Source organism: Ranitomeya imitator, chromosome 2 (assembly GCF_032444005.1).
Source record: "Ranitomeya imitator isolate aRanImi1 chromosome 2, aRanImi1.pri, whole genome shotgun sequence".
NCBI classification, from domain to species: domain Eukaryota; kingdom Metazoa; phylum Chordata; class Amphibia; order Anura; family Dendrobatidae; genus Ranitomeya; species Ranitomeya imitator.
In genome coordinates this window covers 647187185-647255196 of record NC_091283.1, presented here as the reverse complement: position 1 = coordinate 647255196, position 68012 = coordinate 647187185, and the positions used below count along the sequence as shown (strand labels likewise).

General features: G+C 44.3%; 2 protein-coding genes and 1 long non-coding RNA gene across 7 annotated transcripts; 1 reads left to right on the top strand and 2 right to left on the bottom strand.

Moving 5' to 3' along the window:
* Nucleotides 1-17109: 17109 nt before the first annotated feature.
* Nucleotides 17110-40309, bottom strand: LOC138665413 (zinc finger protein 436-like). 5 transcript variants are annotated; one of them, XM_069752869.1, is made up of 7 exons: nt 40208-40309; nt 36153-36266; nt 34076-34200; nt 33871-33991; nt 33612-33700; nt 33376-33502; nt 17110-18425 (listed from the first exon to the last, which is right to left on the bottom strand). In XM_069752869.1, exons 4-7 carry the CDS (start codon nt 33950-33952, stop codon nt 17221-17223), a joined length of 1503 nt encoding a protein of 500 aa, XP_069608970.1. In that variant the 5' UTR covers nt 33953-33991; nt 34076-34200; nt 36153-36266; nt 40208-40309; the 3' UTR covers nt 17110-17220. The 5 variants fall into 5 exon arrangements, with proteins under 5 accessions (XP_069608970.1, XP_069608967.1, XP_069608966.1 ...); XM_069752866.1 differs by having other exon boundaries at nt 34076-34267; nt 40208-40303; XM_069752865.1 differs by having other exon boundaries at nt 33376-33509; nt 33613-33700; nt 34076-34267; nt 40208-40303.
* A 24048-nt stretch (nt 40310-64357) lies between these two features.
* Nucleotides 64358-66877, top strand: LOC138665427 (uncharacterized). The gene is made up of 2 exons (XM_069752909.1): nt 64358-65787; nt 66268-66877. Exons 1-2 carry the CDS (start codon nt 65368-65370, stop codon nt 66793-66795), a joined length of 948 nt encoding a protein of 315 aa, XP_069609010.1. The 5' UTR covers nt 64358-65367; the 3' UTR covers nt 66796-66877.
* A 102-nt stretch (nt 66878-66979) lies between these two features.
* Nucleotides 66980-67448, bottom strand: LOC138665429 (uncharacterized). Its single transcript, XR_011318461.1, has 2 exons — nt 67362-67448; nt 66980-67170 (listed from the first exon to the last, which is right to left on the bottom strand). It is a non-coding gene; the product is annotated as an uncharacterized lncRNA (long non-coding RNA).
* Between the last annotated feature and the right edge of the window lie 564 nt (nt 67449-68012).

Genomic DNA, 68012 nt, shown 5'->3' with positions numbered 1-68012 from the left:
AGCTTTGTGGTGGAGTCTCTGGGTAATGGGGAGCCAGTGAAGGGATTGACAGAGGGGAGAGGCCGGGGAATAGCGGGGTGACAGGTGGATTAGTCGGGCAGCAGAGTTTAGAATAGATTGGAGGGGTGCGAGAGTGTTAGAGGGGAGGCCACAGAGCAGGAGGTTGCAGTAGTCAAGGCGAGAGATGATGAGGGCATGGACTAGGGTTTTTGCAGATTCATGGTTGAGGAATGAACGGATTCGTGAAATATTTTTGAGTTGAAGTCGGCAGGAAGTGGAAAGGGCTTGGCTATGTGGTTTGAAGGAGAGATCAGCGTCAAGGATTACCCCGAGGCAGCGAGCTTGTGGGACTGGGGAGAGTGGGCAGCCATTTACTGTAATGGATAGGTTCGTTGGGGGGGTCGCGTGAGAAGGGGGAAAGATGATGAATTCTGTTTTGTCCATGTTTCAGAAATCTAGCGGAGAAGAAGGATGAAATAGCAGACAGACATTGAGGGATTCTGGTTAGAAGGGAGGTGATATCTGGTCCAGAGATGTAGATCTGTGTGTCATCAGCATAGAGGTGATACTGAAAGCCATGAGATTCTATGAGCTGTCCCAGGCCAAAGGTGTAAATGGAGAAGAGCAAGGGCCCAAGGACTGAACCTTGTGGGACTCCGACAGATAGAGGGCGAGGTGAGGAGGTGATGTGTGAGTGGGAGACGGTGAATGTCCGGTCTGTTAGGTATGATGAGATCCAGGATAGGGCCAAGTCTGCGATGCCAAGGGATGAGAGGGTCTGTAATAATAGAGAATGGTCCACTGTGTCAAAGGAAGCCGACAGGTCGAGGAGGAGGAGGATAGAGTAGTGTCGCTTGCTCTTGGCGGTTAAGAGGTCATTGGTGACTTTAGTTAGGGCAGTTTCGGTGGAATGGTGTGATCGGAAGCCAGATTGTAGGCGGTCAAAGAGGGAGCAAGAAGAGAGATGGGAGGACAGTTCAAGGTAAACATGTTGTTCCAGTAGTTTGGAGGCATAGGGGAGAAGTGATATAGGGCGATAGCTAGATACAGAGGATGGGTCAAGAGAGGGCTTTTTGAGGATAGGTGTGATTGAGGCATGTTTAAAGCTTGAGGGGAAGACACTAGTTGTTAGTGATAGGTTGAAGAGATGGGTTAGGGTTGGGATGAAGATTGTGGTGAGGTTTGGGATGAGGTGGGATGGGAGCGGGTCAAGTGCACAGGTGGTGAGATGCGATCTTGAGAGTAGAGTGGAGAGTTGATCTTCTGTAATGGTGGAGAAGTTGGTTTTGGAGCTGGAGGGCTGGGAAATCGGGAGGAAGGGCTCTGGGGGTTGTTGACCAAAACTGTCTCTAATGCTATCAATCTTCTGCTTGAAAAATGAGGCAAAGTCTTCAGCGGAGATAAGTGGGGAGCGAGGAGGTGCTGGGGGATGGAGGAGAGAATTGAAGGTGTTGAATAACTGTTTAGGGTTGTGAGACAGAGAGGATATGAGAGATGAGAAGTAGGTTTGTTTAGCTGTGGCGAGTGTGGTCTTGAAAGTAGTGAGGGACTGTTTGAATGCGATGAAGTGCTCGTTAGAGTGGGATCTTTTCCATCTGCGCTCAGCAGCCCTGGAAGTTCGCCTCAGTTCTTTGGTCAGGCTGGTGTGCCAGGGCTGTCTGTTGATTTTGCGAGCTTTGGTATGTGTAAGTGGGGCAGCAGATTCCAAAGCTACAGCTATTGTGGTGTTATATAGAGCGGCAGCGTCATCCGCATTGTGTATGGAACTTATGTCTGTGAGAGGGAGGAGGGATTCAGAGAATGAATGTAGGTCAAGATGTTTAAGATTTCTGCGAGGGTGTGAAAGTTTGTGGGGTGGGGATTGTAGACATGGAGTGGAGAGAGATGAGAATGTGAGAAAGTTGTGGTCAGAGAGTGGAAGAGGTGAGTTAGAGAGGTTAGATAGAGAGCAGAGGCGGGTGAAGATGAGGTCCAGTGTGTGACCGTCTTTGTGAGTGGCTGCAGAGGACCATTGAGTGAGGCCGAAGGAGGAAGTGAGAGTTAGAAGTTTAGTGGCAGCTCATATATATGGTACATACACACATTTATACACAGAGCAGATACATACACATATTATTTATATATTTATTTACACATACACAGAGCACACACATACAGTAAAGACCAAAAGTTTGGACACACCTCATGTAAAGATTTTTTTTGTATTTTCAGGACTATGAAAATTGTACATTCACTCTGAAGGCATCAAAACTATGAATTAACACATATGGAATTATATACTTAATTTCAGTTGTTTCACACTTTTTTGTTATGTCTTATATTCTAGGTTATTCAAAGTAGCCACCTTTTGCTTTGATGACTGCTTTGCACACTCTTGGCATTCTCTTGATAGGCGTCAAGAGGTAGTCACCGGGAATGGTCTTCCAACAATCTTGAAGGAGTTCCCAGAGATGCTTAGCACTTGTTGGCCCTTTTGCCTTCACTCTGGGGTCCAGCTCACCCCAAACCATCTCGATTGGGTTCAGGTCTGGTGACTGAGGAGGCCAGGTCATCTGGTGTAGCACCCCATCACTCTCCTTCTTGGTCAAATAGCCCTTACACAGCCTGGAGGTGTGTTTAGGGTCATTGTCCTGTTGAAAAATAAATGATGGTCCAACTAAACGCAAACCGGATGGAATAGCATGCCGCTGCAAGATGCTGTGGTAGCCATGCTGGTTCAGTATGCCTTCAATTTTGAATAAATCCCCAACAGTGTCACCAGCAAAGCACCCCCACAACATCACACCTCCTCCTCCCTGCTTCACGGTGGGAACCAGGCATGTAGAGTCCATCCGTTCAGCTTTACTGCGTCACACAAAGACATGGTGGTTGGAACCACAGATCTCAAATTTGGACTCATCAGACCAAAGCACAGATTTCCACTGGTCTAATGTCCATTCCTTGTGTTCTTTTGCCCAAACAAGTCTCTTCTGCTTGTTGCCATTCCTTAGCAGTGGTTCCCTAGCGGCTATTTTAACATGAAGGCCTGCTGCACAAAGTCTCCTCTTAACAGTTGTTGTAGAGATGTCTGCTGCTAGAACTCTGTGTGGCATTGACCTGGTCTCTAATCTGAGCTGCTGTTAACCTGCGATTTCTGAGGCTGGTGACTCGGATAAACTTATCCTCAGAAGCAGAGGTGAGTCTTGGTCTTCCTTTCCTGGGGCGGTCCTCATGTGAGCCAGTTTCTTTGTAGCGCTTGATGGTTTTTGCCACTGCACTTGGGGACACTTTCAAAGTTTGCCCAATTTTTTAGACTGACTGACCAACCTTCATTTCTTAAAGTAATGATGGCTACTCGTTTTTCTTTACTTAGCTGTTTTTTTCTTGCCGTAATACAAATTTTAACAGTCTATTCAGTAGGACTATCAGCTGTGTATCCACCAGACTTCTGCTCAACACAACTGATGGTCCCAACCCCATTTGTAAGACAAGAAATCCCACTTATTAAACCTGACAGGGCACACCTGTGAAGTGAAAACCATTCCTAGTGACTACCTCTTGAAGCTCATCAAGAGAATGCCAAGAGTGCAAAGCAGTCATCAAAGCAAAAGGTGGCTACTTTGAAGAACCTAGAATATAAGACATAATTTCAGTTGTTTCACACTTTTTTGTTAAGTATATAATTCCACATGTGTTAATTCATGGTTTTAATGCCTTCAGAGTGAATGTACAATTTTCATAGTCATGAAAATACAGAAAAATCTTTAAATGAGGAGGTGTGTCCAAACTTTTGGTCTGTACTGTATATACACCAAGTACACACACAAACAAACAGTTATATACACAGAGCCTACACACAAATGTATGCAGAATTGTGCCTACAGTTCAGGATGTGACTTAGGTATAAGGGTAAGTTCGCACAGGGCGTTTTTGCTGCCTTTTTTTTTTTTTTGCTGCGTTTTTTTATGCTAACTTTCAGCTGCTTTTTACAGTACCAACAAAGCCTATGAGATTTCAGAAATCTCATGCACACACATTGTTTTTTTGTGTGATCAGTATTTCGTGCTTTGCTGCGTTTTTTGGACATAGGGCATATCACTTCTTTCAGCGTTTTTCACCCATTGACGTGAATGGATGGTGAAAAAACGCTGCAAATACACAGGTTGACTTTTCTTGCAGCGTATTTGCTGGAGAAAAGTTGATGACAGCCGGATGTGACTTCACACTCGGCTCTGCTACATCTAGATGGCAGGTTGCATGGTGCGTCCATGCAGCCTGTCATCCAGCAGAGCGGACCCGATCCCCATTCACTTGAATGGGGGATCCGAAATTACAGTGCTTGACACTCTGTTATATGCATGACAGCACGGCAAACACCGCTTCTGATCGGCGGGGAAACCATCCCCTCTGGTCAGAGAGCTGCTGCTCCCCACTGTCAGGAGGCAGCGGTAGCACTTAGCTGTGATTGGAGGTGTAAACTCACCTCTGGTCACTGGTGTCAGATGATGGGACTACTGATCCCATCATCTGCTAACGCTAATTACAATGTATTGGAGGTGTGTGGATATTTTCTGCGCTGCCACAACAATATAATTTCAAGACTTGATGAGGTAGTAATGGTGGTTTATTCAACCTGTTTCAGGGTCTCAATGACCCCTTCTTCAGGGAATGCCACACAAGAACACCTCCTGTATAGATTACACCACTTTATATGTGCTGTTGGTAAAACTATAAAATTATCCTTTGCTTGTTTATATATAGAGGTCTGTCTGTGTCCCTCTGAGGGTGGCTATATCTATCACTATTATTTGATTTTCTATGTTGAACTGGTACGCTGCATTAGTTTGGGGAGAGGAGCTTGGCTCCTGTGCTAGAGCTGGGTCCTGTCGGCTTTTACTCAGACAGGGTGCTCTCAGGAAAAAAAGCCTATAAATCTCACAAGATCTCAAACATCTTCAGCAGTGTTTTCTAGTTAAGGGGTCTGTCCCCTGGAAAGAATAAACAAAGTAGTGAATGACTTATTTACTGGGGTCAGGATCCTGCTTCATACTGACCTGAAATGATGTCGGCGGTCTGGCTTCGCTGTGGCTGTGTTCGTTCCCACTTTATCAGAGCTGCAGACAGAAATTAATGGTTCTTCTCTGATTCTTCTCATGCTCTTGTTGAGAATATTTTTTTACCGTAAATATATTTTATTTGTCATGATTTTAATGAAACTGGAATATTCTAAAATGATAAATATTTATGTCCTTTTTAGCAATGATTTGAAAGGTATTAACAATTTTTTTCAATTTTCAATAATATGAAAAAGTAAAAATGAAACATTTTTAAAAACACTGTGGGGCAAAAAAACTTTTATTAAACTTCTTTAGCAAATTGGTTATTAAGAAATATTAATAAAAACTTTTTCCTTTATATACAGTATATATATGTATATTTTTGATGGTAGTGTTCATTTTCATACAAATTCAATTGATTGTCTTGATGGCACGAAAACAATGTACCGTATATACTCGAGTATAAGCCGAGATTTTCAGCCCATTTTTTGGGTCTGAAAGTCCCCCTCTCGGCTTATACTCGAGTCATACCCAGAGGTCGGCAGTGGAGAGGGAGTGGGGGCTGTCTAATTATACTCACCTGCTCCTGGCGTGGTCCCTGGCTCCCCGGTGCCGCAGCTTCTTCCTGTACTGAGCGGTCACATGGTACCGCTCATTACAGTAATGAATATGCTGCTCCACCTCCCATAGGGGTGGAGCCGCATATTCATTACTGTAATGAGCGGTAACGGTGACCGCTCAGTACAGGAAGAAGCTGCGGCGCCGGGGAAGTAGGGACTGCACAGCGCCAAGAGCAGGTGAGTATAATGGGGAGGGAGAGCGCTGCGCGATATTCACCTCTCCTCATTCCGGGCACCGCTCCGTCTTCAGCGTCTTCTGCAGTGACGCTCAGGTCATAGGGCGCGATGACGTGGTTAGTGCGCGCCCTCTGCCTAAACGTCAGTGCAGAAGACGCTGAAGATGGAGCTGCGCCGGAACAAAGTCAGGTGAATATTGAAAGTGCCGGGGGCCTGAGCGACGGAGAGGTGAGTATGTGATTTTTTTATCACAGGAACAGAAAATGGGGCAAGTGTCTGTATAGAGCATCTTATGGGGCCATAATCAAGGTTTGTGCAGCATTATATGGGGCAAATATCTTTATGGAGCATCTTATGGGGCCATAATCAACATTTGTGCAGGATTATATGGGACATATTTTAATATGGAGCATCTTATCGGGCCATCATAAACTTTATGGGGCTCCTGATTCAATACGGATATTCAAAAACATTTTACTTACGGATGTCTCAATTAATTTTACTTTTATTGGTATCTATTTTTATTTTTGAAATTTACCGGTAGCTGCTGCATTTTCCACCCTAGGCTTATACTCGAGTCATTAAGTTTTCCCAGTTTTTTGTGGCAAAATTAGGGGGGTCGGCTTATACTCGGGTCAGCTTATACTCGAGTATATACGTATTCAGATATGGTGTGTGAATCCGTTTCTTGTCGGGTTCTTGCCAGATCTTCATCCCCTTTTTTTTCCTTCAGATTTTTTTAATCTTTATTTTTCTGTTTATTTGCCTATAAGAGATGTGTAATTATTCATAATAAATTAGATATTTTATCAACTTGTCAAATTCAATGCAGTTAAACTTATATGTATTGTCTTATTTTTGAACTTTGCTACCAGGTGTCACATGTATACTTGACGCCGTTTTTTGAAATCTCCCATATATTTAACCCCCAAGGGTGGTTTGCATATTAATGACCCGGCCAATTTTTACAATTCTGACCACTGTCCCTTTATGAGGTAATAACTCTGGAATGCTTCAACGGTTCTTGGCGATTGTGAGAACGTTTTTCTCGTGACATATTGTACTTCACTTTAGTGGTAAAATGTATTCGATATAACTAGCATTTATTTGTGTAAAAAACGGAAATTCGGCGAAAACTTGGAAAATTTTCCAATTTTTAAACTTTGAATTTTATGCCCTTAAAACAGAGAAATATGTCACACAAAATAGTTAATAAATAACATTTTCCACAAGTCTACTTTACATCAGAACAGTTTTGTAAACAATTTGGTTTTGTTAGGAAGTTATAAGGGTTAAAATTTGACCAGCGATTTCTCATTTTTACAACAAAATTTACAAAACAATCTTTTTAGGGACCACCTCACATTTGAAGTCACATTTAGGGGTTTATATGGCAGAAAATACCCAAAAGTGACACCATTGTAAAAATTGCACTCCTCAAGCTGATCAAAACCACATCCAAGAAGTTATTAACCCTTGAGGTGTTTCACAGGAGCAGAAGCAACATGGAAGGAAAAAATTAACATTTAACTTTTTAGTCACAAAAATGATCTTTTAGCAACAATTTTTTTTATTTTCCCAAGGTGAGCAGGAGCAATTGGACCCCAAAGGTGGTTGTACAATTTGTCATGAGTATGCCGATACCCCATATGTTGGGGGAACCACTGTTTGGGCACACGGCAGGGCTCAGAAGGGAAGGAGTGCCGTTTGACTTTTTCAACCTATAATTGGCTGGAATTGAGATTGGACGCCATGTTACATTTGACGAGCCCCTGATGTGCCTAAACAGTGGAAACCCCCCACAAGTGACATTTAACTATTTTTCACAAAAAAATTATTTCAGATTCAATTTGTTTTATTTTACCAAAGGTAACAGGAGAAATTGGACCCCAAAAGTTGTTTTACGAATTGTCCTGAGTGCGCAGGTACCTCATATGTGTGGGGGGGGGGACCACTGTTTGGGCGCATGGCAGAGCTCGGAAGGGAAGGAGCGTCTGAATGAAAAGAGGCTGTATGGTAGAAGACCCAGGAAGACCCCACTTCTTACCCCGAGACATAAAAAAGCCAGGCTGGAGTTTGCCAAAACTTACCTGAAAAAGCCTAAAACGTTTTGGAAGAATGTAATCTGGTGAGATGAGACAAAAGTAGAGCTTTTTGGGCAAAGGCATCAACATAGAGTTTACAGGAGAAAAAAAGAGGCATTCAAAGAAAAGAACACGGTCCCTACAGTCAAACATGGCGGAGGTTCCCTGATGTTTTGGGGTTGCTTTGCTGCCTCTGGCACTGGACTGCTTGACCGTGTGCATGGCATTATGAAGTCTGAAGACTACCAACAAATTTTGCAGCATAATTTAGGGCCCAGTGTGAGAAAGCTGGGTCTCCCTCAGAGGTCATGGGTCTTCCAGCAGGACAATGACCCAAAGCACACTTCAAAAAGCACTAGAAAATGGTTTGAGAGAAAGCACTGGAGACTTCTAAGGTGGCCAGCAATGAGTCCAGACCTGAATCCCATAGAACACCTGTGGAGAGATCTAAAAATGGCAGTTTGGAGAAGGCACCCTTCAAATATCAGGGACCTGGAGCAGATTGCCAAGAAGAATGGTCTAAAATTCCAGCAGAGCATTGTAAGAAACTCATTGATGGTTACCGGAAGCGGTTGGTCGCAGTTATTTTGGCTAAAGGTTGTGCAACCAAGTATTAGGTTGAAGGTGCCAATACTTTTGTCTGGCCCATTTTTGGAGTTTTGTGTGAAGTGATTAATGTTTTGCTTTTTGCTTCATTCTCGTTTGTGTTTTTTCATTTAAGACAAATTAAGTGAAGATAATAATACCAAATAATTTGTGTTTGCAATCATTTTCAGGAAGAAACTGAGTATTATCTGACAGAATTGCAGGGGTGTCAATACTTTTGGCCATGACTGTATGTAGGGACCTAATGTAGACACCTACTGCAGATGGCTCGTTACCAACTGTGCATGAAGATTCGCCTCATGTTTAGATTTTTAAGGATGGAAGTAAACGAGTAAAAGAAACCACCCCCAAACCATGCTCAGCCTATTTTAGCCAAAAATTGCCACAGGAAGGAAATTTAGGGTATGTTCACACGTTCAGGATTTCCATCCTTTTTTTTTCAGGACAGTTTTTTTTTAAAACTGCAGCTCTTGGCAGAAAACGCAGGTCCTTTTTTTGTCCTTTTTTGATGCGTTTTTTGATGCGTTTTTTGATGCGTTTTTTTATCCTTTTTTTATGCAGTTTTCTATGCAGAGACTGTGTTTCCTAGGAAGCTTTTTAGGGCTAAAATGGCTGAAAATACCCTACCCCTACCCCTAACCCTACCCCTAACCCTAACCCTACCCCTAACCCTACCCCTACCCCTAACCCTAACCCTACCCCTAACCCTACCCCTACCCATATTCTAATCTTAGTGAAAAAAAAAAAAAAAAATTCTTAATTTTTTTATTGTCCCTACCAATGGGGGTGACAAAGTGGGGGGGGTGTCATTTACTATTTTTTTATTTTGATCACTGAGATAGGTTATATCTCAGTGATCAAAATGCACTTTGGAGCGAATCTGCCGGCCGGCAGATTCGGCGGGCGCACTGCGCATGCGCCCGCCATTTTGCAAGATGGCGGCGCCCAGGGAGAAGACGGCCGGACGGACACCGGGACGCCGGGTAAGTATAAGGGGGGGAGATTAGGGCACGGGGGGGGCATCGGAGCACTGGGGGGGGGGCATCGGAGCACGGGGGTGGGCATCGGAGCACGGGGGGGCGGGATCGGAGCACGGGGGGGCAGCCACACTCCGCCCACGCACTTCCGCCCGCTCCCCCGCACTTCCTGCTGCAGCGGTTCTGCACATCAAATCGCAGTAAAACCCGCAGATATATTTTTGATCTGCGTGTTTTACTGCGATTTTGACCTCACAATGGAGGTCTATGGGTGCAGAACCGCTGCGGTTCAGGAAGAAGAATTGACATGCTCCTTCTTTTTTCCGGGAGCTATTCAGCGCGGCTTTTTTTTTACAATTTCCGGACCATGTGCACAGTGTGTCCTGTTTTCCATAGGGTACAGTGTACTGTACCCTGCATGGAAAACAGCTGCGGAACCGCAGCGGCAAAACCGCCGCGGTTCCGCGGTAAAAAACGCACTGTGTGAACATGGCCTAATAAATTGGGAAAGATTCAATATCCTTGTGAAACGCAGCAATTATCGGGCACTATTCCTGGATTGCCCCTATCATTATTTTAGCTGTATATTATCACACATGTTCTACCTCAATTTATATTATATCCTCATAGTTATATAGGCATATTCTATTTATCATTGTATATCAGCGCAACATATTGCAGCGTATACCGAGACCCAAAAAGAATAATGATATAGCATGCCAAGACTCCTACTTTCACTAAGGGCTACTCATCCCTCCTTTCATCAATTCATCAGTAAGGAAGTCTTGTATGTTCATGCATATAACATATCATTTTTTGAAAAGAACATATGACCACAAAAAAGACATATGCGCCTAAGTGACATGGATATGATTTAGTATCCACCATTGTCTCCAGAACCCAAGTCACACTAGTATCATAAGTATGGTTAGATCTCACCCATTTCCTGCAGCGCCTGTGTCATACTGTACCGAGCTGCTTCAAATCAAAGGAAACCAGGTGATGGGTCTCTATAGCGTCTTCCGACACGTTTTGTCCTTACATGGACTCATCAGGGGAGTGTAGACAGTACCTGTGGTGGCTGCATTACCTATTCCCCACTTGTGTCTTCTAAATAATGAAAGGCCGGAAGTACGTCAGACGCCCACCGCACATGGCGTGCAACTAACTTCTCATCTCCGCCCCGCACTCACCATGTTTTGAAGCGCACATAATGCGCAAAGTGCAAGGCGCACATAGCCAGCGATTACCTGCAGACACTTCCAATGCGCCTGCGCATGTCCAGCCAACCCAATGTCACAATGCAGAGCGAAAATCTCATTCATTCCAGGAAGACTCTGGGTTTATTTTTCGCTTGTGTGTTGTACTGAACCAGTTGGTTAAGCCAGTATGGAGGCATTACAAAACGCTAAACATCTAGTCACCACAATAACCTAACTCCATACATTATGAGTATAGAAAAAAATATATAGCACACACAAGCATCATAAACAAGACTCCTATATTGACAGCTCTGTCTGTTTATTCCTTGTGGTATGATTCAGGCTTTCTTCGACCCTATATGTATACCACCAATTATTGGGATGCTGAAAGATATATGACGTTGATTCAGAACCACTGAATAGAGATTACAACATGGCCTTAAATGTTGATTTGACATAAACATGGTAGGATTATTGGATATTAGATTACATGCACATATGAAAAACATATGCACTCACATCAAAGTTGGTGAGAGATACCACTGCCCGTATGAAAGGTGCTACGCTGTTAACTGATATTACTCTATACTCCTTCATCCCTACCTAACGCGGAGGTTGTCACCCTACAGACCCTGCGCAAGTGGCGCCCCCACTCAACAGCGGCTGTCCTTGTATAACTGTCCCTAGCAATCCCAATGATAGACAGGAAATCTGTGTAGGTATGTATAGTATTAACAGATCAGGGACTTAGAGGTATTCATAAAAAGCAACTATACGACAATTGTTCATTTAATCCTTTAGGACGTGTTGTTCTTAAGTTAAAAATCCACCTGCTCTCCTTCTGTAATATTTGTCCCAATCTCCTCCCTTTATTGGTGGATTAATCCTATCTATACAAACAAATTTGATCTTCTTGGTATCGCCTTGATGGTATGAATTCATATGATTGGCAACTGGTGTATCCCTTTTGTTTACTATATCCCGGATATGTTCACCGACTCTTCTGCGGAACTCTCTTTTTGTTTTGCCTATGTATTCAATCCCGCAATCACATGTGGCCTTGTAGATTACCCCCTTCATGCTGCAATTGATGAAATATAGGATTGAATATGTGGCCCCTGTAACATTGCTGGAGAATGATTTGCTGGGAAGAATGGAATTGCAGGCCTTACATTTCCCGCATTTAAAGCACCCCTTGATCTGGTTTGTTAGAAAATTCGTTTTTGGTGTTGGCTGATAATGGCTGTGAACTAATCTATCTCCCAGAGATCTACCCCTTCTATATGTTATTTGAGGTAGGGGTGGTAGTTGGTCCTTGATGTCCAAATCAATACTTAAAATGGGCCAATGTTTTTGAAGGATACTTCTCACATTGTTAGCACCATTGGAGTATTTTGTGATAAAACGGATAGTACTCTCATCCTCCATTTTTGGTTTAGGAATCAATAATTCCTTTCTCTCTTTTTTTTACTGATTCCTTGTATGCTTTGTTGAGAACATTTTTTGGATACCCGCTTTCTATAAACCTTGTCTGCAGATCTTTGGCTTGTTCTTGAAAAATACCCATATTTGAGCAATTTCTCCGCTTTCTTAAGTATTGACCTTTTGGAATGACCCTTTTCAGTGGGGTCGAATGGTTGCTCTCCTATCTCAAAAGAGTTTGTGGCCATGCCCTTTCTGTGAATTCTAGTAGAGCTAGCACCATTATCATCTTTTTCAATACATATATCTAAAAAGGCCAGTTTTGAGGGGTTGGTTTCAAAAGTAAAATGAAGGCCGATACAGTTCTGATTAAGACCTTCAACAAATAGTTCAAAATCAATGACATCACCCTTCCAGATGACCAGAATATCATCTATGTATCTCAGCCATAGAATTATTCTGTCATCAGAGTGTGATGTTGAGTCCCCAAAAACCATGTAGAACATGTGTGATAATATACAGCTAAAATAATGATAGGGGCAATCCAGGAATAGTGCCCGATAATTGCTGTGTTTCACAAGGATATTGAAACTTTCCCAATTTATTATTTTCCTTCCTGTGGCAATTTTTGGCTAAAATAGGCTGAGCATGCTTGGGGTGATTTCTTTTACCTGTTTACTTCCATCCTTAAAAATCTAAAAGTGAGCCAAATCTTCATGCACAGCCAGTTACAAGCCATCTGTAGTAGGTGTCATTTTGTCTTTGCCAGGCAGGATGACTGGGTATCCTTGCTACCGTGGGTGGAGTTTGAGCTTATCAACTCCGTAGCCGACTCTACCGGTCAGATTCCATTCCTCCTTAATTATGGCCAGCATCCGCGTGTCCCTGTGCCCATGCCCGTGTCTTCCGCTGACTCCAGGGTGGCAGACTGGGCTGTGGAGGCACGGGACATTTGGGACCGCACTCAGGATGCCATTCGGGCCTCCAAGGAGAGAATGAGGTCGTCCGCCGATGCTCATCGGCGCCCTGCTCCGACCTTTGCTCCTGGCAGCGAAGTGTGGCTCTCCCCCCGTAAATTCAGGCTGCGTGTTGAGTCCACTAAGTCTGCACCTCACTACTTGGGTCCCTTCACGGTCCTCGAACAGGTCAACACTGTGGTCGACCGTCTGGCCCTTCCTCCACGCCTAGGTATCACCGACACCTTTCATGTGTCCCTCTTGAAGCCCGTATACATGTCCCGATTTTCTGAGTCATCTGCCGGGACATCGGGTTCGTCTACGAACACTATTTTGGGGTGCAAGGTGGTACGTGGCAAGAAATTTTATTTGGTGGACTGGAAGGGTTATGGCCCAGAGGACAGGTCATGGGAGCTTGCTGAGCACATTCGAGCTCCGCAGCTCATTGCGGCCTTCGAGCATAGCGAGGTCCAAGAAGAGGGGGCCATGTTAGGGGTCAAGTTCCCACCTCTGCACAGGAGGAATCTCGAACCATCTCTGCTGCGGTCTCCCATTCGTCTCCAGCCGCAGTGGAGCCTGCTCAGCCGAAACGTCGGTCCCAGAGTCTGGCTCAGCTTGATACGGTGCAGATCATTACTGCTGCCTTTTCAGGTTCAGCCTTTGTGACCAGTACTGGTCAGCGGCGAGCAGACGTCTCTGGGACTAAGTCCTGCTTTTCCCCTTCTGAGCATGCCCCAGGTAAGACCTCTCATTGGAGGTCGGGGGTCACATGCTCAGGTACTGCAGCAGCTCCCACTGGTCCTCTAGCAAGGTCCTGAAGTTGCTCAGGTACTGCAGCAGCTCCAATTGGTCTTCTAGGAAGGTCCTGAAGTTGCTGCAGCTATAAAAGGTTTGCACAGCCATGCGCTAGTATCAAATAACTTATGTGTTCTGCGCCAGTGTGGTCATGTGTATGTGGTTTCAGGGTTCGGATGAAATAAGCCCCTAGAATACCGGCACCTCCGGTGAGGAGATTTGCGTGTGCTATTCTGACTGCATGACCACTGTTCGCTCTATTTGGTAGCTGTGTTCCTTTGTGTGAGCACAGCGTTCTCTTGTCTTTGGTGACTCTGTGAAGGGGTGTGGGAAGACCCCATGAGTATCGCTGATCTAAGCAAGGTTCGTCAGGGGAAGTCTACCCCAAAGACAAACTTACAATATATACCATGATTGTTGATTGATTCAAGCATTTACTGGTGTGCTGTAGTCATGACATTGGTCAATGTCGGTCGGGAGGCAGGTTCGGTAGTCATGGCATCTGTAAACAAAGCTGAGAGCGTCTGGAGTCCAGAAAAAAACGCATGGGCAAATTCTATGATTATTATATATGGTGGGATTGCTGATTTTTACTGATATCAATTCATTGAACCTCTCTGTATTGGGTCCTCAGAGACATTTTGGTATATTTATGAGGCTATTCTTAGCATGCATAATCATGACAAACATTTAACTAATTGTTTTGCTGAAGTGCACTGTTGGCTGTATTATTATGTACTGGTGGAGCTTCACATATAAAGCTGTCCCATGTTAAACTATTTGGGGGGGTGTTTTTGATTACCATGTCGGCTTTGTGGTTTTAAATGTTTTTATCTATGTGTATGTCCCAGATTCAAATAAAGATTTACATGGTTTTTCTATATCAGGGGTGCACGCCAATGTTGTGTTTGGTCTCTTTTTGCTCCTTTTTTTAAATATAATGGTAGCTAGATTAATAGTATATTGCTATAATAGCTATAACAAAGCTATCCAATGAATAAAAGGCAAGGTGAAATAATAAGTATATTAGCAGTAAACAGGTGGCCACGAGAACATGCTTGGCGTCCCTTCACCCAAGACGTGCGTTTTGCTGCCAGATTCTTCCGGAGGTGCAGGAATATATATTTCATTGATTCCTAGATCAGTTACGTGTTCCCAGGTGGTGCTACGTTAGTGATGTACTACTATCATTTAGCATTACATTTCAGAGCATATTTATCTTCCTACTTCATAGGGGAGTTATCATCCATGTATTTACTCCCTTTGCCATTTTCTGTACTTTGACTTACCTCACCTATTCCTTGGTGTCCCTTTACGGAATTTTTCTTTATATTCCTTATTTTCATTAAATTACCATGTATTGAATAAAAATTAATTTTAACTATACCTGCTTAGGATCTCTTCCTAATCCCCCCGCATGCACCATATGTGTGTGGTGGGGTTTTGCTTTTGCAGCAAAATCCTGGTGACAGATTCTCGTTAAAGAAAGGAGTCTTTCAACAACTTTAACCATGCTAGATAGGCGATGTGTATTCATGGTGAATATTTCGGCAAGGTTTTTCTCTGCAGTAAGGGCTCCACGATAGCTCCCCAGTTTAGTGATGGCCTTAACTGGCATCTAGTGGGCTGCAAGAGCAGTCACTCAGGAGCAGAAGGTAGGGTTCTGAAGAACTTTAGGGACCATCTTTAGAACATGTGTAATCGCACCATGCACCAATATAAAACTTTTTCTCATTCTTACTACTGTTAGAATAGTACAGTAAGGTTTTCACACCAAACAGCACTGATGTCAGCAGTTCAGTAGGGTAAAAATGTACTGAAACATTTGCTTTAAAGAACTGTATTTTAATGTATCAGAACAAGGGTGGGGAGATATTTCTAATGTTTTAAAAAATAATTTCAATTGCTATCCATGTGACAGAGTCCCAGGAAATCAGTAGTAATCATTGGATGGAGTGGCCAATTAGTCGTCATTTTCCCAGCAATAACATGAGAAATTATCAGAATTTTAAACTTACATCAATTCTGCAACTTTTCCAAAATAACAAAGAGTGGGTCACAAGGGCCCAAAGAAAACGACCATCAAGTCCATATAAAGCAATAAATATAAAACACCCGTGTTTTCTGTCCCTGGCTCCGTGAGCCCCTAGTATGCCTACACGTCTATGCGGTGTCAGCGCACACCATGTGGCACTGTACCTCACCTGTTCTTTGTAATGTTCTGCAATTCTGTGTATTTTCTATATTTTTTAAGAATTAATAAAGGTAATTTATATTTATTGCTTTATATGGACTTGATGGTCGTTTTCTTTGGGCCCTTGTGACCCACTCTTTGTTATAGTTTTCTCAGCGACTAGTCCTGTTATGTAGTCTTTTGTTTTGTTTTTTTCAGCATACAGTACTAATTTGTTTCAGCTATACTCGAATAGGGACCTGCCTCTATTATGCTGATTTTTGTTGTGTTTTTAGTTAACTTTTTCAACATGGAGACTGGAGGACTTCTCAAAAAGGTAGCTTAGATACCACAAACTCTTCATGAACTGGGTGTTTTTCCATACCTGCACTTGACTGTATGACCGCGACTCTATACATTTTAGAGCTGAAATGTAATAAATAGTGATGAGCGAGTGTGCTCGTTACTCGGGTAGTCTCCGAGTATTTCAGCGTGTGCGGAGATTTAGTTTACGTCGACACAGCTGCATAATTTGCGGCTGCTAGACAGCTTGAATACATGTTGGGGTTGCTTAACAAACAGGCAATTCCCACATGTATTCAAGCTGTCTAGCAGCTGTAAATCATGCAGCTACGTCGACGCCTAAATACTCAGAGACCACCCGAGCATGCTCAGAGAAACCCGCATATTCGCTCATCACTAGTAATAAAATCTCCAAAGTTACTTTACCCAAATCTAACAGTTTTCAGAAACCATCCTTGAGATAAGCTCTTGTTCTAACATGTTAAAAAAGCCATTTTCTTATCTATTCTATTGAAATAGACTTTAAAAATAAAACAAAAAAGGAAGAAAAGGTTCAACCAACAGAAATTTTGAAAAATTGCTCCAACTCAAAACATACATCCAAGTTTATCAATTAAAATTCCATCATCCAAACAGAAATTGTTGGGTGCCTGCTGCAATTCAAATGTGTTTCTTTTTTCTGTTTGGTTGGTGGGATTTCAATCAGTTCACTAAACGTTGATATTTGAGGCTCACCGTGAAAAAACAATTTTTTAAAATTCTTTATTAGTGTAGACGCCTAGCCAGTGCAGATTCCATGCACAAACAAACATACATAATTGAATGTAACCTGGTTCTTTTTTCTGACCAGTACACACCACCTTCCATATCTATGTGTGCACTGTGTGCGTGAGTTCGTGTTTCAAGAGTCGCGCCTTCTGAATAAACCCCTTTCCGCATTCCATACATGAAAAAGGTTTCTCTCCAGTGTGAATTTTTTTATGATCATTTAGTTCTGGCTTGGTCGTGAAACGTTTTAAACATTCAGTGCACTCAAAAGGCTTTTCCCCAGTGTGAAACCTTTGATGTTTTACAAAGTCTGTCTTCCATGCAAATCTTCGATTACATTCAGAACATGAAAATGGCTTCTCTCCAGTATGTGTTTTCTGATGTAAGACTAGATTTGATCTTGAGTAGAAAGATTTACTACATTCAGAACACGGATAAGGTTTCTCCCCTGTGTGGATCCTTTGATGTTTTACAAAATATGAAATGCTTGAAAACGCTTTCTGACACTCTGGACACTCATAAGGTTTTTCTCCTGTGTGGATCCTCTCATGGTTGACAAGATCAGATTTCCATACAAAACACTTGCCACATTCCGCACAGACATGTGGCTTCTGCCCAGCATGAATTTTTCGATGTAGCAGAACGTTAGAACTTGATGAAAAACATTTGCCACATTCAGCACAGGAGTATGGCTTCTCTCCTGTATGAGTTCTCTGATGTTTCACAAGATAGGACTTTATGGAAAAACATTTTCCACATTCAGGACATGTATATGGTTTTTCACCCGAGTGGATTCTCTCATGAACAACCAGATCTCCTTTCCAGGCAAATGTTTTCCCACATTCTGAACAGGAAAATGGTTTCTCCCCCGTGTGAATCTGTTGATGTTTTGAAAGATGGGAGCTTTTCTTAAAACATTTCCCACATTCTTGACAACAATATGGCTTTTCTCCAGTGTGAATTCTCTGATGGGAAATGAGATTTTCTTTTCTAGTTAGGCTTTTCCCACATTCTCCACAGGTAAATAGCCTTTTCCCAGCTTTCTGTCCTGAATCATCATTTGACAACATTAAAAGGTTGTCAGTTTCTAGCTCTTCACTTTGAATCTGACCTGTAGATTCTGAATCACAGGCCACATAATCTGTGCCATTTAAGATATGAGATGATGTATGTGCACTTTGACTAAGTGGGTTGAAATGAAAGAAGATGGGAAATTGGACTGGAGAATATTGTACATCATTTTCCATTTTGACATTTGAATACAATGTGTACGGTCTGTCCAAATTATTTGTTGAGGTACACTCATCTGTAAAAGAGGAGAATGGTAATGAAAACTTACCACTGTCAGAATAGGCATAATATTGACATAATTATATTTAAGTAACATCTCCAAGAACTAGACAACCGGTTTTTTCCTCCCCTTATGCCAAGAGCCACAACATTTTTATTTTTCCGTAGACAGCCAGATGAGAGTCTATTTTTTGCAGGCCGAGTTGTAATTTTGAATGACGCCATTAGTTTTCACATTCAATGTACTATAAAAACAAAATTCCAAGCGTGCAGAAATTGTGGAGGAACATGCAAATCCCCAATTGTTTTTCTGGGTTTTGTCTTTACTGTGTATACTGTGTAAAATGTAAGCAGTTTTTCTTTGATGGCTTGTGACTATCCATCTTCCTCTTGATTACATTCCAGAGGTTTTCAATGGTGTTCAAGTCTGGAGATTGGGCTGGCCATGACAGGAATTTTATGTGGTGGTCCTTCATCCACACCTTGATTGACCTAGCTGTGTGACATGGTGCTTTGTACTGCTGGAAAAACCAGTCCTCAGAGTTGGGGAACATTGCCTGAGCAGAAGGAAGCAACTGTTATTCCAGGATAACCTTGCATGCGGCTTGATTCATACGTCCTTCGCAAAGATTAGCCTGCCCGATTCCAGCCATGCTGAAGCATTCCCAGATCAACACCTGGTCGTTCAATGGTTAGATGGAGACCTGGAGAGGCGTACAAGCCACAGTGTCTTGCACCCACTGTGAAATTTGGTGGAGGATCGGTGATGATCTGGGAATGCTTCAGCAAGGCTGGAATTGGGCAGGTTGTTCTTTGCGAAGGACGTATGAATCAAGCCACATACAAGGTTATCCTGGAAAAACAGTTGATTCCTTCTGCTCAGGCAATGTTCCCCAACTCTGAGGACTGTTTTTTTCCAGCAGTACAATGCGCCATGCCACACAGCTAGGTCAATCAAGGTGTGGATGAAGGACCACCACATCAAATCCCTGTCATGGCCAGCCCAATCTCCAGACCTGAACCCCATTGAAAACCTCTGGAATGTAATCAAGAGGAAGATGGATAGTCACAAGCCATCAAACAAAGATGAACTGCTTACATTTTTGTACCAGAATAAGGTCACCCAAAAGCAGTGTTAATGACTGGTGGAAAGCATGCCAAGACGCATGAAAGCGGTGATTAAAAATCATGGTTATTCCACAAAATATTGATTTCTGATCTCTTCCTGAGTTAGAACATTAGTATTGTGGTTTCTAAATTATTATGAACTTGTTTTTTTGTTTGCATTATTTGAGTTCTGCAAGCAATGCATTTTTTTGACCATTCTCATTTTCAGAAAATAAATACAAAATTTATTGCTTGGAACTTTGGAGACATGGTGTCAGTAGTTTATAGAATAAAAGAACAATTTACATTTCACTCAAAAATATACCTATAAAGAGAAAAATCAGACAAACTGAAAATCTTGCAGTGGTCTCTTAATTTTTGCCAGAGCTGTATATATTTGTTGTTATTTTCTATCGATGGAGCTGTGAGGTTTTTTTTTCCTGTGATTAACTACGGCTTTATACATACAAATTTTTAATTTTAATTTCTTTATTTTTAACCACTTTACGACCTTAGAAATATCCATATGTCCAGGTTGCCTGGTAGTTAACGACCTTGGACGTATGGATATGTCCAGGCAATTTTGCATTCACAGGGGCTGATTCTGACAGCTGACACCCAGCTTTGAGTGGGTCTAGTTTCCAAAATGGTGTCAATTGTAGGCAGTTTCCACTCTTTAGGCACATCCAGAGGATCTCCAAATGCAATATGGTGTCCGTTAGATATTCCAGCAACTTTTGTATTCAAAAAGTCAAATGGTGCTCCTTCACTTCCGAGCCCTGCTGTGTGCTTAAACAGTGTTTTTTCCCCACATGTGGGGTATCGGCATACTGAGGAGAAATTGCACAACAAATTTTTGGGTGCAATTTTTCTTGTTAACCCCTTCCCGACCTGTGACACAGCGTATGCGTCATAAAAGTCGGTGCCAATCCGACCTGTGACGCATATGCTGTGTCACAGAAAGATCGCGTCCCTGCAGATCGGGTGAAAGGGTTAACTCCCATTTCACCCGGCCTACAGGGACAGGGGGAGTGGTAGTTTAGCCCAGGGGGGGTGGCTTCACCCCCCCGTGGCTACGATCGCTCTGATTGGCTGTTGAAAGTGAAACTGCCAATCAGAGCGATTTGTAATATTTCACCTAAAAAACTGGTGAAATATTACAATCCAGCCATGGCCGATGCTGCAATATCATCGGCCATGGCTGGAAATACTAATGTGCACCCACCCCACCGATCGCCCCCCCAGCCCCCCGATCTGTGGTCCGCTCCCCTCCGTCCTGTGCTCCGCTCCCCCGTCCTCCTGTCCGCTCCCCCGTGCTCCAATCACCCCCCCCCCCCGTGCTCCAATCAAACCCCCCCGCACTCCGATCCCCCCCCCCCGCACAGCGATCCCCCCCCCGTGCTCCGATCCACCCCCCCGCACGGCGATCCCCCACCCTGTGCTCCAATCCCCCACCCCGTGTTCCGATCCACCCCCCGTGCTCCGATCCACCCCCCCCGTGTTCCGATCCACCCCCCCTCCCCCGTGCTCCGACGCCCCCCCCCCCCCGTGCCCTGATCTCCCCCCCTTATACTTACCTAGCCTCCCGGGGTCCGTCCGTCTTCTTTCCTCGGCGCCGCCATCTTCCAAAATGGCGGGCGCATGTGCAGTGCGCCCGCCGAATCTGCCGGCCGGCAGATTCGTTCCAAAGTGAGTTTTGATCACTGAGATATAACCTCAGTGATCAAAATAAAAAAAATAGTAAATGCCCCCCCCCCCCCCTTTGTCACCCCCATAGGTAGGGACAATAAAAAAAAATAAAGAATTATTTTTTATTTTTTTTGTTCCACTAATGTTGGGGTAAGAACTAGGGTTAGGGTTAGGGGTAGGGTTAGGGCTAGGGTTAGGGTTAGGGTTAGGGTTAGGAATGTGCACACGTATTCTGGTCCTCTGCGGATTTTTCCGCAGCGGATTTAATAAATCCGCAGTGCTAAACCGCTGTGGATTTATTGCGGATTTACCGCGGTTTTTCTGCGCATTTCACTGCGGTTTTACAATTGCGATTTTCTATTGGAGCAGTTGTAAAACCGCTGCGGAATCCGCAAAAAGAAGTGACATGCTGCGGAATGTAAACCCCTGCGTTTCCGTGCAGTTTTTATGCAGCATGTGTACAGCGATTTTTGTTTCCCATAGGTTTACATTGAACTGTAAACTCATGGGAAACTGCTGCGGATCCGCAGCGTTTTCCGCAGCGTGTGCACATACCTTTAGAATTAGGCTATGTGCACACGGTGCGGATTTGGCTGCGGATCCGCAGCAGTGTTCCATCAGGTTTACAGTACCATGTAAACATATGGAAAACCAAATCCGCTGTGCCCATGGTGCGGAAAATACCGCGCGGAAACGCTGCGTTGTATTTTCCGCAGCATGTCAATTCTTTGTGCGGATTCCGCAGCGTTTTACACCAGTTACTCAATAGGAATCCGCAGGTGAAATCCGCACAAAAAACACTGGCAATCCGCGGTAAATCCGCAGGTAAAACGCAGTGCCTTTTACCCGCGGATTTTTCAAAAATGGTGCTGAAAAATCTCATACGAATCCGCAATGTTGGCACATAGCCTTAGGGTTAGGGTTGGAATTAGGGTTGTGGTTAGGGTTAGGGGTGTGTTGGGGTTAGGGTTGTGGTTAGGGGTGTGTTGGGGTTAGGGTTGTGATTATGGTTACGGCTACAGTTGGGATAAGGGTTAGGGGTGTGTTGGAGTTAGAATTGAGGGGTTTCCACTGTTTAGGCACATCAGGGGGTCTCCAAACGCAACATGGCGCCACCATTGATTCCAGCCAATCTTGTATTCAAAAGGTCAAATGGTGCTCCCTCACTTCCGAGCCCCGACGTGCGCCCAAACAGTGGTTTACCCCCACATATGGGGTATCAGCGTACTCAGGAGAAACTGGACAACAACTTTTGGGGTCAAATTTCTCCTGTTACACTTGGGAAAATAAAAAATTGCTTGCTAAAACATCATTTTTGAGGAAAGAAAAATGATTTTTTATTTTCACGGCTCTGCGTTATAAACTTCTGTAAAGCACTTGGGGGATCAAAGTGCTCACCACATATCTAGATAAGTTCCTTTGGGGGTCTAGTTTCCAAAATGAGGTCACTTGTGGGGGGTTTCTACTGTTTAGGCACACCAGGGGCTCTGCAAACGCAACGTGACGCCCGCAGACCATTCCATCAAAGTCTGCATTTCAAAAGTCACTACTTCCCTTCTGAGCCCCGACGTGTGCCCAAACAGTGGTTTACCCCACACATGGGGTATCAGCTTACTCAGGAGAAACTGGACAACAACTTTTGTGGTCCAATTTCTCCTGTAACCCTTGGGAAAATAAAAAATTGCGGGCTAAAAAATCATTTTTGAGAAAAGAATTTTTTTTTTTTTTTCATGGCTCTGCGTTATAAACTTCTGTGAAGCACTTGAGGGTTCAAAGTGCTAACCACACATCTAGATTAGTTCCTTTGGGGGTCTAGTTTCCAAAATGGGGTCATTTGTCGGGGATCTCCAATGTTTAGGCACACAGGGGCTCTCCAAACGCGACATGGTGTCCGCTAATGATTGGAGCTAATTTTCCATTTAAAAAGCCAAATGGCGTGCCTTCCCTTCTGAGCCCTGCCGTGCGCCCAAACAGTGGTTTACCCCCACATATGGGGTATCTGCGTACTCAGGACAAACTGGACAACAAAATTTGTGGTCCAATTTCTCCTATTACCATTGGCAAAATAGGAAATTCCAGGCTAAAAAATCATTTTTGAGAAAAGAAAAATTATTTTTTATTTTCATGGCTCTGCGTTATAAACTTCTGTGAAGCACCTGGGGGTTTAAAGCGCTCAGTATGCATCTAGATAAGTTCCTTGGGGGGTCTAGTTTCCAAAATGGGGTCACTTGTGGGGGAGCTCCAATGTTTAGGCACACAGGGGCTCTCCAAACGAGACATGGTGTCCGCTAACAATTGGAGCTAATTTTCCATTCAAAAAGTCAAAAGGCGCGCCTTCCCTTCCGAGCCCTGCCGTGTGCCCAAACAGAGAAATTGCCCAACAAAGTTTAGGATCCATTTTATCCTGTTGTCCATGTGAAAATGAAAAAATTGAGACTAAAAGAATTTTTTTGTGAAAAAAAAAGTACTTTTTCATTTTTACGGATCAATTTGTGAAGCACCTGGGGGTTTAAAGGGCTCACTATGCATCTAGATAAGTTCCTTGGGGGTCCAGTTTCCAAAATGGGGTCACTTATGGGGGAGCTCCAATGTTTAGGCACACAGGGTCTCTCCAAACGTGACATGGTGTCCGCTAAAGAGTGCAGCCAATTTTTCATTCAAAAAGTCAAATGGCGCTCCTTCCCTTCCAAGCCCTGCCGTGCGCCCAAACAGTGGTTTACCCCCACATATGAGGTATCAGCGTACTCAGGACAAATTGGACAACAACTTTCGTTGTTCAGTTTCTCCTTTTACCATTGGGAAAATAAAAAAATTGTTGCTGAAAAATCATTTTTGTGACTAAAAAGTGAAATGTTCATTTTTTCCTTCCATGTTGCTTCTGCTGCTGTGAAGCACCTGAAGGGTTAATAAACTTCTGGAATGTGGTTTTGTGCACCTTGAGGGGTGCAGTTTTTAGAATGGTGTCACTTTTGAATATTTTCAGCCATATAGACGCCTCAAACTGACTTCAAATGTGAGGTGGTCCCTCAAAAAAATGGTTTTGTAAATTCCGTTGTAAAAATGAGAAATCGCTGGTCAAATTTTAACCCCTATAACTTCCTAGCAAAAAATTTTGTTTCCAAAATTGTGCTGATGTAAAGTAGACGTGTGGGAAATGTTATTTATTAACTATTTTGTGTCACATAACTCTCTGGTTTAACAGAATAAAAATTCAAAATGTGAAAATTGTGAAATTTTCAAAATTTTCGCCGAATTTCCGTTTTTATAAAACACAAATAAACACAGAATTTATTGACCTAAATTTACCACTAACACGAAGCCTAATATGTCACGAAAAAAACAATCTCAGAACCGCTAGGATCCATTGAAGCGTTCCTGAGTTATTACCTCATAAAGGGACACTGGTCAGAATTGCAAAAAACGGCAAGGTCTTTAAGGTCAAAATAGGCTGGGTCATGAAGGGGTTAAAATTTGGGTCTAAAGTAACATTTTCGCAACAAAGTTAAATGCTCATTTCTTTTCTTCCACATTCCAAAAATTCATGTGAAGCACCTGAAGGGTTAATAAACATCTTTAATGTGGTTTTGAGCACCTTGAGGAGTGCAGTTTTTAGAATGTTGTCACTTTTGGGTACCTTCTATGAGGCGGTCCCTAAACAAGTGGACTTGTAAATTGTGTTGGAAAAATGAGAAATCACCGGTCAGGTTTTAACCCTTATAACTTCCTAACAAAAAACATAACTGATTTAAGGGGTACAAGAAAGGCAATTTGATATATATATATATATATATACAGTGGGGCAAAAAAGTATTTAGTCAGTCAGCAATAGTGCAAGTTCCACCACTTAAAAAGATGAGAGGCGTCTGTAATTTACATCATAGGTAGACCTCAACTATGGGAGACAAACTGAGAAAAAAAAAAACCAGAAAATCACATTGTCTGTTTTTTATCATTTTATTTGCATATTATGGTGGAAAATAAGTATTTGGTCAGAAACAAACAATCAAGATTTCTGGCTCTCACAGACCTGTAACTTCTTCTTTAAGAGTCTCCTCTTTCCTCCACTCATTACCTGTAGTAATGGCACCTGCTTAAACTTGTTATCAGTATAAAAAGACACCTGTGCACACCCTCAAACAGTCTGACTCTAAACTCCACTATGGTGAAGACCAAAGAGCTGTCAAAGGACACCAGAAACAAAATTGTAGCCCTGCACCAGGCTGGGAAGACTGAATCTGCAATAGCCAACCAGCTTGGAGTGAATAAATCAACAGTGGGAGCAATAATTAGAAAATGGAAGACATACAAGACCACTGATAATCTCCCTCGATCTGGGGCTCCACGCAAAATCCCACCCCGTGGGGTCAGAATGATCACAAGAACGGTGAGCAAAAATCCCAGAACCACGCGGGGGGACCTAGTGAATGAACTGCAGAGAGCTGGGACCAATGTAACAAGGCCTACCATAAGTAACACACTATGCCACCATGGACTCAGATCCTGCAGTGCCAGACTTGTCCCACTGCTTAAGCCAGTACATGTCCGGACCCATCTGAAGTTTGCTAGAGAGCATTTGGATGATCCAGAGGAGTTTTGGGAGAATGTCCTATGGTCTGATGAAACCAAACTGGAACTGTTTGGTAGAAACACAACTTGTCGTGTTTGGAGGAAAAAGAATACTGAGTTGCATCCATCAAACACCATACCTACTGTAAAGCATGGTGGTGGAAACATCATGCTCTGGGGCTGTTTTTCTGCAAAGGGGCCAGGACGACTGATCCGTGTACATGAAAGAATGAATGGGGCCATGTATCGTGAGATTTTGAGTGCAAACCTCCTTCCATCAGCAAGGGCATTGAAGATGAAACGTGGCTGGGTCTTTCAACATGACAATGATCCAAAGCACACCGCCAGGGCAACGAAGGAGTGGCTTCGTAAGAAGCATTTCAAGGTCCTGGAGTGGCCTAGCCAGTCTCCAGATCTCAACCCTATAGAAAACCTTTGGAGGGAGTTGAAAGTCCATGTTGCCAAGCGAAAAGCCAAAAACATCACTGCTCTAGAGGAGATCTGCATGGAGGAATGGGCCAACATACCAACAACAGTGTGTGGCAACCTTGTGAAGACTTACAGAAAACGTTTGACCTCTGTCATTGCCAACAAAGGATATATTACAAAGTATTGAGATGAAATTTTGTTTCTGACCAAATACTTATTTTCCACCATAATATGCAAATAAAATGTTAAAAAAACAGACAATGTGATTTTCTGGATTTTTTTTTCTCAGTTTGTCTCCCATAGTTGAGGTCTACCTATGATGTAAATTACAGACGCCTCTCATCTTTTTAAGTGGTGGAACTTGCACTATTGCTGACTGACTAAATACTTTTTTGCCCCACTGTATATATATATATATATATATATATATATATATATATATATATATATATATATATATATATATATATATATATATATATATATATATATATATATATATATATATATACATATATACACACACATATACACACACATATACACATACACACACACCCTACAGACCAAAAGTTTGGACACATCTCATTTAAACACTTTTCTGTATTTTCATGACTGTAAAAATTGTAAATTCACACTGAAGGCATCAAAACTACGACTTAACACATGTGGAATTATATACTTAAAGAAGTGTGAAACAACTGAAAATATGTCTGATATTCTAGGTTCTTCAAAGTAGCCATCTTTTGCTTTGATGACTGCTTTCAACACTCTTGGCATTACCTTGATGACCTTCAAGAGGTGGTCACCGGAAATGGTCTTCCAACAATCTTGAAGGAGTTCCTAGAGATGCTTAGCACTTGTTGGCCCTTTTGCATTCACTCTGCGGTCCAGCTCAACCCAAACCATCTCGATTGGGTTCAGGTCTGGTGACTGTGGAGGCCAGGTCATCTGGCGTAGCTCCCCATCACTCTCCTTCTTGGTCAAATAGCCCTTACACAGCATGGAGGTGTGTTTGGGGTCATTGTCCTGTTGAAAAATAAATGATGATCCAACTAAATGCAAACCGGATGGAATAGCATGCCGCTGCAAGATGCTGTGGTAGCCATGCTGGTTCAGTATGCCTTCAATTTTGAATAAATCCCCAACAGGGTCACCAGCAAAGCACCCCCTCATCATCACTCCCCCTCCTCCATACTTCACGGTGGGAACCAGGCATGTAGAGTCCATCCGTTCACCTTTTCTGCGTCACACAAAGACAAGGTGGTTGGAACCAAAGATCTCAAATTTGGACTCATCAGACCAGAGCACAGATTTCCACTGGTCTAATGTCCATTCCTTGTGTTCTTTAGCCCAAACAAGTCTCCTCTGCTTGTTGCCTGTCCTTAGCAGTGGTTTCCTAGCAGCTATTTTACCATGAAGGCCTGCTGCACAAAGTCTCCTCTTAACAGTTGTTGTAGAGATGTGTCTGCTGCTAGAACTCTGTGTGGCATTGACCTGGTCTCTAATCTGAGCTGCTGTTAACCTGCGATTTCTGAGGCTGGTGACTCGGATAAACTTATCCTCAGAAGCAGAGGGGACTCTTGGTCTTCCTTTCCTGGGGCGGTCCTCATGTGAGCCAGTTTCTTTGTAGCGCTTGATGGTTTTTGCCACTGCACTTGGGGACACTTTCAAAGTTTTCCCAATTTTTCCGATTGACTGACCTTCATTTCCTAAAGTAATGACCACCACTAGTTTTTCTTTACTTAGCTGTTTTTTTCTTGCCATAATACAAATTCTAACAGTCTATTCAGTAGGACTATCAGCTGTGTATCCACCAGACTTCTGCACAACACAACTGATGGTCCTAACCCGATTTATAAGGCAAGAAGAAATTCCACTTATTAAACCTGACAGGGCACACCGGTGAAGTGAAAACCATTTCCGGTGACTACCTCTTGAAGCTCATCAAGAGAATGCCAAGAGTGTGCAAAGCAGTCATCAAAGCAAAAGGTGGCTACTTTGAAGAACCTAGAATATAAGACATATTTTCAGTTGTTTCACACTTTTTTTGTTAAGTATATAATTAATTCCACATGTGTTAATTCATAGTTTTGATGCCTTCAGTGTGAATTTACAATTTTCATAGTCATGAAAATACAGAAAAATCTTTAAATGAGAAGGTGTGTCCAAACTTTTGGTCTGTACTAAATATATATAAAAAAAAAAATTATATATTTTACACATACACATACACGCACATATACATGTGCTGTGAACATGGAGATTTCTATGAATCCTATCCACTTTGTTGGAAAAGAAAAAAGCTTGCAGTTCTTACATGGGTAGTGAAGCCTAATTTTACAGACATCCATTGTTGCTAATGTCCATGTAGCTTTCCTAAAAGAACAGGAAGTCCAGGACTTGAATTAGACCTAGAGGCCAGTTAGAAAATTGCAAGATTTTTTTTTTTTAACCCCTTTCTGACATATGACGCACTATCCCGTCGAGGTGGGGTGGGCCCGTATGACCACCGAAGGGATAGTACATCAAAGCGATCGGCCGCGCTCACGGGGGACTATCGCAGCTGACATCCGGCACTATGTGCCAGGAGCGGTCACGGACCACCCCCGGCACATTAACGCCCGGCACATTAACGCCCGGCACACAGCGATCAAACATGATCGCGGTGTGCCGGTGGTATAGGGAAGCATCGCGTAGGGAGGGGGCTCCCTGCGGGCTTCCCTGAGACTCCCGGAGCAACGCGATGTGATCGCGTTGCTGCGAGGGTCTCTTACCTCCTCCTCCCTGCAGCAGGCCCGGATCCAAGATGGCCGCGGCATCCGGGTCCTGCAGGAAGGTGGCTTCACTGCGCCTGCTCAGAGCAGGCGCTGGGAAGCCAGGAGAAGTGCACGTCAGATCGCTGATCTGACACAGTGCAGAGCAAAGTGTCAGATCAGAGATCTTACACTATAACATGATGCCCCCCCTATATATAGTCACATGTGTAAAAAAAAAAAAAAAAAAAATTAAAAAAAATTCCAAAAAAAAAAAAATATTCTTCATATAAATACATTTATCTAAATAAAAAAAACAAAAACAATAAAAATACACATATTTAGTATCGCCGCGTCCGTAACGAACCCACCTATAAAACTATATCACTAGTTAACCCCTTCAGTGAACACATAAAAAAAAAAATGAGGCAAAAAACAACGCTTTATTCTCATACCGCCAAACAAAAAGTGGAATAACACGCGACCAAAAAGACTGATATAAATAACCATGGTACCGCCGAAAACATCATTTTGTCCCGCAAAAAATGAGCCGCCATACAGCATCATCAGCGAAAAAATAAAAGTTATAGTCCTCAGAATAAAGCGATGCAAAAATAATTATTTTTTCTATAAAATAGTTTTTATCGTATAAAAGCGCCAAAACATAAAAAAATGATATAAATGAGGTATCGCTGTAATCGTACTGACCCGAAGAATAAAACTGCTTTATCAATTTTACCAAACGCGGAACGGTATAAACGCCTCCCCCCAAAAAAATTCATGAATAGCTGTTTTTTGGTCATTCTGCCTCACAAAAATTGGAATAGAAAGCGATCAAAAAAAAAGTCACGTGCCTGAAAATGTTACCAATAACAACGTCAACTCGTCCCGCAAAAAACAACACCTCACATGACTCTGTGGACCCAAATCTGGAAAAATTATAGCTCTCAAAATGTGGTAACGCAAAAAATATTTTTTACAATAAAAAGCGTCTTTCAGTGTGTGACGGCTGCCAATCATAAAAATCAGCTAAAAAAAACGCTATAAAAGTAAATCAAACCCCCCTTCATCACCCCCTTAGTTAGGGAAAAATTAAAAAAATGTATTTATTTCCAATTTCCCATTAGGGTTAGGGCTAGAGTTAGGGCTACAGTTAGGGTTGGGGCTAAAGTTAGGGTTAGGGTTGGGGCTACATCTATGGTTGGGAATAGGGTTGGGATTAGGGTTAGGGGTGTTTCAGGGTTAGAGGTGTGGTTAGGGTTAACGTTGGGGTTAGGGGTGTGTTTGGATTAGGGTTTCAGTTATAATTGGGGGGTTTCCACTGTTTAGGCACATCAGGGGCTCTCCAAACACGACATGGCATTCGATCTCAATTCCAGCCAATTCTGCCTTGAAAAAGTAAAAAACAGTGCTCCTTCCCTTACGAGCTCTCCCATGTGCCCAAACAGGGGTTTACCCCAACATATGGGGTATCAGCGTACTCCAATTTCTCCTGTTACCCTTAGGAAAATACAAAACTGGGGGCTAAAAAATATTTTTTGTGGGAATTTTTTTTTTTTCACGGCTCTGCGTTATAAACTGTAGTGAAACACTTGAGGGTTCAAAGTTCTCACAACACATCTAGATAAGTTCCTTGGGGGGTCTAGTTTCCAATATGGGGTCACTTGTGGGGGGTTTCTACTGTTTAGGTACATTAGGGGCTCTGCAAACGCAATGTGACGCCTGCAGACCATTCCATCTAAGTCTGCATTCCAAATGGCACTCCTTCCCTTCCGAGCTCTCCCATGCGCCCAAACGGTGGTTCCCCCCCAACATATGGGGTATCAGCGTACTCAGGACAAATTGGACAACAACTTTTGGGGTCCAATTTCTCCTGTTACCCTTGAGAAAATACAAAACTAGGGGCTAAAATATAATTTTTGTGGGAAAATATTTATTTTTACGGCTCTGCATTATAGACTTCTGTAAAGCACTTGGTGGGTCAAAGTACTCACCACACATCTAGATAAGTTCCTTAGGGGGTCTACTTTCCAAAATGGTGTCACTTGTGGGGGGTTTCAATGTTTAGGCACATCAGTGGCTCTCCAAACGCAACATGGCGTCCCATCTCAATTCCTGTCAAATTTGCATTGTAAAGTCAGACGGCGCTCCTTCGCTTCCGAGCTCTGCCATGCGCCCAAACAGTGGTTTACCCCCACATATAGGGTATCGGCGTACTCAGGACAAATTGTACAACAACTTTTGGGGTCCATTTCCCCTGTTACCCTTGGTAAAATAAAACAAATTGGAGCTGAAGTAAATTTTTTGTGAAAAAAAAGTTAAATGTTCATTTTTATTTAAACATTCCAAAAATTCCTGTGAAACACCTGAAGGGTTAATAAACTTCTTGAATGTGGTTTTGAGCACCTTGAGGGGTGCAGTTTTTAGAATGGTGTCACACTTGATTATTTTCTATCATATAGACCCCTCAAAATGTCTTCAAATGAGATGTGGTCCCTAAAAAAAAAAAATGGTGTTGTAAAAATGAGAAATTGCTGGTCAACTTTTAACCCTTATAACTCCCTAACAAAAAAAATTTTGGTTCCAAAATTGTGCTGATGTAAAGTAGACATGTGGGAAATGTTACTTATTAATTATTTTGTGTGACTTATCTCTGTGATTTAAGGGCATAAAAATTCAAAGTTGGAAAATTGCAAAATTTTCACGAAATTTCCATTTTTTTCACAAATAAACGCAGGTAATATCAAAGAAATTTTACCACTATCATGAAGTACAATATGTCACGAGAAAACAACGTCAGAATCACTGGGATCCGTTGAAGCGTTCCAGAGTTATAACCTCATAAAGGGACAGTGGTCAGAATTGTAAAAAATGGCCCTGTCATTAACGTGCAAACCACCCTTGGGGGTAAAGGGGTTAAAATACAGATTGTGATACGAAAAATCTAAAAATCATTACCAAAAATAAGAAAAAAAAAATAGTACATTTAACATAAAAACCTAATTTAATTTAAACTAGAAGTTATTTTCTGATGACACTTTTCTTTTTGTGAACAGCATGGAAAGTTCTTTACGTTTGGTACACATTTCCTTAGGTTAATCGGACTTTCTTCCTTATCAAAAAATAAAATATGATCAAAGTAGCCTCTGAACCCATTGCCTTTCCATTATACTTGCCTGGCTTACGTTGTTGAGAAATACCTGTAATATGAGACCAATTGCAGCATGGATTTGGTTTGTGGTGGGTTTAGCACCTCAGGAGCATGCTCGCTGCACTCCATAACGAGGTAGTGTGGAGCCACATTGCTTAATGAAGGGAGTAACAAATTTTCAACACAGATGCTACTGCCAATCCAATTATTGACATCGGTCACAGGTAAATGAAGTTTAGCTACTCTAAGGACTGCAGGCATTTTTTTTCCTTAATGGGGTATTCCCATCTCCAAGATCCTATCCCCAATATGTAGTAGGTGTAATAATACGTCCAATTAGAAATTTAGTATGGTTCTTCATATTTGTGATGTCACTTACCTCATGTGCAGGCATTGTAGGACCTTATGTATCCATAACTAGCTAACTCAAAATATATCAATGGTCGTAACCATGGATACCTAGGGTCCTGCAATGTCTGCACACGAGAAAAGACAGCGAATCAGAAAAACTATATTACATTTCTAATTGGAGGTATTTGCTAATATTTTTACGCCTACTACATTTTGGGATAGGATCTTGGAGATGGAAATACCCCTTTAAGGATTGCTACACTTAGGCTGGTTTCACACTTGCGTAGGGCAGAGCTGTGGAGAGTTGCGTACTTCCTCAGTTAAGCCACACCCACTGCCGCACCTCTTCCATTCAGCTCCGCCTACGTCTGCCTATCTTTAATATTGGGTATGCAGGCCGTGTGGATGTATGCGGATGACGCTGCGCCGAATGCAACATGTTGCATTTTGTTGCGGTCGGCGTAGCGTCAAAACGACGCATGCGGACGCATCCACATGGCCTGTGTACCCAGTGTTAAAGATAGGTACGCAGGACGCATGCCGACGTAGGCGGGGCTGAATTGAAGAGGTGCGGCAGTGGGCGGGGCTTAACTGAGGAAGTACGCAACTCTCCACAGCTCTGCCCTACGCAAGTGTGAAACCAGCCTTAGAGGCATACATTTTTTTTTTTTGCTAAACCTAGCCGTATGTTCAGTGGCATCATTTTACATGACATATAGCTTGACAACCTTTATTAATTTCTATGTCTAGAAGAAAAAAAAAGCAGGAGCCAAATAAAACCGATACACAACATTTACCGAGAGTATGTGGCTTCCAAAATACAAGTGAGAGAAGCCCCAGAATGAATACTTTGGACCTGTCCGTAAAGCAGATCAGAAATAAAGCGGTTTGTGTACTCAGTGCTGATTTTTACCCACCTGGGTGCATATATATAGGCATCTCCTCCTCCTTATACTGCGCGTTACCCATCATGTACATCTCATCGTCATCCTCATCTTCCTCCTCAATCTGTGATCCGACCACAACTTCTCTCATGGAAACATCCTGCACCCATATACAAAAAAAAGAAAGAATCTTTACTAAAAAAATTATTTGCATAGCAAGTATTTTGCTAAAGGCCTATATACCCACGGGGATCCCATTTTTTAAATACCTCATAATAAGGAAGGTTCTCGTTTTCTTTACAATGGGGATAATACAGAGTGGGACATCTCTCTGGTGTGCTTCTCTTACTGGACCCAACTGTAGACACACATGGTGACAATACATTTATATGCATACATAATAAGCCCTTTGGAAAATGTAACCAACAACCCGATTGCCACTGTCAGTACTTCGTTTTTCCATTGCATTAGTTTGATACAGTTCCTCTTTTTTATATAGGGTTTAGTGTGTCTAGATAGGATTCTTACATGCTGCAGTAAGGAATTGGTGGGTCTCCATAATGTCCTCATACAGATCCTTGTGTTCTTCTATGTAGTCCCACTCCTCCATGGAGAAATAGACGGTGATGTCCTGACACCTTATAGGAACCTGACACACAATGATTAATTATCATCCAGACACATTATTCCTCCTTTTAATATATAATGTCCCAGTATTTCCAGCAGCGCTCACCTCTCCAGTCAGTAGATGGATGATCTTGTTGGTGAGGTCCAGGATCTTCTGATCATTGTCCAGCTCCTGTACTAGTGACTGGTGCGGTGGCTCTCTGATAAGGTTCTGGGCTTTCTCCAGCTTTCCTGATTCATGGAAGACATTCTGATTTTTCACAGGATCAGTAGATTCTTTTTTTATAGGCATATAGTCCTGTTACAATGACAAGAGATCCAAAATATACAATGACATATTGGTCAACAGTGCACCATGATTTCATTGTATTATTGAGTCTCTTATCTCTTCATTTATGTCAACATTTTATTAAAAGAATTGTCCAATATTGGGAATCCTCAATCCCACCGAGGCATGGATCGTTACAACATAACAGATGGAGGTATTCTGTTACACCCACGATCCAGCACAGGCCTCTCAAGATGTCGGAGATGCTTCTACAGAGACTTGCTGACAATTATTCCTACGGCTAAATAAAGCTGTAAGAGGCAAAATAAATGACAATTAGAAAGAGCTTTAGGAAATTAAAGCAAGAAAGTAATGATGAGGCACTAAATATTTAGAGCGAAAAAAAATTGTGCAAAAAAACAAATCAAGGCAGCAAAGATTGAGATCCACAATGAACATTTCTAAGAAAGTAAAAATATTCTTACAACTACATAAACAGTAAGAAACTCAAACATAATAGTGTTGCCCCCTTGAAAATATGGGTATGGAAGAAGATGATGATGAAAAGGACGATCTGCTAAACGCCTTTTTTCTCTACAGTATTTATAAAAGAAAATCACGTTTTAGGAGAGATTATTAGAGATACTAGAAATTCTCCATTAAATGTCACCTGCTTAACCCAGCAGTAAGTACGGCACTGCCTCAAAGTAACTAAAAAAGACAAATCACTGGGCCCAGATGGCCTACACCGCCAAGTACTGCAGTAATTAGGTACCGTGATTGACAGGCCTGAAAATTATAGCCAAATCTAACTTCTACTGTGGGTAAAATCCTTGAAGGTTGACTGAGAGATGCTATCCTGGGGTATCTCAATAAGAATAACTACATCAACATTGGTTTATCAGGGATCAGTCCTGTCAGTCTAATCTGATCAGCTTTTATGATGAGGCTAGTTCCAGACTGGAACAGGAAAATGTGGTCTACATGGATTTTTCAAAGGCATCTAATATGGTGCCACACAAAAGGTTGGTATATAAAATGAGAATAATGGAATTAGGGGAAAATATGTTACTAGGCTAACAACTGGCACAGCGATTAGAAACAAAGGGTGGTTATTAAGCCTTCCCGACATGCGCTATATATGTACAGCGTTGTGGGAGTTGCGTGGGCTGAGTGCCGCTGCGATCAAGTGTGAGTGTCAGCTTTTATATGAGGGTGGACACCCTGTAGCAACACCCACGATTGGTGCTAGCACAGATTGCGAGCTTTTAACTCCTCTGATGGCGCTGTCAATAGTGAGGGCGTTATCGATAGGCATTGTAGAGGAATTGTAATCACGTTGATCCGATTATCTCCATGGTGATCCCAGATCGAAAGATGGCAGTGGGATCACTTAGGGATGGTGGCCTGCAAAAGCATTGCAGATTATTAGATCAGCGATCAGTCATTGTAAAGTTGATGTCCCATCCTGGGACAAAAGTATAATTTAAAAAAAAAAAACCTTATGCCAAACAAAAAGTGGAATAAAACACCATCATAAAAATGGTACCGCTGAAAACAAGCCGCTATACAGCTCCATCTATAGCTCTCAGAATAAAATCGATGCAAAAATTATTTTTTTTCTATAAAACAATTTTTACTGTGTAAAAGCGCCAAAACATAAAAAAACAAAAAACAATATACCGTAAATGTGGTATCGCTGTAATCATACTGTCCCAAGGAGTATCAATTTTGCCACATGCGGAAAGGTAATAATAATAATAATCTTTATTTATATATAAACCAACATATTCTGCAGCGCTTTACAGTTTACTAAAAGATAAAAGCCAATGATATAATGGCCACAATCCCTCACCTCTCCGGTATATTCTAGGTAATATGGAAGCTACATGACATTAATCCGAGCATCCCTCACCTCTCCAGTCAGCAGGTAGATGATCTCCAGAGTGAGCGTTAACAACCTCTCCGTCATGTCACTCCTAGTCTTGTCCATCCTGATGACCATGAGACCATATGGAGAGATCAGCAGCTAGAAACACAATTTGTAGAATATAAAAATGTCTTTGTACATTAAGTGTGATGTCCCATCTCGGCCATTTATACACAGCCACAGCATATGCCATAAAGATGTGATAGATGGGGAACCCACCTCTGGTACCTGCATCTATCCATAGAATGCCCCCCATTACACTCCTCTAGGAATGGAAAGTTGGTTATGGCATGTGCAGTTCTCTGTTTACTTGTATGGGAATTCCAAAAATTGCCAAAACATTCTTGCTCTGCAATGCTATAAATCCCATACAAATAACTGGACATGGCCCTGCAAGTGGGACCACCTTTCCATTCCTGAAAGGGTTGCACAGTGGTGGGACCCACAAGTGTAAGGTATTTATGGAAAAAAAAAAAATAAAGATTGTAATAATCAAAAATGTGTACACAAATAAGAATTAATTCACATCAGGCAAAAACATTTTCAACAAAATGAGAATTCCAAATGTCTGCTTTGGAAAGAAAAGACAGTTTGGAGCAGCGTATACAAGACGTCATAATGAAAAAATGTGTGTAATCTTTGTCTATACACCCAGTATACAGGACAGAAGTGGTGTTGTGCTATGTATACAGAATAATACAGATACTCAGAATTACCCCCAGTATACAGGACAGGAGAAGTGGTACTGTACACTGTATATATACACAGAATAATACAGATACTGAGGATTACACCCAGTATACAGGACAGGAGAAGTGGTACTGTGTAGTGTATATATACACACGCTGAGAATTACACCCATTGTACAGGACATGAGAAGTGGTACTGTGCGTATATATAGAATAAGGGCTAACATTCATCAGCGTAAATAAAATCGGTCCGATGTTGATTAACAAAAGTAAGACGAGTTTCATGCGAGTATAATGATTTTTCTTACGTAGCATCCTTATGACATCCATATGAAATGCGTTTTAACATCATCTTTTACATACTGTAATTCTCCATGTCATTTCAAACTAGTTTACTAACTTATAAAACAATCTTAGATACAGATCTATATAAACGTTGAGATATATAATGATTGCAGTGTGTGCGCGCGTGTGTGTAGCTTACTGTACATGTATTTAGCAAATAAGTAAATGAAGAAAAAAAAACGTGGGTTCCCCTTACTTTTTCCTTCACCAATTGAGCTAAAGCCGACAGCTTGGGCTGATGTTTAAAGTCTGGAAAGGGAATAATAAACATGGAGCTCCCCAGGCTATTAATATCAGCTCACAACTGTCTATTTGGCCTTTACTGGTTATTAACAAGGTGTGACCCCCCCAAAAATGGCATGGGATCCCCCTATAATTAATAACAAGCAAAGGATAGGCAGACAGCGGCAGACTGATATTAACAGCCTAGGAAGGGGCCATGGATATTGGCCCCCTCCCAGACTAAGAACATCAGCCCTCAGCTGCCCCAGAAATAGCGCATCCATTAGATGCGTCAATTCTGGTGCTTAGCCTCAACTCTTCCCAATTGCCTTGGTGTGGTGAGAAGTGGGGTAACTGTCTGCTGACATCAAGTCCAGGTACTGACCCCATAGTCAAATGAAATAAAGACACACACAAAGGAAAGTGCTTTATTTGAAACAAACACTCCCCACCCTCTTTTACTCATTTATTACTGTAAAATAACAAATAAAACACCATATTCCACACCTGTGCGCAGATAATCCCTATGTTATGCTGTCTCACAAAGAAAATGTTCACAATGGGAGTGGTGACGTCAGTAAGGTGACCGGGATGTATCTGCTATGAACTCCAATTCACGTCTGCGCTAGACACTGCAGGAGCATGATCACGCGGCTGACTCAGTGTGTTCCAACTGGCTTGTTGAGCAGTCGCATCATGCCACCACTCAACAAACCATCCAAATGTAGCAGAGTTAGAGTTCTTTGTGGGACAGCTTCTCATAGGATTTATCTGCTGACAGGTGAGGAATATGATGGTTTATTATTTTTTATTTTACAGTAATAAATGGGTAAAAGAGGGTGGGGGGGGTTATTTAAATTAAAGGACTTTACTCTGTGTGCCTCTTTATCACATTGGACTATGGGGTTAACAATAAGGTCGTCTCATAGACGCATCTCCATTACTAACCCTTAGGCTTGACGTCAGCTGACATGAACCCCAATACTATTACCCCACTTGCCACTGCTCCAGGGCAAGTGTGAAGAATGGAGGCTAAGCAACAAAATTAGGGCATCTAATGGATATGCCATTTCTGGGGCGACTGAGGGCTGATGTTCTTAGTCTGGGAAGGGGCCAATATCCATGGCCCCTTACTGGGCTAATGATATCAGCTCACAGCTGTCTGCCTAGCCTTTGCTGGTTATTAATTATAGAGGGACTCTGCATCATTTTTTTGGCGAGGTGGGGGGTGGGGGTCACCCCTTGTTAATAGCCAGCAAAGGCTAAGTAGATAGCTGTAAGCTCATTAATAGCTTGGGAATTGATTTTTTTTTTTTTTTTTTTTTTTCATTTTGTTAGCTATTTATTTTTTAGCTAAATACATGTACATTAAACTACACCTGCACTGCACTAATTATATATGTATATATGCACTAATTATATATGTCACTGACATCTTTCTATCTATTCCATGTATATATCTATTCTATTCTGACTGGTCACGCTGCAAATTTACTCAGCTGATGAAATATATATATTTTTTCAAACCATAGAAGTCCATAAATTAAATTCTATACACGTTGCATTTGATACGCTGGGGATGGTGTATATACACATCAGAATGCATCCCAAGATAATATTAGTAATGGAGCCGGACTGCCCACCAAGAACATCTTCCTAACGCTGCCTGGCAGAGTGTATGTCACTGCAGCATACTGAACGCTGTGTACGTGCGTGCGTGCAAATACGCCGTCACAATGAAGAAAATTTAAAAGCCCAGGGCTGGCGGCCCACAATGTAGGCAAGTGGTGCAGCCCAATGGGGCAGAAGGCCAGTCCAGGCCTGTATGTAATGATTCATGCAGCAGTCAAGTGAGTGATAGGCAGGACATTATAACTGCAGGACAGAAGGGGATCACTGAAGCACGGAGCTAGATCAATGGCTAAATAGTAGTTATTTCAATATTATATAAGGCTCTAGTTTGGGCATCATATTGCAATAGCCCTTTTGCACCCTGCAATACACATGTATATCACGGGCAGGGTGCATGTGTATGGAGCAGGCTTAGAGCAGATGCCAGCTGTAACACATAGCCACATCTGCCCAGAGCAGCACTACGTATGATTGCTACTGTTTAACTATTGCGGTCAATGATTGACAGCAGCGCCGTCAATGGTACAGCGTGCCACTCCCAGTCACACGACGGTGGGGCACCAATGGGTTACTATGGCTAACGGAGGCCTGCTGAGGTTTCCCATTGCCATCTTGGCACTACAGGCGGAGCTGTAATCGAGACTGGAATATAAACGATACACAAAAAAGTCACAAAAAATAAAGTATGTTTAAAAAAAAAAAAGTATATGGCGTCATCATGTTTCTAAAACATAATATAAATTTCAAACAGACTTTGACCTTCGTAACAAAAGCAAAACACCAGATCTGCGGTTTTCAGTCACCTTTGGGTCTCAGAACATAGCGACAAAACTTATTTTTACAGAAATTTCTGATTTTATTTTTACTGCTATTATATATGTTTGGTATCATTGTATTTACCAGTACATTGTATGATAAAAATTAATGGGGTCATTAAAAACAATAATTTATACAAAGCCTCATACCACTATGTCACTATAAAGACAAGAGCGATGGTTCCTGGAGGGGAGGTAAAGGACGACAGCGAAAACCCCCAGATCATCAGGTCCCGAAGGGGTTAAGGGATTGATGGGTGCCACCTACTCTATACCAGCAGGTGACCGGGCGCCGCCACACTGCAGTGCACACTGTGCGTTACACACTGTGCGTTACCTGCTCTCCGCGGCTGTCTTCCTCTGTGACATGACCTCCTTGTATTTCTGCAGCACCAGCTCTTTCAGGGCTTTGTCCTCTGAACGTATTATAGACTGCTACAATGAACACTAGAGAACAATCGCCCCAATGTCTCCATGCTCCGGGTGCCATGTCCGTGCAACTTCGGACATGTTGGAGACCAGCGGGCGGCGACATGGACGAGATTATCTCCTCAAACATGGCGGTGACACAGAGGACCGCCGGCACACATTGTATTCATAGGCTTATGCTAGGTCATACCGAGACATGCGACCGAAAATTGTCTTTTCAGCATCCGCAAGCTTGTTGCCCTGTGGTATCTAGGAAGCGTGAGCTGTCGGCGGCCATCTTTGAATAGGTCACTGTCCATTTTCTCTATTATAACTATACCTCAGTATAATAGGACCGATTCTAGAAATCAAGTGCCCCCATAACAGGAAAAATGACAGACGGCCACAACAGTCACAGCCCCACTGCCTCCTATCACAGCCTCCTATAGCATTGCCAGCCACAGTGTCAGCCCTAATGCACCCATCTTGCCATCACCTACAGCAATGACAGCCACATTGTCAGTGTCACCAACAGCAGTGACAGCCACATTGCCAGTGTCACCTACAGCAGTGACAGCCACATTGCCAGAGTCACCTACAGCAGTGACAGCCACATTGTCAGTGTCACCTACAGCAGTGACAGCCACATTGCCAGAGTCACCTACAGCAGTGACAGCCACATTGCCAGAGTCACCTACAGCAGTGATAGCCACATTGTCAGTGTCACGTAAAACAGTGACAAGCACATTGTCAGTGTCACCAACAGCAGTGACAGCCACATTGCCAGTGTCACCTAAATCAGTAACATGCACATTGCCAGTGTCACCAACAGCATTGACAGCCACATTGCCAGTGCCACCTAAATCAGTAACAGGCACATTGCCAGTGTCACCAACAGCAGTGACAGCCACATTGCCAGTGTCACCTAAATCAGTAACAGGCACATTGCCAGTGTCACCAACAGCATTGACAGCCACATTGCCAGTGTCACCTAAATCAGTAACAGGCACATTGCCAGTGTCACCAACAGCAGTGACAGCCACATTGCCAGTGTCACCAACAGCAGTGACAGCCACATTGCCAGTGTCACCAACAGCAGTGACAGCCACATTGCCAGTGTCACCAACAGCAGTGACAGCCACATTGCCAGTGTCACCTAAATCAGTAACAGGCACATGGCCAGCGTTACCTACGACAGTGACAGCCACATCGCCAGTGTCACCAACAGCAGTGAAAGCCACATGGCCAGTGTCTCATAAAGGAGTGACAGGCACATACACTCAGAACATTGACAGCTGCAACGTAACCACTATAACAATATATTGTCAGTATCCATATTGCAATATCATTTTATTCAAAAGGGTGCTCCCCTTTCAAACGAGTTTTTTTTTTTTATTATTTCAACATAGCCCTCTTAAAAACAACAAAATCATCTTTTAATTAGCCTCCCCAAGTCCAGTGCTGGGTCTCCATCGCTGGTCTGGTGTACAGGCTACAGCAGAGACTTCACGTCAGTAGTGCTGCAGCCAATCACTGGGCTCTGCAGCTTTGTGACTGGCTGCAATACTATTGACAAGAGTTCTACAATGGGGAAAAGTCCTGTGCCGGTACATCCAATGTTGGGAAAGGGTTCAGGAATTTCATAGACAGCGTATCATTGATGTTTCGGTCTTAACAGTAGACCTTTACTAGACCATTTGTGATAAAATGCACTGGAGCAGACCTAGGTAAAGAACAGGCCGTGGGCCACATCCAAAGTCTTTTGGCTGTTCCTGTTCAGTCCAAAACCATGAAAGTTAAAGGACTAGAGATTCCAGTATCTCCCACAACACGGTCTGTCAGAGTCTCAGAAGACTGTGTGGGGACATTATGCTGTTTGGAGGAGTTATGTGGGGACATCATTCTGTGTGGGAGAGCTGTGTGGGGATATCATACTGTGTGAGAACATAATGCTACGTGGGGACATCGCACTATGTGGTGAGATCATACTGTGTCGGGATATGATACTCTGTGTTTGACTTGAGGTATCATACAGACTGATGGGCTGTAGGGCTATCAGACTATATATAGAGGAAGACATAGAAACCAGGAGAAAAAATAGGAGTATACGTCCAAGATTTTTGCATATAAAATTATCTTCAAATTTTATTACATCAAATATATACACAACACGTCACATAACAAAACCAGTACTACATAGTGATCATGAGGGAAAGACTGGAACAACACTGAAAAAACACCCGGGGAGAAGCCCCTGGAAATGTCCGTATTATCAAATAAAGTGCCACTAGTGCATATCACAAAAATGGGTAAGCAAGAAGTTACTTGGAGAAAGTCAGCATACTGCGCTAAGTAATATGACCCAAATCAGGGGTTACCATCCGATACAGCGCACTCAATGCCCACAATCCCTATCAAGATCTTACCCATTCTCTTATATATAGAGGAGCTGTGGGGACATACTGCTGTGTGGGGACATTATACAGTGAAAGGGTATTGTAAGTCGCTCATACTGCAAGTAGAGACAGCATACTGTTTGTGGGAGCTGTGTGGACATCGTACAATGTGTGTAGTTCCATGGGTTCCATCATACTGTGTTTGGGGCTATGGGAACATCATACTCTTTGGGGCGCATTTGGGGCATCATATTGTGTGGGGGCTGTGAGGACATCATACTGTGTTGGGGCCTGCGTGGAGACATCATACAACAAAGGGAAGCTGTGGGCCAACATCATACTGTGTGGGCAGACTGTAGGGCCATCATACTCTACATGGGAAAATAATATTGTTTGTAGAACGGTTATGGGGACAACATACTATTTGAGGAGCTGTGGGGGCATCATACAGTGTATAGAAGGGCTAATAGACCACCAACTGTAGGATCATCATACTGTGTATTACGGAGCACTGTGATACTCACCTAGCTTTCCGGGTCCTGCGCCGCGTTCCTCCTTCTCCTCTTCCGGGTCCTCGGCCGCGCTTGGGATCCCGTTCCCCGCTCATGCGCGCTAGGCCGCTTAGGTCTCAGTTGCACGCACTCCTGGCTTCTTTATGATGCAGGGTTTTACTGACCCGGAAGCGCTGTACTGCCTTGGCAGTGGCCTCCAGGTATATCAGGTCGCTTCCTGCTAGAGGAAGCGCCTGATTATTATTGTCTCCCTCCGTGCTCCCACCAGGTCCACCTAGGCTCCAGTACCTCGGTCCCTGTATGCTTCCAGTGTGTGCATGCTCTGCCCAGTCCCTGTACGCTTTCAGTGCTTGCCTTCTCTGCTCAGTCCCTGTACGCTTCCAGTACGTGCGTGCTCTGCTCAGTCCCTATACGCTTCCAGTGCATGCTCTCCTCAGTCCCTGTACGCTTCCAGTGCGTGCTTGCTCTGCTCTGTACGCTTCCAGTGCGTGCCCTGCTCCGTCCTGTATCCGGTACCCGCTGTGTGAACCCCGCCGTGTCCTGAGTCTTGGGTTTTCTCTGTGGCTGCTCCATCCGTCTGGTCCTCGGTGTGTACCCCGATTCTCCTCGTTGTCCCCGAGCCGCCCCTCTGGCACAAGCTTTCGCGGTGTATCTTCTTCCTAGGCTTGCCCCTAACGATCCCTGTATAGGGGTCCGTTCCAGCTGGTCAGCTCACCTGGGAATGGAACGGTCGTCACCGCGATCCAGTGGGTCCACTCCAGGTATCGTAACAGAATAATCAGGCCATGGAACCCACTTGTGCTTCGGCTGCCACTCAGAAGGAGTTGGTGTACTTGCAGGAGAATCAGATGCGTATGATGTTGTTCATGAAGTCCATGGAATCTCGGTTGTCCGCTTTACAGGCACCTGATCCTGGGAATGCTTCTCAGCTCACCAGTCTCCAACAAGAGCTAGTTCAGCAGCGTGACACCCAGACTCACATATTAAGCTATATGGCTGACCGTCTGCTCTCCGTTCAGTCTGCCGCCGCAGCCTCTGCTCAAGCTCAGTCTTGTAACCCTGATCCCTCTCCGCACCCTCCACCCCGTCTTGGTAAACCACCCCGGTATAATGGTGACCCCAAGCTGTGTCAGGGTTTTTTGAATTAATGCTGCTTATATTTTGAATTATTGCCACACCAATACCCCACCAATCGGGCAAAGGTGGCGTTTGTGGTTTCCCATTTGGAGGGTGAGGCTCTGGTCTAGGTAAATCCTTTGTGGGATCGTGATGATCTCATAACCTTTCAATTGTCTACCTTTTTAGAGACCTTTTGCAAAGTGTATGGCGAGCCTGGTCGTGTAGCCTCGGGCCACTGAGGCTCTCTTTAATGTCCACCAAGGCTCCCTTACAGTTGGGCAATATGCTATTCATTTTTGTACTCTATCCTCGGAGTTGGGGTGGAATAGTGAGGCACTGGTCGGAGCATTCTGGCATTGGTTGTCGGGTCGAATTAAGGATGAATTGGCGGGTCGGGATGCTCCAACCTCCCTAGAGGATTTGATCTCTTTGGCGACACGTATTGATCTACGCTTCCAGGAGAGCTCCCTGGAGTCCGTCCGGGAGTAGAGGTTCCATCACCCGGTTTCTTCCATTAATAGATCTCTCAGCCACAATCTGTGGCATCCTCTTCCGTTCCCATGCCTGAACCTATGCAGGTGGATCAGGTGAAGATGGCTGGTCAGCGTCGGAAAGAGAGGGTTGCACAAGGGCTTTTTTTGTGGTAGTGCTTCGCATTAACTCTGTTCATGCCCCGTTCGGCCGGGAAACTTCTCCACCTAGGTCAGGTAGGAGATGCCTCCCTGGGTGTGTGTGACTCCTCTCTAGCTTTAACTATGTCTGTCCAGATAACTTCTGTGAATGGGTGCTAGTCAGTGCTGGCGTATTTGGATTCAGGCGCGGCAGGCAACTTCATTAGTCCGGAGGAGGTCAAGAAGCACCAGATTCCGGTCAGGATCCTAAAGGAGCCGCGTCTGATTTCTTCTGTGGATGGTAGGCCTTTACAGGAGACCATCATGAGGGTTACGGAAGAGGTGGAGTTGCAGGTAGGGGCTCTGCATCACGAGAGAATTGTATTCTACGTCTTGCCCAATTTATCCCATGCAATTCTTCTTGGGCTACCTTGGCTGAGAGCGCATGAACCTATCCTGGACTGGCACTCGGGGAACGTTCTTCGTTGGGGCCAGCACTGCCATGATCAATGCCTGTTATCAGTTCGCCCTGCCAAAATTTCTAGTCCCATTTCCGCTCCAGCCGGATTACCAGTCGCTTATTGGTCCTTCGCAGATGACTTTTGCAAGAGAGAGGCGGAGAGTCTTCCCCCGCATCAACCATATGATTGCCCAATTGAACTCATTCCTGGCTCTACGCCTCCCAAAGGCAGAATCTATCCGCTCTCTCCAGTTGAATCGCAAGCAATGTCGGAGTATATTAAGGAGAATCTGGCCAAAGGCTTTATCCGAAAGTCTTTCCCACTGGCGCTGGATTCTTCTTTGTCAAGAAGAAAGACGGCTCACTTCATTATTGCATTGATTACATAGGGTTCAATGAAATTACCATCAAGAACAGATACCCAATGCTGCTTATCCCTGAGCTCTTTGATCGCCTGCGAAGAGCTAGAATTTTTACTAAGCTTGACCTCTGTGGGGCCTATAATTCGGTGCCCATACGTGCTGGAGACGAGTGGAAGACCACATTCAACATCCGAGATGGGCACTATGAATATTTGGTCATGCCCTTCGGTCTCTTCAATGCTTCTGCAGTGTTTCAAGAGTTTATAAATGACGTCTTCCGGGATCTTTTGTATTCCTGCGTTGTGGTGTACCTCGACGACATTCTCGTTTTTTCCCCGGACTTGCCTACCCATAGACGGAACGTTTGTCAAGTGTTACTTCGTTTGAGAGAGAACCGTCTCTACGCCAAGTAGGAAAAATGTATCTTGAACAGACATCCCTGCCTTTTCTGGGGTACATCATCTCTGATTCCGATTTAAAGATGGATCCTGTTATGGACCTGGTGGTTAGGAGCACCCGGCACGACCTGATAGTTAAACTCACACAGGACAAGCTCTGGGATGTGGGAGCTTTGCTGACCGCAACCCCTAATCCTATCACAACAACTAGAAATAGCTGTGGAGCATTCCTGACACTCCCTAGACGCCTCTTCACAGCCTAAGAGCTAGCTAGCCCTAGAGATAGAAAATAAAGCCTACCTTGCCTCAGAGAAATTCCCCAAAGAAAAAGGCAGCCCCCCACATATATTGACTGTGAGTAAAGATGAAAGTCACAAACGCAGAAATGAAACAGGTTTCAGCAAAGGGAGGCCAGACTTACTAAACAGACAGAGGATAGGAAAGGTATCTTTGCGGTCAGCACAAAAACTACAAAAGACCACGCAGAGTGTGCAAAAAGACCTCCGCACCGACTAACGGTGAGGAGATGCCACTCTGCATCCCAGAGCTTCCAGCTAGCAAGGCAAAATCATGATATCCAGCTGGACAAGGAAACAATGAACAAATAATAACTAGCAGGAACTTAGCTTCTGCTGGAGTAGACAGGCCACCAGAAAGATCCAAGAGCGAACTGAACCAATGCAGGAACATTGACAGCTGGCATGGAGTAACGATCTGAGTGGAGTTAAATAGAGCAGCCAACCAAAGGATAAACCACGTCACCTGTGTAAGGAACCTCAGAAGCAGCAGCTCCACTCACAGCCACCAGAGGGAGTCCATGGACAGAACTCGCCGAAGTACCATTCACGACCACAGGAGGGAGTTCGACAACAGAATTCACAACAGGATCCCGAAAAGGTGTCCGCTATCCTCAACTGGCCACGACGCCTCGGGGTGAAGGCCATCCAAAGATTTCTCGGTTTTGCAAACTATTACAGGCAGTTCGTGCCCCACTTGTCCTCGTTGACCATGCACCTCTCGTCTCTTATTCGCTAGGGATCTGATCCCAGTGTTTGTCCTTCAGAGGCCGAGGACGCCTTTTTGACGCTGAAGCAAGCCTTCGCACAAGCGCCGGTACTTCATCACCCAGACACTAATAGACCATTCATTCTCGAGGTGGATGCCTCCTCCACAGGAGTCGGGGCTGTGCTAACTTGCGGTTTCTTATCCAAGGCATTTTCTACTTCGGAACACAATCATTCAATCGGTGATATTGAACTACTGTCCATCAAGTTAGCATTGGAGGAGTGGCGGTATCTTCTGGAAGGCGCGGTACACTCCTTCATAATTTTCACCGATCACAAGAATCTAGCTTATATTCAGTCAGCCCAAAGACTCAATCCTCGGCAAGCTCGGTGGTCCCTGTTCTTCGCCCGTTTTGCTTTTGAGCTTCACTTCGGTCCTGGCGAGAACAACGTTAAGGCTGATGCGCTGTCAAGGTCCTTCCAGTTGGCTGATTTTGAAGAGGAACCATCTCACATTATTGATTTTTACAAAATCATCTTAGTGGCTCCCCTGAGGGTTGCTACCTTACTGCCAGGTAAGACATTTGTCTCTGAGAAAGACAGAGAGAGGGTGTTGCGCTGGGGACACTCTTCTAAAATTGCCGGTCATGCTGGAACTAAGAAGACGTACTTTCTTATCTCTCGCCACTACAGGTGGCCATCCTTGCACCAGGATGTCTAAGAATTTTCAGCTTCCTGTCCTTCCTGTGCCCAAAACAAGATTCCGAGACAACTACCCTCTGGGATCCTGCTTCCTTTTCCCATGCCCTCGGTTCCCTGGCAGAATATTGCCATGGACTTTATTACTGATCTTCCTCGCTCCATGGGTTGCACAACTATCCTGTGGTTGTGGATCGGTTTTCTAAGATGGCCCCCTTTGTCCTGCTGCCTGGTTTGCCCTCAGCTCCCGAGTTGGCAAGAATTTTTATTCATCACATCTTCAAATTCCATGGTTTCCTGCAACACATCGTGTCAGATAGGGGAGTCCAATTCACCTCTCAGTTTTGGAGAGCACTCTGTAAACTTTTGAATGTGACTTTAGGCTATGTGCACACATTGCGGATTAGGCTTAGAAATTTCTGGTACGGATTCTGCATCTCTTGGCAGAAAACGCAGCTGCGGATTTTTCGCGTTTTTTTCTGCGGATTTTGTGTGTTTTTGTTGCAGATTTTTTGCAGATTTACTACGTTTTTTACCCCTGCGGATTTCTATAATGGAATGGGTACAAAAACGCTGTAGATCCGCAAAAAATAAGTGACATGCTACTTCTTTTAATCCGCAGAGTTTCCGCACGGAATTTTCTGCACCATCAGCACAGTGGTTTTTTTTTACATTGATTTACATTGTACTGTAAATCACTTGCAGATCTGCAGCGTTTCTGCACCGCAGGGCCAAAAGAGAGGTCATGTGAACCACGGGAGAACATCAACGCTCCTCGTATCTTGAGATTTCTTTCTGGCCTCAAGAAAGTGGGATGTAAGGGAGGGGGTACCATTACTGCGCACTGTGATGCTCACCTAGCTTCCCTGGTCCCGCGCTGCGTTCCTCATTCTCTTCTTCTGGGTCCTCGGCCATGCTGGAGATCCCGTTCCCCGCGCATGTGCGCTAGGCCGCTTAGGTTGCGGTTGCGGTTCTACTGACCCAGAAGCGGTCCCGCCTGGGCAGCGGCCCCCAGGTATATCAGGTCGCTTCCTGCTAGAGGAAGTGCCTGATGATTATTGTGTCCCTCCGTGCTCCCACCAGGTCCACTTAGGCTCCACTACATCAGGTCCCTGTACGCTTCCAGTGCGTGCGTGCTCTGCCCAGTCTCTGTACGCTTCCAGTGTGTGCGTGCTCTGCTCAGTCCCTGTACGCTTCCAGTGCGTGCGTGCTCTGCTCAGTCCCTGTACCCTTCCAGTGCATGCTCTGCTCAGTCCCTGTATGCTTCCAGTGCGTGCGTGCTCTGCTGTCTCTGTACGCTTCCAATGCGAGCGTGCTCTGCTCAGTCCCTGTACGCCTATAGTGCATGCCCTGCTCCGTCCTGTATCCGGTACGTGCTGTGTGAACCCCGCCGTATCCTGAGTCCCGGGTTTTCTCTGTGGCTGCTCCATCCGTCTGATCCTCGGTGAGTACCCTGATTCTCCTCGTTGTCCCCGAGCCTCCCCTCTTGCACAAGCTATTGCAGTGTATCTACCTCCTAGGCTTGCCCCTAACGGTCCCTGTATAGGGGTCGGTTCCACCTGGTCAGCTCGCCTGGGAATGGTCATCACCACGATCCAGTGGGTCCACTCCAGGAATCGTAACACTATGTGAAGGGGGAGCTGTTGATCAAGATACCCGGGCTGAATAACAAGAGCAGTATGCTTTAATGTTTTTTTATAAGCTTTTTATAAAGCAGAAAATTATATGCTTTTGGTACAAGGGAAAGCGACTGGGGGCAGTAGATGTGGGCGAGGTGCTCATGTTTCACACCCCAGCACGCTACATGGAAATGGGAGACCTGGCTGGGTGTGTGGACTTGTGCTATGGAAACATAACGCCCTTGCAGCCTGCATGATGCCTGTGACTTTGGCTAGCCAGGACCAGGTGTTGTAAAGTTCAATGAGGGAGACCACCAATCAACAATATTTTTTACTAAACAGAGATTTTCAAACGGCGTAGGAAGGAGGAGTATGAGCCTGGGCCTTCTGGAGACGAGAGGAAGGATTTTAGGTGGAGGTATTCCAACCAATCAGAAGGGCCCCCACCCTCTAACAGCTGCACTGATTAGAAAACGGGCATGGCCAAACCCTTGAGGACATGAAAGCATCTAGTGTTGTCCCTTCTCTCCCACCCAAGAAAACGATCCCTCTCCACACCCGAGGGAAACTCCAGATTAGAGAAGAGAGGTGTAAGCGGTCCACTGCCTAAGGAGAAAGAGCGTCTGCGGGTCTCCAGATCCCATCCTCTAAGTGTATCTTTAAGGAGGTCAGCTTCAGAACTGAATTGACCTATACTTTTAGGATTGATCCAGGGGAGGTTATAGAGTGGAATTTTAGAGCTATCTTGTTCTATCCCCACCCATTGTTTGTCCGAACTGTGGTACTGCCAGTCTAGCATGCGTGTCAACAGCGCTGTTTTGTGATACCATTTGAAATTTGGAAGACCCGCCCCCCCAAGCCTTTGTGCCTATATAAAGTGCCCATGCCGATCCGGGGTCTACCACCCTCCCCACACAAATTTTGAGATGGCTGATTTTAATCTGGAAAAGAATGAAGGAGGAGGAATTAGAGGAACTGTCTGGAAAATAAACATGAAACGATGCAATACATCCATTTTTATCGCATTAATATTGCCGAACCATGAGAGCTTCCGCTTATCATAGCGATATGTCTTTAAAAGTCTTATCCAAAAGGGGTTGGAAGTTTAAAGAATATAGTTTATTATGATCTGCCGGGACGGTTACCCCCAAGTAGCTTAACCCCTTCATGACCCAGCCTATTTTGACCTTAAAGACCTTGCCGTTTTTTGCAATTCTGACCAGTGTCCCTTTATGAGGTAATAACTCAGGAACGCTTCAACGGATCCTAGCGGTTCTGAGATTGTTTTTTCGTGACATATTGGGCTTCATGTTAGTGGTATATTTAGGTCAATAAATTCTGCGTTTATTTGTGATAAAAACGGAAATTTGGCGAAAATTTTGAAAATTTCGCAATTTTCACATTTTGAATTTTTATTCTGTTAAACCAGAGAGATATGTGACACAAAATAGTTAATAAATAACATTTCCCACATGTTTACTTTACATCAGCACAATTTTGGAAACAAAATTTTTTTTTGTTAGGAAGTTATAAGGGTTAAAATTTGACCAGCGATTTGTCATTTTTACAACGAAATTTACAAAACCATTTTTTTTAGGGACCACCTCACATTTGAAGTCAGTTTGAGGGGTCTATATGGCTGAAAATACCCAAAAGTTACACCATTCTAAAAACTGCACCCCTCAAGGTACTCAAAACCACATTCAAGAAGTTTATTAACCCTTCAGGTGCTTCACAGCAGCAGAAGCAACATGGAAGGAAAAAATGAACATTTAACGTTTTAGTCACAAAAATTATCTTTTAGCAACAATTTTTTTATTTTCCCAATGGTAAAAGGAGAAACTGAACCACGAACGTTGTTGTCCAATTTGTCCTGAGTACGCTGATACCTCATATGTGGGGGTAAACCACTGTTTGGGCTCACGGCAGGGCTTGGAAGGGAAGGAGCGCCATTTGACTTTTTGAATCAAAAATTGGCTCCACTCTTTAGCGGACACCATGTCACGTTTGGAGAGCCCCCGTGTGCCTAAAAATTGGAGCTCCCCCACAAGTGACCCCATTTTGGAAACTAGACGCCCCAAGGAACTTATCTAGATGCATAGTGAGCACTTTGAACCCCCAGGTGCTTCACAAATTAATCCGTAAAAATTAAAAAGTACTTTTTTTTCACAAAAAAATTCTTTTAGCCTCAATTTTTTCATTTTCACATGGGCAACAGGATAAAATGGATCCTAAAATGTGTTGGGCAATTTCTCCTGAGTACACCAATACCTCACATGTGGGGGTAAACCACTGTTTGGGCACATGGTAAGGCTCGGAAGGGAAGGAGCGCCATTTGACTTTTTGAATGAAAAATTATTTCCATCGTTAGCGGACACCATGTCGCGTTTGGAGAGCTCCTGTGTGCCTAAACATTGGTGCTCCCCCACAAGAGACCCCATTTTGGAAACTAGACCCCCCAAGGAACTTATTTAGATGCCTAGTGAGCACTTTAAACCCTCAGGTGCTTCACAAATTGATCTGTAAAAATGAAAAAGTACTTTTTTTTCACAAAAAAATTCTTTTCGCCTCAATTTTTTCATTTTCACATGGGCAGTAGGGTAAAATGGATCATAAAATTTGTTGGGCAATTTCTCCCGAGTACGTCGATACCTCATATGTGGGGGTAAACCACTGTTTGGGCACTCGGCAGGGCTCGGAAGGGAAGGCGCGCCATTTGACTTTTTGAATGGAAAATTAGCTCCAATTGTTAGCGGACACCATGTCGCGTTTGGAGAGCCCCTGTGTGCCTAAACATTGGAGCTCCCCCACAAGTGACCCCATTTTGGAAACTAGACCCCCCAAGGAACTTATCTAGATGCATATTGAGCACTTTAAACCCCCAGGTGCTTCACAGAAGTTTATAACGCAGAGCCATGAAAATAAAAAATAATTTTTCTTTCCTCAAAAATGATTTTTTAGCCTGGAATTTCCTATTTTGCCAAGGATAATAGGAGAAATTGGACCCCAAATATTGTTGTCCTGTTTGTCCTGAGTACGCAGATACCCAATATGTGGGGGTAAACCACTGTTTGGGCGCACGGCAGGGCTCGGAAGGGATGGCACGCCATTTGGCTTTTTAAATGGAAAATTAGCTCCAATCATTAGCGGACACCATGTCACGTTTGGAGAGCCCCTGTGTGCCTAAACATTGGAGATCCCCCAGAAATGACACCATTTTGGAAACTAGACCCCCAAAGGAACTAATCTAGATGTGTGGTGAGGACTTTGAACCCCCAAGTGCTTCACAGAAGTTTATAACGCAGAGCCATGAAAAAAAATAAAAATTATTTTCTCAAAAATGATCTTTTAGCCTGCAATTTTTTATTTTCCCAAGGGTAACAGGAGAAATTTGACCCCAAAAGTTGTTGTCCAGTTTCTCCTGAGTACGATGATACCCCATATGTGGGGGTAAATCACTGTTTGGGCACATGCCGGGGCTCGGAAGTGAAGTAGTGACGTTTTGAAATGCAGACTTTGATGGAATGCTCTGTGGGCGTCACGTTGCGTTTGCAGAGCCCCTGATGTGGCTTAACAGTAGAAACCCCCCACAAGTGACCGCATTTTGGAAACTAGACCCCGAAAGGAACTTATCTAGATGTGTGGTGAGCACTTTGAACCCCCAAGCGCTTCATAGAAGTTTATAATGCAGAGCCGTGAAAATAATAAATACGTTTTCTTTCCTCAAAAATAATTATTTAGCCCAGAATTTTTTAATTTTCCCAAGGGTAACAGGAGAAATTTGACCCCAATATTTGTTGTCCAGTTTCTCCTGAGTACGGTGATACCCCATATGTGGGGGTAAACTACTGTTTGGGCACATGCCGGGGCTTGGAATTGAAGTAGTGACGTTTTGAAATGCAGACTTTGATGGAATGCTCTGCGGGCGTCACGTTGCGTTTGCAGAGCCCCTGATGTGCCTAAACAGTAGAAACCCCCCACAAGTGACCCCATTTTGGAAACTAGACCCCGAAAGGAACTTATCTAGATGTGTGGTGAGCACTTTGAACCCCCAAGTGCTTCATAGAAGTTTATAATGCAGAGCCGTGAAAATAATAAATACGTTTTCTTTCCTCAAAAATAATTATTTAGCCCAGAATTTTTTATTTTCCCAAGGGTTACAGGAGAAATTGGACCCCAAAAGTTGTTGTCCAGTTTCTCCTGAGTACGCTGATACCCCATGAGTGGGGGTAAACCACTGTTTGGGCACACGTCGGGGCTCAGAAGGGAAGTAGTGACTTTTGAAATGCAGACTTTGATGGAATGGTCTGCGGGTGTCACGTTGCGTTTGCAGAGCCCCTGGTGTGCCTAAACAGTAGAAACCCCCCACAAGTGACCCCATTTTAGAAACTAGACCCCCCAAGGAACTTATCTAGATATGTGGTGAGCACTTTGAACCCCCAAGTGCTTCACAGACGTTTACAACGCAGAGCCGTGAAAATAAAAAATCATTTTTCTTTCTTCAAAAATTATGTTTTAGCAAGCATTTTTTTTTATTCACAAGGGTAACAGGAGAAATTGGACCCCAGTAATTGTTGCGCAGTTTGTCCTGAGTATGCTGGTACCCCATATGTGGGGGTAAACCACTGTTTGGGCACACGTCAGGGCTCGGAAGTGAGGGAGCACCATTTGACTTTTTGAATACGAGATTGGCTGGAATCAATGGTGGCGCCATGTTGCGTTTGGAGACCCCTGATGTGCCTAAACAGTGGTAACCCCTCAATTCTACCTCCAACACTAACCCCAACACACCCCTAACTCTAATCCCAACTGTAGCCATAACCCTAAACACAACCCTAACCGCAACACACCCCTAACCACAACCCTAACCCCAACACACCCCTAACCATAACCACAACCCTAATTCCAACCCTAACCCTAAGGCTATGTGCCCACGTTGCGGATTCTTGTGAGATATTTTCGCACCATTTTTGAAAAATCCGCGGGTAAAAGGCACTGCGTTCTACCTGCGGATTTTCCGCGGATTTCCAGTGTTTTTTGTGCGGATTTCACCTGCGGATTCCTATTGAGTAACTGGTGTAAAACGCTGCGGAATCCGCACAAAGAATTGACATGCTGCGGAAAATACAACGCAGCGTTTCCGCGCGGTATTTTCCGCACCATGGGCATAGCGGATTTGGTTTTTCATATGTTTACATGGTACTGTAAACCTGATTGAACACTGCTGCGGATCCGCAGCCAAATCCGCACCGTGTGCACATAGCCTAATTCTAAAGGTATGTGCACACGCTGCGGAAAACGCTGCGGATCCGCAGCAGTTTCCCATGAGTTTACAGTTCAATGTAAACCTACGGGAAACAGAAATCGCTGTGCCCATGCTGCGGAAAAACTGCACGGAAACGCAGCGGTTTACATTCCGCAGCATGTCACTTCTTTGTGCGGATTCCGCAGCGGTTTTACAACTGCTCAAATAGAAAATCGCAGTTGTAAAACCGCAGTGAAATGCGCAGAAAAACCGCGGTAAATCCGCCATAAATCCGCAGCGGTTTAGCACTGCGGATTTATCAAATCCGCAGCGGAAAAATCCGCAGAGGACCAGAATACGTGTGCAAATACCGAAACCCTAACCCTAGCCCTAACCCTAACCCTACCCCTAACCCTACCCCTAACCCTACCCCTACCCCTAGCTCTAACCCTAACCCTACCCCTACCCCTAACCCTAACCCTAACCCTATTCTAACATTAGTGGAAAAAAAAAATTTCTTTATTTTTTTATTGTCCCTACCTATGGGGGTGACAAAGGGGGGGGGGTCATTTATTATTTTTTTTATTTTGATCACTGAGATATAATCTATCTCAGTGATCAAAATGCACTTTGGAACGAATCTGCCGGCCGGCAGATTCGGCGGGCGCACTGCGCATGCGCCCGCCATTTTGGAAGATGGCGGCGCCCAGGGAGAAGACGGACGGGACCCCGGCTGGATCGGTAAGTATGATGGGGTGGGGGGGGACCACGGGGGGGGGATCGGAGCACGGGGGGGGGAATCGGAGTGCGGGAGGGGTGGAACGGAGCACGGGGGGCGTGGAACGGAGCACGGGGGGGCTGGAATGGAGCACGGGGGGGTGGAACGGAGCACCGGGGGGGGTGGATCGGAGTGCAGGGGGGGTGATTGGAGCACGGGGGGGTGATTGGAGCACGGGGGGAGCGGACAAGAGCACGGGGGGGAGCGGAGCACTGGACGGAAGGGAGCCGGAGCAGTGTACCGGCCAGATCGGAGGGCTGGGGGGGGGGCGATCGGTGGGGTGGGGGCACACTAGTATTTCCAGCCATGGCCGATGATATTTCAGCATCGGCCATGGCTGGATTGTAATATTTCACCCGTTATAATAGGTGAAATATTACAAATCGCTCTGATTGGCAGTTTCACTTTCAACAGCCAATCAGAGCGATCGTAGCCACGAGGGGGTGAAGCCACCCCCCCTGGGCTAAACTACCACTCCCCCTGTCCCTGCAGATCGGGTGAAATGGGAGTTAACCCTTTCACCCGATCTGCAGGGACGCGATCTTTCCATGACGCCGCATAGGCGTCATGGGTCGGAATGGCACCGACTTTCATGACGCCTACGTGGCGTCATGGGTCGGGAAGGGGTTAATGCTGTTTCCTGCCATTTAAAGGGAAAATTATCTTTAAGATGTTTAACTTCATCTTTAGATAAAGTTATATTAAGGCCCTCAGATTTAGAATAATTCACTTTAAAATTACTAAGATTGCCAAATGTCTCAAATTCTTTGACTATGGAGGGGAAGGAAATGTGAGGTTGTGATATAAACATGAGGAGGTCATCTGCATATAAGGCTGATTTACATTTACCTACTCCAACTGGAATACCATGAATGCTGGGGTTCTTTCTAATGGCTATTGCCAGATGTTCCATTATCAATACATACAAGAGAGGGGACAGGGGACACCCTTGCCATGTAAAGTTGTTGATGTGGAAAGGGGAGGACAGGAACCCATTAACCCTAACCCTAGCTGAAGGGCTCCTATATAGAGAATCGTCTCGATAAATTTTGGCGCCCAGGCCCAATTGATACAAGGAAGCTGACATGAAGCTCCAGCTGACCCGGTCGAATGCCTTCTCTGTGTCAACCGAAAGCAAAAACAACGGGAGCGATCTGGACCTCGCCTGAGACATCAGAAGAGTTTTAAACTTATTATCTCTGGCCTCCTGGCCCTTGACAAACCCTACTTGATCTGTATGAATAACCCAGGGTAACAAAGACTCCAACCTACAGTACAGACCAAAAGTTTGGACACATCTTCTCATTTAAAGATTTTTCTGTATTTTCATGACTATGAAAATTGTGCATTCACACTGAAGGCATCAAAACTATGAATTATATACTTAACAAAAATGTGTGAAACAACTGAAATTATGTCTTATATTCTAGGTTCTTCAAAGTAGCCACCTTTTGCTTTGATGACTGCTTTGCACACTCTTGGCATTCTCTTGATGAGCTTCAAGAGGTAGTCACCGAGAATGGTCTTCCAAAAATCTTGAAGGAGTTCCCAGAGATGCTTAGCACTTGTTGGCCCTTTTGCCTTCACTCTGCGGTCCAGCTCACCCCAAACCATATTGATTGGGTTCAGGTCTGGTGACTGTGGAGGCCAGGTCATCTGGCGTAGCACCCCATCACTCTCCTTCTTGGTCAAATAGCCCTTACACAGCATGGAGGTGTGTTTGGGGTCATTGTCCTGTTGAAAAATAAATGATGGTCCAACTAAACGCAAACCGGATGGCATAGCATGCCGCTGCAAGATGCTGTGGTAACCATGCTGTTTCAGAATGCCTTCAATTTTGAATAAATCCCCAACAGTGTCACCAGCAATGCACCCCCACACATCACACCTCCTCCTCCATGCTTCACGGTGGGAACCAGGCATGTAGAGTCCATCCGTTCACCTTTTCTGCGTCGCACAAAGACATGGTGGTTGGAACCAAAGATCTCAAATTTGGACTCATCAGACCAAAGCACAGATTTCCACTGGTCTAATGTCCATTCCTTGTGTTCTTTAGCCCAAACAAGTCTCTTCTGCTTGTTGCCTGTCCTTAGCAGTGGTTTCCTAGTAGCTATTTTACCATGAAGGCCTGCTGCACAGAGTCTTAACAGTTGTTGTAGAGATGTGTCTGCAGATAGAACTCTGTGTGGCATTGACCTGGTCTCTAATCTGAGCTACTGTTAACCTGCAATTTCTGAGGCTGGTGACTCTGATAAACTTATCCTCAGAAGCAGAGGTGACTCTTGGTCTTCCTTTCCTGGGGCGAGCCAGTTTCTTTGTAGCGCTTGATGGTTTTTGCCACTGCACTTGGGGACACTTTCAAAGTTTTCCCAATTTTTCGGACTGACTGACCTTCATTTCTTAAAGTAATGATGGCCACTCATTTTTCTTTACTTAGCTGATTATTTCTTGCCATAATACAAATTCTAACAGTCTATTTAGTAGGGCTATCAGCTGTGTATCTAACAGACATCTACACAACACAACTGATGGTCCCAACCCCATTTATAAGGCAAGAAATCCCACTTATTAAACCTGACAGGGCACACCTGTGCATTGAAAACCATTCCCGGTGACTACCTCTTGAAGCTCATCAAGAGAATGCCAATAGTGTGCAAAGCAGTAATAAAAGCAAAAGGTGGCTACTTTGAAGAACCTAGAATATAAGACATAATTTTAGTTGTTTCACACTTTTTTGTTAAGTATATAATTCCAAATGTGTTAATTCATAGTTTTGATGCCTTCAGTGTGAATGTACAATTTTCATAGTCCTGAAAATACAGAAAAATCTTTAAATGAGAAGGTGTGTGCAAACTTTTGGTCTGCACTGTATTTGCTGTGCCTTTGAAATTATTTTGATGTCCACATTAATCAAAGAGATGGGCCTATAATTGGAAATTAACAATGGATTCTTCCCTGGTTTTGGTAAAATGCTGATGTGGGCCTCCAGGGACTGGGGCACGAATTGGGATCCCTCTGACACAGAACTGACTTTTATACCACTGGGCAGTGAAAAAATAATAATATACATTTTTTACCACCAAGATTGTGTGTTAGCCCCAAGTTTTACATTTTCATACTGGGAAATGGGTATAAATTGCACCAAATTTGTCACACAATTTCGGCTGAATGTAGAAATACCCCATATGTGGAAATACAGTACTGCTTAGCCATAAGGAGAAACTCGGGAGGGAAAGAGCACTACACCTTCGGCCTGGGACAGCGAATAAGATCAAACGGTTTGCAGTATCATCTCTATGCCGATGACACGCAGATCTACCTATCCGAACCTGACCTCACCTCCTTACTCACCAAAATCCCACAATGTCTGTCTGCTATCTCAGCCTTCTTTTCGGCTTGCTTTCTAAAATTGAACACGGACAAAACAGAATTCATCATGTTTTCCCCATCTCACTCTACCCCTCTACCAGACCTATCCATCAATGTCAATGGCTGCTCACTTTTCCCAGTCCCACACGCTCGGTGCCTAGGGGTGATCGTCGACTCTGCCCTCTCAAGCCCTCTCCTGCTGACTCAAACTCAAAAATATGTCCCGGATCCACGCTTTCTTTGACCAAGACACCACAAAAACACTAGTGCACGCCCTTATCATATCCCGCGTCGACTACTGCAACCTCCTACTTGTCCACTAGTAGGACAACCCCTTCTCAATCTGAATATATTCTCCCTTGAAAATAAAAAAAACTTATACTCACTTCCCGTGCTGGCTTTGTTCCAGCGTGGATAGTGTCACCAGCGCTGATTGGGTGCAGGACTCACTTGTTATAAACACCACACGTGAGCAATGTGAGTGCCAACACGACTGGAACGTTGCTGGCATTGGAGGTGAGTATAAGGGTTTCTAGTTTTCATGTTTATTCTCGCTTAGTTCCATGCGGCCAGGCTGATCCAGTGTTTTCACGTGGCACACCCTTATAAACCCGGTTCTAAGGTTCCGGGTTTACCGCAACAGAGAGGAGCCAGAAGACCACAGCGTCTGAGTTCTCCTACTCCTGCACTGAATAGAAGCACTTCACCTTATTAAATGGTATAAAAAAAATATAGGCAGTGCAGGGGTTAATCTGCTGTTGATAGCTCTTGGAGCTAAGTCTCTCAGCTGTGCACTGTTAGCCACTCCCATTCCCTATATAATCTGGTTCCTGGCTAACACACATCTCAGAGCTAGCTTATGATGCATGGCTTGGAGGATCGTTGTTGGTGATTATTGGAGAAGGCATTTGGTGGATCTATCTGTAACTGTTGCTTGGTTTTGTGAGTGTGATAATTCCCTTCTTCTACTTCGGTTTTACTCCATCCTCCACTCCTCGATGCATACCTCTGTTACAGTATATGTGAGTGTATATTTATATGTTTGGTATTTTCCATTACCCTTGTTTGTATTACCTTGTTAGTCTGCTTGGTGTACTACGGTGCACTACTACTCCACTCTTCCCTGGGTGGGGGATGGTTACAAACTGATGGCGGATTCAGTAGCTAAGACAAGGTTTGTGGCCTCAGCATCTTTACCTTCATAAGTAACCCGGTGAACAGGGTGAGCTAGGGCGACCCCTAGCTTTAGGGGCAGGGATGGAGCCCCTGGTCCCCCGACAACAGAGTCATGACACTTCTGATGTAAGTATTTATCATGAAATTCTCTCGACATACAGAAAAGTTTTAATGGGGTTTGAAAATTTCTCTTGTATGTCTAGCTTTCCTCATAAACTTATCAGTACTTCTAAACATAAAATGGCAGCTGATAGAAGAGCATTTGAAAAAACAAGTCCATCAACCTCCTCCAATAGAAAAGCAACTTTCCCCATGATAGATGTTTTACAATGGAGGAAGCAGGTGGGCTGGTTTGGTCACAGCAGCCATTTTAAACCATGGTAAGAGGGGTGCTAATGTAAGAAGAGGCTGCTCATGCTGCTGTCCATCCTGTCTATCAAATCTAATACTGATGTACAATAACAAATTGTATTGTGGTACCGTGTTAGCCAGAAAAATCAATGTGAATATTTTTCTGCCTAATGATGACAGAAGTATTGTAGGAGTGATACCTTTATTGGCTAACCAGAAAATAATGATTATTTTCTGGTTAGCCAATAAAGGTTTCACTCCTAGAATACTTCTGTCATCATTGGGCAGAAAAATATTCACATAGATCTAATACTGGAAATACAAGAAAAGCTGAGGTGAGAAGAGGCTGTTCACATTGCTGTCCACCCTTACTGATTTAATATTGGAGATACCAGAGATGCTGAGATAACAAGAGGTTGCTCACACTGCTGTCCACTTCATCTGTCTGATGTAATACTGGAGATACCAGGGATGCTGAGATAAGAAGAGACTGCTCACACTGCTATCCACCCCATCTGTCTGATCTAATACTAGAGATACTAGGGATGCTGAGGTAAGAAGAGGCTGCTCACACTACTATCTACCCCATCTGTCTGATCTAATACTGGAGATAACAGGGATGCTGAAGTAAGAAGAGGCTGGTCACACTGCTATTTACCCCATCTGTCTGATTTAATACTGGAGATAACAGGGATGCGGAGGTAAGAAGAGGCTGGTCACACTGCTGTCCACTTCCTCTGTGTGATGTAATACTGGAGATATCAGGAATGCTGAGGTGAGAAGAGGCTACTCACAGTGCTACTCACCTCATCTGTCTGATCTAATACTGGAAATACCAGGGATGCTGAGGTGAGAAGAGACTGCTCACACTGGTATTCACCCCATCTGTCTGAACTAATACTGGAGATAAAAGAGGATGCTGAGGTAAGAAGAGGCTGCTCACACTACTATCTACCCCATCTGTCTGATCTAATACTGGAGATAACAGGGATGCTGAGGTGAGAAGAGACTGCTCACACTGGTATTCACCCCATCTGTCTGAACTAATACTGGAGATAAAAGAGATGCTGAGGTAAGAAGAGGCTGCTCACACTGCTATCCAACCCATCTGTCTGATCTAATACTGGAGATAATAGAGATGCTGAGGTAAGAAGAGGCTGCTAACACTACTATCCAACCCATCTGTCTGATCTAATACTGGAAATACCAGGGATGCTGAGGTGAGAAGGGGCTGCTCACACTACTATTCACCCCACCTGTCTGATCTAATACGGGAAATACCAGGAATGCTGAGGTGAGAAGAGGCAGCTCACACTGGTATTCACCCCATCTGTCTGATCTAATACTGGAGATACCATGGATGCTGTGGAAAGGTGACACTGTTCAAAATGATGTTCACCATGCCTTTTTAGTCTATTGCTGGAGATACTTGGGTGCTGAAGTTAAAGGAAGCTGCTTGTAAAGTAGGTTGATATGGGAACTGTGTGGTTTGTGTGTGTGGTTCGCTGATCTTGATCCACTTTTGGCAGAAGATGAGGAAAATGCCTAAATGAGGAAAACTGCTACTGTAACATAAGTGTTGAAAAGCAAAAAGAGGAATGCCCTTTAGTCTCTAATACTGGAGAAACCAGGTGGCAAGAAAGGAAAAGTCTGTTCACAAAGTTGTATACTCTGTTCCTGTTCTTTAATCCTGAGCTATAGTAAATTTACAGGACGTGGTTAAAGCTGCTGCTTCTGCAATCTTAACATGTCAGGTCTCTGGCTGTCAAGACATAGTCGAGGACCCTGGGGAGAAGATAGAAGCGGTTTATTACTGCTTCTATCTTCTTTTTTTCTGGCTACATAGCGAGGACCTGTAGGGCTTGGGTTTGGCATAGGATAGCTGCAGGGATTCAGCAGCCCCAGATTAGCACTGCCAGTGACACCTGGCCCCAGGGCCGGCTCCAGGTTTTCGAGGGCCCCGGGCGAAAGAGTCTCAGTGGGCCCCCCCCTTTAACACATACCCCGATTTATGATGCCCAGATACGGCAGAGAAATGTATAGTACAATGCCAGATTTCACTTCTTACATGAGTGACAGCTATTGTAGATTCTGCAGTGTATATATACAGGAGGAAAGGTGCTGTGCAGTGTATATATACAGGAGAGGTGCTGTGCAATGTATATATACAGGAGGAAAGGTGCTGTGCAGTGTATATATACAGGAGAGGTGCTGTGCAATGTATATATACAGGAGGAAAGGTGCTGTGCAGTGTATATATACAGGAGAGGTGCTTTTCTGTTTTGAGTTTTTCTATGAAACAAAGACTTTTCTACATAAACAACTTTGTTTGGTTTTGCGGCCCCAACAGATCTGTGCTACAAAGTAACAGGCGGCTCGGGCATTAATGAGGGACCTGATGCTGAATCCTTTCCACAAACCCTAATGACCCAATTAGTGCCCTGTCATTAGAAGCTCATTAAACGCCTCCCTGTCCCGGGCAGTCATGTACAGTATGGGGGGATCCTGCAGCCCACCCCCTGACTGCTCCATACCATACACTGCCCTCTGTCGCGCTCACTATTATCCTGTGCATTTCTCCGTCATCGTTACCCCATGTCACACTTGTCACCCCCCACTACAGAGTAGCAGGGCAACCAATGTCACCCCCTCCCGGACCCTAATGGCAGCAGGAAATGTCTGCTCCTCTATTGGGTTGGAACCCGATTTAATCAAGGAATAATGTGGATTTGTTGCCGGTGGCTGCAGGGGAAGGGTTAAGTGATGCCATGTCCTTGGTGGGAGCAGTGGCAGCTGCTGGGACCTGGACAGACACAACCAATGTTGCTGTGACTGCACAGTGTGACCTGGAGGAGAGAAGCTGAGACTCCGGAGCAGAAATCACCCACATGCCAGCACTGGGCAGAGTCCCTCCAGTCACCAGCCTGGGGCCACGGGGCCCCAATGTACAGCCCACAGCTCAGTTTTATCCATGGCAGCAGCTCCCCTTCCTCCTGGCATCTGGTTAACCCCATTTATGCGGGTCGGATTGTTATCTTTAAGGTTCAGCAATAACCTTCATACAGATGGGAAGGGGTTAAGCTTCTTCCTACCCCACTGGTGCAGGTTTGGTGCAGCATGCATGTATTCTGGGTGAGCTGGGTGGCTACAGGCTGCACCCCACCAGCTGCTCCTCCAGACATCACCCACATTTTTAGGCAGCGGAGACAGACAGACAGCAGACTGAGCCACAACTGCAACCACTGCTGGATACCATAACACTCACTCAGGGCAGCACTGGTAGTGGTACCGTCACACAGTGCAATTTAGATCGCTACGACGGCACGATTTGTGACGTTGCATCGTCGCTTAATTATCGTTTCAAACATCGTAGACTGCGGTCACACTACACGATGCACGACGCTGAAGCGATAAATTCATGACGTATTTGCGATGTAGAAGTCGTATGGGACAGTCGTACGGTCGTGTCACACACGACGATTCAGAGCAAATTTTGCATAATCTGTGCGTGACGTTGTTCACAAGGGGCGTGTTGTGCCACTAGTTAGTGTGGTGATAGGCCAAAGGTTCTGTGCACACAATTGGTTGGAAAATTTGTCACCTGAGCGCTATTGTTCCCAATGCCACTTCACTGCTTTCAAAATTTCCTTTCTTCACTTCGTACTTGGACACTTGGTGGACCTGGACATCGGAATTTTGTACCTCGCTGAATATACCACGCTTTGCACCGCTGCTTCGAGGTATGTAAACCGCTTGGGCGTGGTGGATGGAACGCTGTATGGACGGCATGAGTGCTTCGTTCCACCGCTGAAGCGAAGTGGATGGTACACTGTTGTGACTGGAGGGCTACAATGTGGCAGATGGTACGCTGTTGTGCTTGGTTGTGACTGGTGGGCTACAGCGTGGTAGATGGAACTCAGTTTGTTCGGCATGACCGCTTCGTTCCACCGCTGAAGCAATGCGGATGGTACGCTGGTGTGACTGCTTATGACCGGTTGTGTGTGTTGAGCTAGAGCGTGGCAGATGGCACAATGTATGGTCACCATGAGCGCTTTGTGTGGCTGCTGTAGGGAAGCGGGCGGTACACTGTTTTGGGTTATGGTGGCCTATGGCGCGGCAGATGGAAGAAGCGATGCGGATGGTACGCTGTTGTGACTGGTCGTGACTGGTCGTGACTGGTGGGCTACAGCGTGGTAGATGGAACTCAGTTTGTTCGGCATGACCGCTTCGTTCCGCCGCTGAAACAATGCGGATGGTACGCTGTTGTGACTGCTTATGACCGGTTGTGTCTGTTGCGCTACAGCGTGGCAGATGGTACAATGTATGGTCACCATGAGCGCTTTGTGTGGCTGCTGTAGGGAAGCGGGCGGTACACTGTTTTGGGTTATGGTGGCCTATGGCGCGGCAGATGGAAGAAGCGATGCGGATGGTACGCTGTTGTGACTGGTCGTGACTGGTGGGCTACAGCGTGGTAGATGGAACTCAGTTTGTTCGGCATGACCGCTTCGTTCCGCCGCTGAAACGATGCGGATGGTACGCTGTTGTGACTGCTTATGACCGGTTGTGTCTGTTGCGCTACAGCGTGGCAGATGGTACAATGTATGGTCACCATGAGCGCTTTGTGTGGCTGCTGTAGGGAAGCGGGCGGTACACTGTTTTGGGTTATGGTGGCCTATGGCGCGGCAGATGGAAGAAGCGATGCGGATGGTACGCTGTTGTGACTGCTTATGACCGGTTGTGTCTGTTGAGCTAGAGCGTGGCAGATGGTACAATGTATGGTCACCATGAGCGCTTTGTGTGGCTGCTGTAGGGAAGCGGGCGGTACACTGTTTTGGGTTATGGTGGCCTATGGCGTGGCAGATGGAAGAAGCGATGGTAGGCATGAGCGCTTTGTGTGGCTGCTGTTGTTAAGCGTTTGGCACACTGGCAAAAGTATTGTTAATAGGACTCTTTGTCAACCATGTAATTTTTTTTTATAATTACTTTTTAGATGTCAAATCGTGTGGAGTTCATCAGGGATTTCATCGAGATTTATCAGTCTTTTCCCTGCCTCTGGAAAATAAAATCTCCTGAGTATTGTAACAGGGAAAAGAGGAGGGAGGGTTACTTACAGCTCATTGAGCTTTACAATCGTCAGGCACCAGATGAGGCAGCTAACGAAGCAGTTATTAAAAAGAAAATCCAGGCGCTCCGCACGGTCTGGAGGAAGGAGCTGAACAAGGTTCTTCAGACTACAAGGTCCGGAGCTTCCACTGAAGAAGTTTATGTGCCAAAACTGTGGTATTTTGAGCATCTTAATTTTCTGAGGGACCAAGAGGTGCCACGGACTTCAACGTGTCTTCGATTGTTGGCACCTGTGGAACCAATAGTTTCGGAGAACCACGCCGAGCAGGAGTCACAAGGGCAACAAGTAAGTAGCTCTTTGGACGAAAGTTCACCAATGTGTCCTATAATTACATAATTTTTCTCTGCATTTTAGGTTTTATACTTCTGATTATCACATCAGTTTGAAGTTGTTACAAAAACATGTACACATAAGTAACCCTGTCGCAGTCAAATATTATATGGGGAACTTAATATGTATGAAATGGAGATATATGTAAACCATACCATCTAAGCAATATAGAAAATAGTATCGCTTCAAGCTGCCGATGTACTCTTGTTGAGACTATTTAGACTATAAAATATTGGTCAGGTTCCCATAGCAGTCAGAACAGTGTAGTTCAAAGTATTCAATAAAAGGGAGGGTTAAAGAATATTACTAAGCATCAAATATATTATAATCTTTTTGTTACCTACTACGAATATATAGTTTGGATGCGGTTATGGTGGTACTACTTTTTGTTGCCGGGTTCATAACTTGTTTCCCCCCCCCCCCCCCCCCCCCCAGGATGACAGTGCGCAGGAGAGTACACTAGACTGTTCACAGGACTGCACAACAACAGATCTAGTGGAGGCTGCACCTGCCAGGACTCAATCGAGGCAAGGTCCAAGAAAACGGAAAGCCACCTCAGACGCCTCAAATGAACTATTGAGCCTGGCAAAGAAGGTGTTGACAAGAAATGTTAGCCCTGCGTTAGAGGGGTTTGGACACTATGTGGTTGACAAACTGGCCAAAATGGACGACAACCAAAGAATACTAGCAGAGCGTCTGATTCTGGAAGCAGTAAACAAGGGTACTGATGGCGATTTGGACAAGAACACTTGTTTGGTCTCTTCCCGGCCAATACAGCGGACAGAGCCATCAAATTTCAATGGTTGGTCACAGGGTCAGACATCGATGCGACACAATCCTCACGTTTCCCACTTCGGCCAGCCACCCCCTAATAACTCCTACACGCCAATACCTTTACATATGGCTTCGCCCATCAGGCACCAAAATTTTCAGCCGGAACAATCGTCGTATCATAATTTGTGATTTCCTAACTACTTTTACATTCCTTTTTTTTTATTGTCTTGTTAAAATAATGTTTCAAATAAAAGCTATTATTATAAATTCTATCACTACTTTTTGATTGGTGTGTCTCAATCACAGCACTGTATGAGGGAACAAATTAACGTAACAAATTCATGTACAGTTAACTAAAAAAAAAAATCGAATGAAAGTTTAACAAAATCTTTTAATTGGAACAACAAAAAATGGATTATTGGCCCGCCTACAACTGCTGGCACATGTCCCGCAGCTTCTGCAGCTCCTCCATTGCCACATTGTGCTGCTCCTGAATATGTGCCATAGTGTGGAGTAACTTGTCTATGCCGGCTTCAATATCCTCCTTGTTGACAGTGACGACAGCTGTGGGTCAAAAAACATAACATTAATAACACAGTAGTCTCCCGATGTGTCTTTGCTTCTGTGAATGAAAAAAAAAAAAAAAGTAAGCAAAACTGACTTGGGGGGGAAGGGGGGGGGGGGTGGGGGTTTGGGTTGGGGGTGAAAGAGTGGGCCTGCAACAAAATCAAAATAACTTAATTGTGGGAACCTACTAGGATGTTGAGGCACGGAGGGCACTTCGGGATCTGAGTCGCTGTTGAATGCCTCGTGCTGTCGGCGGCGGCGCTGTCTCTTTGCCTCTGTGAAGGAAAAAAAAAAAACAAGGTCTGTCAGCATATATGGCAACAGTGGCTGCCGGGGGAGGGGGGGGGTGTTAAGAGGGGACCTGCAACTTAATCCAAATCACATAATTGTGGGAACCTACTAGGATCTGGAGGAGTTGACCCGGAGGGCACAGATCCAGGAGAGGCTGGGCGGGATGCCTCGTGGCGGCGGTGGTGCTGTGTCTTTGACTCTGTGAAGAAAAAAAAAAATAAAATTTTTTTAAAAAAGGTCTGTTAGCATATATGGCAACACTGGCTGCCGGGGGGGGGAAGGGGACCTGAAACAAAATCCAAATCACATTATTGTGGGAACCTACTAGGATCTGGAGGAGTTGACCCGGAGGGCTCCGGGACATTGGACCCTGAGGGCACAGAGCCAGAAGAGGCTGGGCGGGATGCCTCGTGGCGGCGGCGGTGCTGTGTCTTTGCCTCTGTGAAGAAAAAAAAATAAAAATAAATTTTTAAAAAAGGTCTGTTAGCATATATGGCAACACTGGCTGCCGGGGGGGGGAAGGGGACCTGAAACAAAATCCAAATCAC

What these genes read in the sequence shown, in the direction of transcription:
- LOC138665427 (XM_069752909.1), top strand. Translation starts at nt 65,368, where the DNA reads ATGTCAAATCGTGTGGAGTTCATCAGGGATTTCATCGAGATTTATCAG. An exon ending in AGGAGTCACAAGGGCAACAA is followed by an intron (nt 65,788 to 66,267) that starts GTAAGTAGCTCT and finishes CCCCCCCCCCAG; the next exon opens with GATGACAGTGCGCAGGAGAG.
- LOC138665413 (XM_069752870.1), bottom strand. Translation starts at nt 36,242, where the DNA reads ATGGTCATCAGGATGGACAAGACTAGGAGTGACATGACGGAGAGGTTG. An exon ending in CCAATTCCTTACTGCAGCAT is followed by an intron (nt 33,701 to 33,870) that starts GTAAGAATCCTA and finishes GTGTGTCTACAG; the next exon opens with TTGGGTCCAGTAAGAGAAGC. An exon ending in GCCTATATATATGCACCCAG is followed by an intron (nt 18,426 to 33,375) that starts GTGGGTAAAAAT and finishes CCTCTTTTACAG; the next exon opens with ATGAGTGTACCTCAACAAAT.